The 71,689-nt window shown below is 50.4% G+C and overlaps 1 protein-coding gene across 3 annotated transcripts; it reads left to right on the top strand.

The window, feature by feature from the left end:
• The first annotated feature begins 11,733 nt into the window (after nt 1-11,733).
• LOC147093432 (uncharacterized) lies at nt 11,734-46,698 on the top strand. 3 transcript variants are annotated; one of them, XR_015074706.1, is made up of 3 exons: nt 11,734-11,812; nt 12,206-12,370; nt 39,521-40,452. XR_015074706.1 is itself a non-coding variant. In XM_085974322.1 (3 exons), exon 3 carries the CDS (start codon nt 42,417-42,419, stop codon nt 43,800-43,802), a length of 1,386 nt encoding a protein of 461 aa, XP_085830448.1. In that variant the 5' UTR covers nt 11,734-11,812; nt 12,206-12,370; nt 42,308-42,416; the 3' UTR covers nt 43,803-46,698. The 3 variants fall into 3 exon arrangements, 2 of the variants coding, with proteins under 2 accessions (XP_085830448.1, XP_085830450.1); XM_085974322.1 differs by lacking the exon at nt 39,521-40,452 and adding an exon at nt 42,308-46,698; XM_085974324.1 differs by lacking the exon at nt 39,521-40,452 and adding an exon at nt 42,308-46,698 and having other exon boundaries at nt 11,741-12,029.
• The last annotated feature ends 24,991 nt before the right edge of the window (nt 46,699-71,689 follow it).

The raw sequence follows: 71,689 nt of genomic DNA, 5'->3' as shown, positions 1-71,689 counted from the left end.
TCGAGGCAGAGCTGAAGAATTTGGAAAAGGCAGGCGTATTATCCAAAATAGATTGGAGCGAATGGGCAACACCCATCGTTCCAGTCATGAAAAAAACATTGAAAAATAACTCTGAGGAACAGAAAAAAATTCGCATCTGTGGGGACTTTAAGGTGACTGTAAACCCGGTCCTTCACACGGTACAGTATCCTCTTCCGAGGATAGAAGATATTTTCGCCTCACTATCCGGAGGGAAACGTTTCACAAAAATTGACTTGGCACAGGCATATCTACAGATGGAGGTTGAGGAGACCTCTAAAAAGTATCTCACAATAAACACACAAAGGCCTGTACCAGTACAATCGACTGGTTTTTGGAATAGCATCAGCTCCAGCTATCTGGCAAAGAGCTATGGAGCAAGTCCTGCAAGGGATTCCGGGGACTCAATGCTACCTAGACGACATCCTTATAACAGGAGAAAATGACAACGAGCACCATGCCAATTTGGAGCAGGTGCTCACTAGGCTGAAAGAATGGGGCCTACGAGCAAATCGCCCCAAGTGCGAATTTTTCCAAAATCAGATATCATATTGTGGCCACATAATTAATAAGGAAGGGTTGCATAAGTCACCTGAAAAAATTGAAGCAGTTATAAAAGCCCCAGCACCTGAAAATGCTTCACAATTAAGGTCATTCCTGGGATTAATAAATTACTATCATAAATTTTTACCGAACTTATCAACTATTCTACACCCTCTTAATGATCTTCTACAGACAGGAGTGATTTGGAAATGGAACGAAGACTGTAAACGTGCCTTCCATAAATGTAAAGACTTAATCACATCCGAGAAAATTTTGGCTCATTACAACCCATCACTACCAATCAGACTGGCGTGCGATGCATCCCCTTACGGCATAGGAGCGGTATTGTCCCATAGATTCCCTGATGGCTCGGAACGGCCGATAGCTTTTGCGTCACGCTCATTGAACTCAGCTGAGCGTAACTATGCCCAGATAGACAGGGAAGCACTCAGCCTGGTATGGGGAGTGAAGAAATTCAACCATTACCTACACGGACAAAAATTTACCTTGCTGACTGACCATCAACCCCTCATCTCCATATTCAACCCTAAAAAAGGTGTCCCCATTATGACGGCACAAAGACTACAGAGGTGGTCCCTTTTTCTAGGGGCACACCAATACAACATTGAATACAAAGGGTCAAAACAGCATGGGAATGCTGACGGTTTATCACGCCTACCGTTGACAACGATAGAAGAGGCACCTACAGTAGACCCAGTAGAGATATTCCACTCTACCATAGTGGAATGTCTACCGGTGACAAATTCTGCCATTGAAAGGGAGACAAGAAATGACCCTACTCTCTCATGGGTCTACGATTTAACAGTGAAGGGATGGCCAGCACATGGCGAACCACTGTTGCCAGCATTCTCGCAAAGAAGAGAACAGCTGTCAGTGTGCCGAGGAACCTTGATGTGTGGATCCAGAGTGGTGATTCCACCCAAACTCCAGGATAAAGTGCTAAAGGAGCTTCACGAGGGGCATCTGGGTGGAGTGAAAATGAAGAACCTAGCTAGGGCGTTTGTATGGTGGCCAGGTATCGATGGAGACATCGAAGACATGACCAAGAGCTGCCTAGGATGCCAGAAGGTCCAAAATGCTCCGCCACAGGCCCCTCTACATCCATGGGAGTGGCCCTCATCTCCCTGGCAAAGGGTGCACATCGACTTTGCTGGTCCATTTATGGGCTCAATGTTCTTAATCGCAGTTGATGCACACTCCAAGTGGCCGGAGGTAATAAAGATGTCCTCCACCACCACGGAAAAAACCATCACAGTATTAAGGACCATATTTGCCAGGAATGGGCTGCCGGAGCAGATATGTTCTGATAATGGACCGCAATTTGTGTCCGAAGAATTCAGAAAGTTCTTAAAGAACAATGGGGTAAAGCACTACACGTCCGCCCCATACCATCCCGCCACCAATGGATTGGCTGAAAGGTTTGTCCAGACCTTCAAGAAGGCCATCAAGGCCATGGGTAATGAAGACATAAAACTTCAGCACAAGGTGGATAACTTCTTATTTGCATATAGGAATGCAATGCATATGGTTACTAACCAAACTCCCGCCATGATGTTCTACAATAGAAACCTAAGATGCCGGCTGGATTTGGTCAAGCCCAACATCCGAAGGGACGTGGAGAACCGGCAGTTTCAGGGCATGAATGAAATGCCAACTAGGGCCTTCCAGATAGGCCAACCGGTTTTGGCCCGGGACTACCGTACCGAGAAATGGGAGCCTGGAACTATCTGCACACGATTAGGACCACTGATGTATACCGTGGACATCGGAGACAGCATAATAAGGCGCCATGCTGACCAAATCATCAAGTCATCTGAAAAGGGACAACCTACACCACCACTCTATACATCTAACGATGAAGTAGAGATACCCATATCTACCTCCGATCCGGTGATACTGGAGCCCGATGAACCCGACACTGGCCTTCAAGCCGAATCAGCCTTGCCAGAAGAACCTACTACACCACCAGAAACTACTACACCCCCGAGGCGTTATCCGGACCGAGTCAGGAAGCCTCCTGAGAGACTAACTTATAATTAATTAATACAGCAATGTATATTATTTTGCATATAACATGTAATTAATAATTACTTAAAATATGATGTACTAGTTAGCTAGAAGGGGAGGAATTGTGGTGTATGTGCCTTTAAGAGCAATTATGGTGTATGTGCCTTTAAGAGCCCCAGGTGTGCGTAATGCCGGTAATTGCCACTTGGGCTATATAAGCCTGTGTATTGTGTATATCCTTTAGAAACCCCCCCCAGACTTGCTTAGTAAATACCTATGAACCAACTCCTGTCTTCAGTGTCTTTATCTACTCACGGACACTACAGCGAGTGAGCTGCCCACTGAGCCACAGCTGACAACGTTGGTCCCTTAGAGGTAGAGACAGGAGAAATTATTATGGGGAATAAGGAAATGGCAGAAACGTTAAAACAAATATTTTGTATCTGTCTTCACAGTAGAAGACACAAAAGCATACCAAAGATGGTGGGGAACCGAGGGTTTAATGAGGGTGAGGAACTTAATGTAAAGTACTAGAGAAACTAATGGGACTAAAAGCCGACAAATCCCCTGGACCTGACGGCCGACATCCTAGGGTTCTACAAGAGGTGGCTGAAGAGACAGTGGATGCATTGGTTTTGATCTTCCAAAATTCCCGAGATTCTAGAACGGTCCCAGCGGATTGGAAGGTCACAAATGTAACCCCGCTATTCAAGAAAGGAGGGAGAGAAAAAACAGGGAATGACAGACCAGTTAGCCTGACGTCAGTCATTGGGAAAATGCTGGAATCCATTGTTACGGAAGTTGTATCAGGGCACTTAGAAAATCATAACATGGGTAGGCTGAGTCACCATGGTTTTATGGAAGGGAAATGGTGTTTGACAAATTTATTAGAGTTATCTGAGGATGTAACTAGCAGGGTAGATAAAGGGGAACCAGTGGATGTGGTATATTTGGATTTCCAAAAGGCATTCGATAAGGTGCCACATAAAACGTTATTACACAAGATTAGGGCTCATGGGGTTGGGGGTAATATAGTAACATGGATAGAGGATTGGTTAATGGGCAGAAAACAGAGCAGGGATAAACGGATCTTTTTCAGGTTGGCAGGCTGTAACTAGTGGGGTGCCGCAAGGATCAGTGTTGGGGCCTCAGCTATTTACAATCTATATTAATGACCGAGATGAAGGGACCGAGTGTCATGTATCCAAGTTTGCTGATGATACAAAGCTAGGTGGGACAGTGAGCTGTGAGGAGAACACAGAGAGTCTGTAAAGGGATATAGATAGACTGAGTGAGTGGGCAGTAAGGTGGCAGATGGAGTATAATGTAGGGAAATGTGAGGTTATTCACTTTGGTAGGAAGAATAGAAAAACAGAATATTTTTTAAATGGTGAGAAACTTTCAAATGTTGGTGTTGAGAGAGATTTGGGTGTCCTCGTGCAAGAAACACGGAAAGCTAGCATGCAGGTACAGCAAGCAATAAGGAAGGCAAATGGCATGTTGGCCTTTATTGCAAGGGGGTTGGAGTATAAGAGTAAGGAAGTCTTGCTCCAATTGTACAGGGCCTTGGTGAGACCACACCTGGAGTACTGTGCACAGTTCTGGTCTCCTTATCTAAGGAAGGATATACTTGCCTTGGAGGCGGTGCAACGAAGGTTCACTAGATTGATTCCTGGGATGAGAGAGCTGTCCGATGATGAGAGATTGTGTAGAATGGGCCAATACTCTCTGGAGTTTAGAAGAATGAGAGGTGATCTCATTGAAACAGACAAGATTCTGAAGGGGATTGACAGGGTAGATGCTGAGAGGTTGTTTCCCCTGGCTGGAGAGTCGAGAACTAGGGGGCATAGTCTCAGGATAAGGGGTCGGCCATTTAAGACCGAGATGAGGAATTTCTTCACTCAGAGGGTTGTGAATCTCTGTAATTCTCTGCCCCAGAGGGCTGTGAATGCTGAGTCTTTGAGTATATTCAAGGCTGAGATCGATAGATTTTTGGACTCTGGGGGAATCGAGGGATATGGAGATCGATGATCAGCCATGATCTTATTGAATGGTGGAGCAGGCTCGAGGGGCCGAATGGCCCACTCCTGCTAATTGGCTAAGGGAGAGGAGGCAGTGAGCAGTGCTGAGGGATGTTTTTCTGACTGGAGGGAAGTATGCAGTGGGTCCCCCAGGGGTCGGGATTAGGACCATTGCTTTTCTTGTTATATATAACTGACCTGGACTTGGGTACAGGTGAACAATTTCAAAGTTTACGGATGATACTATTTACTATGTTGCCAAGTTTTGTGAGTGTAGTAGTAGCAGACTTCAGAAGGACAGAGACAGACTGTGAAATGAGCAGACACAAGGCAAATGAAATTAAATGAGGATAAGTGTGAAGTGATGCACTTTGGGAGAAACAACAGGGAGAGGCCGTATAATCTAAATGGGGCTATTTTGAGGGGGTGCAAGAGCAGAGGGACCTGGGGGTCCATATTCACAAATCTTTGAAAGTGCCAAGTTGGTGAGGCGGTTCAGAAAGCGTATGGGATACTTGGCTTTGTAAATAGTGCCATTGAATACAAAAACATGGAAGTTACACTAAACCTTTACAAATCACGAGTTAGGGACATAGGACAGGAGGAGGCCATTCAGCCCCTTGAGCCTGTTCTGCCATTCAATAAGATCATGGCTGATCTTGGGCTCAAAGCCACTTCCCTGCCCGCTCCCCATAACCCTTCACTCCCTTATCTTGCAAAAATCTGTCTATCTCCACCTTAAATGTATTCAATGACCCAGCCTCCACAGCTCTCTGCGGCAGAGAATTCCACAGATTTACGACCCTCTGAGAGAAGAAATTCCTCCTCATCTCAGTTCTAAAAGGGCGACCCTTTCATCTAAAACTATGCCCCCGAGTTCTAGATTTCCCCACGAGGGGAAACATCCTCTCTGCATCTACCTTGTCGAGCCCCCTCAGTATCTTATATGTTTCAATAAGATCACCTCTCATTCTTCTAAATTCCAATGAGTATAGGCCCAGCCTGCTCAACCTTTCCTCATAAGTCAACCCCCTCATCTCTGGAATTAACCGTGTGAATCGTCTCTGAACTGCCTCCAATGCAAGTAAATCCTTCCTTAAATAAGGAGACCAAAACTGTATGCAGTACTCCAGGTGTGGTCTCACCAATACCCTGTACAGTTGTAGCAGGACTTCCCTGCTTTTATACTCCAACCCCCTTGAAATAAAGGCCAACATCCCATTTGCCTTTTTGATTACTTGCTGTACCTACATGCTAACTTTGTGTGTTTCATGCACAAGGACCCCCAGGTCCCTCTGAACTGTAGCATTTTGTAATCTCTCTCCATTTAAATAATAATTCGTTTTTTTATTTTTCCTGCCAAAGTGTATAACCTCGCACTTTCCCACATTATACTCCATCTGCCAAATGTTTGCCCACTCACTTAGCCTGTCTATATCCCTTTGCAGGTTCTTTGAGTCCTCTGCACAACTTGCTTTCCCACCCATCTTTGTATCAGGACAGGAGGAGGCCATTCAGCCCCTCGAGCCTGTTCCGCCTTTCAACGAGATCATGGCTGATCTGTGATCTAACTCCATACACCCGCCTTTGGCCCATATCCCTTAATACCTTTGGGTAACAAAAACCTATCAATCTCAGATTTAAAATTAACAATTGATCGAGCATCAATTGCTGTTTGTGGAAGTGAGTTCCAAACTTCTACCACCCTTTGTGTGTAGAAATGTTTCCTAATTTCACTCCTGAAAGGTCTGGCTCTAATTTTTAGACTATGCCCCAAGTCCTAGAATCCCCAACCAGCGGAAATAGTTTCTCTCTATCTACCCTATCTGTTCCCCTTAATATCCTGAAAACTTCGATCAGATCACCCCTTAACTTTCTAAATTCCAGGGAATACAACCCTAATTTGTGTAATCTCTCCTCGTAACTTAACCCTTGAAGTCCGGGTATCATTCTGGTAAACCTACGCTGCACTCCCTCCAAGGCCAATATATCCTTCCTAAGGTGTGATGCCCAGAACTGCTCACAGTGCTCCAGGTGTGGTCTAACCAGGGTTTTGTACAGCTGCAGGGTTTTGGCCTCAGCTGGAGTCTTGTGTACAGTTCTGGGAACCACACTTTAGGAAGGATGTCAAGGCCTTGGAGAGGGTGCAGAGGAGGTTGACCAGGATGGTACCAGGGATGAGGGACTTCAGTTATGTGGAGAGATTGGAGAAGCTGGGATTGTTCCCCTTAGAGCAGAGAAGGTTAAGAGGAGACCTAATAGAGGTGTTCAAAATGATGAGGGGTTTTGATCGAGCAAGTAGAGAGAAACTGTTCACTCTGGCAAGTGGGTCGGTAACCAAAGGTCACAGATTTAAAATAGTTACTAAAAGAACTAGAGGGAAATGAGAATTGTTTTCACACAGAGGGTTGTTAAGATCTGGAACACACCATCTGAAAGGATGCTGGAATCAGGTTCCACAGGAACTTTCCAACGGCAATTGGACGAGTCCTTGAAGAGGACTAGTTTGCAGAGTTCTGGGGATAAAGCTGGGGTTTGGGACTAAATTGGACAGCTCTTTCAAAGACACGATGGGCACAGACACGATGGGCCGAATCACCTCCTTCTGTGCTGTTAGATTCTATGATCAGTGTGAAGACGCTGGTGACTCTTAAGGCTCTTCGAGCTTTTAAAACTCTTCCCACAGTCAGAACATTTAAAGGGTCTCTTGTCAGTGTGAACAAGCTGGTGTGACAGGAGGGTGGATGACACAGTGAATCCCTTCCCACACACGGAGCAGGTGAACGGCCTCTCACCAGTGTGGAGGAGCCGGTGTCTCTTCAGCTCCCAGGAGCTTTTAAAGCTCTTCCCACAATCAGAACAGTTAAATGGTCTCTCCCCAGTGTGAACAAGCTGGTGTCTCTTCAGCTCCTGGGGGCTTTTAAAGCTCTTCCCACAGTCAGAACATTTAAAGGGTCTCTCGTCAGCGTGAACAAGCTGGTGTGACAGGAGGGCGGATGACACAGTGAATCCCTTCCCACACATGGAGCAGGTGAACAGCCTCTCTGTGGTGTGAACTCGCTAGTGTCGCTTGAGCTCCCCAGGGATTTTAAAGCTCTTCCCACAGTCAGAACAGTTAAATGGCCTCTCATCAGTGTGAACAAGCTGTTGTCTCAGCAGGGTGGAGGACTTCAAGAATCCCTTCCCACACACGGAGCAAGTGAACAGCCTCTCCGCAGTGTGAACAAGCTGGTGTCCCTTCAGATCCCCAGGGCTTTTAAAACACTTCCCACAGCCAGGGCAGTTAAACGGCCTCTCATCAGTGTGAACAAGCTGGTGTCCCTTCAGATCCCCGGAGCTTTTAAAACGCTTCCCACAGTCAGGGCAGTTAAACGGCCTCTCATCAGTGTGAACACGCTGGTGTGAAAGGAGGGTGGAGGACCGAGCAAATCCCTTCCCACACACGGAGCAGGTGAACAGTCTCTCCCCAGTGTGTAGGAGCCAGTGTCCCTTCAGTTCCTGGGGGCTTTTAAAGCTCTTCCCACAGTCAGAACATTTAAAGGATCTCTCGTCAGTGTGAACAAGCTGGTGTGTCTGCAGGTTGGATGACTCACTGAATCCCTTACCACACATGGAGCAGGTGAATGGCCTCTCCCCAGTGTGGAGGCGCTGGTGTCTCTGCAGGTTGGCTGTCTGAGTGAATCCCTTCCCACAATCGGAGCAGGTGAACGGCCTCTCCCCAGTGTGAACAAGCTGGTGTTTCTTCAGATCCCTGGGGCTTTTAAAGCTCTTCCCACAGTCAGAACACTGAAATGGTCTCTCCCCAGTGTGAACTCGCTGGTGTGTTTGCAGGTGAGATGAACAAACAAATCCCTTTCCACACACGGAGCAGCTGAACAGACTGTCCCTGGTGTGACTGTGCCATTGAACTTCCAATGCAGACGGGGAACTCAATCCCTTCCCGCCATCCCCACCTTTACCCGGTTTCTCCCCGGTGTGACGGTGCACGTGTCTCACCAGGTCAGGCAATTGGCTGAATCCGCGTCCACACACCGAACACGTGTGCGGTTTGTCATCGCTGCGATCGCTGCTTTCTCCTTCCATGTGCAAAGGCCGATGATATTCAGGTCCTGATGAATCGAGTGACTCTGTCAGATCTTGACGTGATGTTTGGTCTGAGCTTCCCGCCTGTAACTGCTCCACTTCTATAACCCTGTAAATTGAGATCAGAAAAGGATCAGAGGCAAACTGTTGTTTAATTTTCCTCTTTCCGAACCTAGGGGCAGTGAAGCTGATTTGCAGGCTCCAGCTGCTACACAGGTTGGTTGAAAGGATCAGCAGTAATGGCGGCTGTAATACCCACAAGCCCCCGCGCTCCAGAAAGCACTCTGTAGACGCTGAGTCCCGCGCATGTGCTCATGGCCCCCGCGCTCTCCCTCCTGCTCTACAATTGCCCGTCCCGATCAGTCCGCAACGCGCATGCTCACCACACAAAACCCCGCGGTTGGAACACCGGCCGCGCATGCGGAGCCGCAACATCTGGTACTGGTGCGCGGCTCAGGTGGGGGCGAGTCGGTGTTTTGCCTCAGCCGCCAGGGAGGTGCACATGTGCAGGATGACCCAACATTCTTCCTGTCAGCAATCACTCCCTCGTTTCTTTAATAAAAACAGAAACTACTGGAAATACTCAGCAGGTCAGGCAGCATCTGTGGAGACAGAAACAGAGTTAATGTTTCAGGTCGAAGACCTTTCGTCAGAACTGCTTGTTCTTTAGTGTCAGCCAGTGGCTCAGTGGGTAGCACTCTCGCCTCTGAGTCATAAAAGTTGTGGGTTCAAGTCCCACTCCAGAGACTTGAGCACAAAAATGCAGGCTGACACTCCAGTGCAGTGCTGAGGGAGTGTGGCACTGTTGGAGGTGTTGTTTTTTGGATGAGATGTTAAACTGAGGCCCTGTCTGCTCTCTCAGGTGGCTATAAAAGATCCCATGGCACTATTTCAAGAAAGACAGGCTTGCATTTATATGGTGCCTTTCACGACCAGCAGATGTCTTGAAGTACTTTACAGCCAATGAGGTACTATTGTACTATTGGAGTGTAGTTACTGTTGTAATGTGGGAAAGAGCAGGGGAGTTATCCCCCGGTGTCCTAGCCAATGTTTATCCCTCAATTAACACAACAAAAAGATAGATTATCTGGTCATTATCACATTGCTGTTTGTGGGAGCTTGCGGTGCGCTTACTGACTTCCGCGGTTCCTACGCCAGAACCAGGGATCACAGTCTAAGGATAAGGGGTAGGACATTTAGGACAGAGATGAGGAGGATTTTCTTCACCCAGAGAGTGGTGAACCTGTGGAATTCTCTACCACAGAAAGCTGTGGAGGCCAGTTCATTAAATATATTCAAGAAGGAGTTGGATGTATTTCTTAAGGCTAAAGGGATCAAGGGATATGGGGAGAAGGCAGGGACAGGGTACTGAATTTGGATGATCAGCCATGATCTCATTGAATGGCGGAGCAGGCTTGAGGGGCCGAATGGCCTACTCCTGCTCCGATCTTCTCTGTTTCTTTGTTTACATTATAACAGTAACTGCACTTCAAAAAGTACTTCATTGGCTGTAAAGCGCTTTGGGACATCCGGTGGTGGTGAAAGGCGCTATATAAATGCAAGTCTTTCTTTCTTCACTGGTCTCACCAGCGACCTCTTCTGGCTGCTGGCTGATTGACAGCCATGAGCTCGCGCATGCGCACACGGAGCGGCGGTTTGTGCCGAGTCCGGCACAGCGACCCCTGCCGGTCACCAAGGGTAATAACCGCGCATGCCCAGAGGAGACCAACCCCCTCCCCCACTCGGAGCTACGCCTGCGCACTCGGATCCTGCCGGACAGAGTCGGCACGGGGCATTCCGGGAAAGGCCTTGGTGTCGGTTCCAGAGTCGCGATCGGTGACGCAAAGTGTGTTTTCTTCGCTCCGATTGGGTGGAGAATCGCGCGGGGTGGACCGGGAGAGAATAGAGAGAAATAGAAAAACCTCAGAGTCCGCGAGGACCCGGACCGAGAGGCGGCAGTTGGACGGTGGACGTGATCTCCTCGGGGACACGTGACCCGGGCCCGCGGCCTGATTGACGGGAGCCGCCGACTAATAGGGAGCGAGCGGGGCGGGGCTGGAGCTGCGAGCCGGCGGCGGGTCCTCCAATCAATCGGGGAGCCCGAGGGGCGGGACTAGCGGCACCCAGTGGGCGGGGCTGGAGGAGCGAGCCGGCGGCGGGTCCTCCAATCAATCGGGGAGCCCGAGGGGCGGGACTAGCACCGGCTGATTGTCTGATCCGCAGGGCACCGAGTTTCTCCAGTCCCTTGTTCAGGGCCAGGGGAGGCTGTGGGCTTTTATTCCCCGCATTGGACACAAGGCTCCTTGTCTCAGGCATAGGATGACGTCGCACTGAAACTTTCCTCCCTCCTTTGCAAAGATGGCTGCCGTTAACCTGGGCTTGTATATGTTCCGATGTAGTCCTCCCACCACTGGGAGCGACAGTGATGCGTTCGTGCGACATACTTCTACCGCGCAGGCGCAGTGCCGCTCCCCTGCCCTCCGGCGCAGGCGCAGTGCCGCTCCCTTACTCTCTCCCGCGCAGGCGCAGTGCCGCTCCCTTGCTCTCTCCCGCGCAGGTGCAGTGCCGCTCCCTTTTTCCCTCTCCCGCGCAGGCGCAGTGCCGCTCCCCTGCCCTCCGGCGCAGGCGCAGTGCCGCTCCCCTGCCCTCCGGCGCAGGCGCAGTGCCGCTCCCCTGCCCTCCGGCGCAGGCGCAGTGCCGCTCCCCTGCCCTCCGGCGCAGGCGCAGTGCCGCTCCCCTGCCCTCCGGCGCAGGCGCAGTGCCGCTCCCCTGCCCTCCGGCGCAGGCGCAGTGCCGCTCCCCTGCCCTCCGGCGCAGGCGCAGTGCCGCTCCCCTGCCCTCCGGCGCAGGCGCAGTGCCGCCCCCCTGCCCTCCGGCGCAGGCGCAGTGCCGCTCCCCTGCCCTCCGGCGCAGGCGCAGTGCCGCGCCCCTGCCCTCCGGCGCAGGCGCAGTGCCGCGCCCCTGCCCTCCGGCGCAGGCGCAGTGCCGCGCCCCTGCCCTCCGGCGCAGGCGCAGTGCCGCTCCCCTGCCCTCCGGCGCAGGCGCAGTGCCGCTCCCCTAACCTCCGGCGCAGGCCTTCTCCCCTGCTGTGTGCTGGGCCGGGCGGCGCTGGTTGATCGGTGAGTGAGGGTCAGACACAGGCTGGTTGCCCGGGTTATAGGGCCCGCTCTGTGACTGAGGGAACTCGGCCCGACAGCGGCTGCTCAGCCCCGAGTTTAGATCACAGCGAGGGAGGCTCACAGGGTCACCGCTGGGGCAGTAACTCCGCACAGAAAATGGCGCATTTCAGCCCAGAGCAGTGAGAATGGGGGAGTCTCAGGAGGCCGGAAATTTACTGTGAGCAAAATCTCCAAACTAAACATACAGCCCCGCAACTGGGGATCTGAGCAAAGGCACAAAATCAAACAAATACTCCGCCTTCACATTGGATTATTAGTAAGCAGATTAAAAGTCTACATTACATTATTTCACGCTTTCAATGTTGTTCTTATTTTCTGCTTTGCCACAATTAGATCTCCCGGTGAATGATGGTGTGATTGACGAAGGTGCTCAGCTCAAAGTAAACAGGGATTGTCGACTGAGGAACAACAGCCGGTTAACCAGCACAGGATTGTGAGCACCAACCGGAGAGAACCCTTCTGATTCAAAGAGCCTCCAGAGATCGACTGGGGAGCAAGGTAAGAGAAAGTCCCATTGACTCAGATACACACTGGTCCTGGAGATGGACTGGGGAGAAAGGTCAAAGAGAGTGCCATTGACTCAGATACACACTGGTCCTGGAGATGGACTGGGGAGAAAGGTCAGAGAGAGTCCTATTAAGAACATAAGAAGCAGGAGTAGGCCATACGGCCCCTCGGGCCTGCTCCGCCATTCAGTAGGATCATGGCTGACCCGAACCTAGACTCACGTCCACTTCCCTGCCCTCTCCCCGTAACCTCTAATTCCCTTATCTGCTAGGAAAATGTCTATCTCCGTTTTAAATTTATTTAATGTCGCAGCTTCCGCAGCTCTCTGAGGTAGCAAATTCCATAGATTTACTACCCTCTCAGTGAAGAAGTTTCTCCTCATCTCAGTTTTGAAAGGGCAGCCCCTTATTCTAAGATTATGCCCCCTAGTTCTAGTCTCACCCATCAGTGGAAACATCCTCACTGCATCCACCCGATTAAGCCCCCTCACAATCTTATATGTTTCGATAAGATCGCCTCTCATTCTTCTGAACTCCAATGAGTACAGTCCCAATCTACTCAACCTTTCCTCATAAGTCAACTCCCTCATCTCCGGAATCAACCGAGTGAACCTTCTCTGAACCGCCTCAAGAGCAAGTATATCTTTTCTTAAATATGGAAACCAAAACTGCACGCAGTATTCCAGGTGTGGCCTCACCAATACCCTGCATAACTGCAGCAAGACTTCCCTGTTTTTATACTCCATCCCCCTTGCAATAAAAGCCAATATTCCATTGGCCTTCCGGATCACCTGCTGCACCTGCATACTAACTTTTTGTGTTTCATGCACCAGGACCCCCAGATCCCTTTGTACTGTAGCACTTTGCAGTTTCTCTCCATTTAGATAATAACTTGCTCTTTGATTTTTTCTGCCAAAGTGCATAACCTCACACTTTCCAACATTATATTCCATCTGCCAAATCTCTGCCCACTCACTTAGCCTGTCTATGTCCTTTTGCAGGTTTTTTATGTCCTCCTCACTCACTGCTTTCCCTCCCATCTTTGTATTGTCGGCAAACTTGGCTATGTTGCACTCGGTCCCTTCCTCCAAATCGTTAATATAGATTGTAAAGAGTTGGGGTCCCAGCACTGACCCCTGCAGAACACCACTAGTTATTGATTGCCAGCCTGAGAACGAACCATTTATCCCAACTCTTTGTTTTCTGTTAGATAGCCAATCTTCCACCCATGCCAGTATATTACCCCCAATCCTGTGATTTTTTTATCTTGATCAGTAATCTTTTGTGTGGAACCTTGTCAAATGCCTTTTGGAAGTCCAAATACACTACATCCACTGGTTCCCCTTTATCCACCCTGTATGTTACATCCTCAAAGAATTTGAGCAAATTTGTCAAACATGACTTCCCCTTCGTAAAACCATGCTGACTCTGTCCTATTAAATTATGTTTATCCAAATGCTCTGTTACTGTTTCCTTAATAATGGACTCCAACATTTTGCCAACCACAGATGTTAGGCTAACTGGTCTATAGTTTCCAGCTTTTTGTCTACTTCCCTTCTTAAATAAGGGTGTTACATTAGCAGTTTTCCAATCTGCTGGGACCTTTCCTGAGTCCAGGGAGTTCTGGAAAATGATAACCAATGCATCCACAATCCCTACCGCCACTTCTCTCAAGACCCTAGGATATAGGCCATCAGGTCCGGGGGATTTATCCGCCTTAAGTCCCATTATTTTACTGAGTACTGTTGAGTCTGTGTTTCCCAAATGTACTTATGTTGAATAACTGGACACAGACAACAGAATACTTAAACAGGTCTTTAGTAACTGAAGGTCAGGGCTGAACTGAATTACAAACTGCTCCACAGAGTTTATATACCGGTGTGGTCACCACCGGTACTACAATATACAGGAGCCATCAGAAAGTAGTTCATCACCTTAAGGTAGTCTCTTAAGGTGGTACAGGTTACATACACTACAATTCCTCCCCTTTTAGCTTAACAGTGTACACCCCAATTTAAACATAACATGGATAACATATATACAACTTTCATACAAAACTGTTCAAAGATTCAGTCTCTGAGGAGGCCTCCTGATCCGGGTTGGATAACGCCTTTCAGGGGTCTCTGGTTCTCGTTGCTGGGGTGACTCATCCATTTGATCTCTTATGGATTGAACCTCATCATGTACGTCTGAGGTAGATGCTACAGGCTCAATAACTTCTTCAACTGGTGTCTCTGCCGTAGACATGGGGTTGACCCTTGTTCTCGATTCCACAAGTTGGTCAGCATGACGTCGTATTACGTTTTCACCAACGTCTACCGTGTACATCAAGGGTCCTTGTCTGGCACGAATTGTTCCGGATTGCCATTTATCATTCCTATAGTCCCAGGCTAACACTGGTTGTCCTATTTCGAAACTCCGAGTGGTCTTGTTATTTACATGCTGGAATTGTTTGTTTTCAACTTCCCTACGCACATTGGGTTTTAACAAATCCAACCGGGACCGCAACCTCCTGTTATAGAACATCATGGCAGGGCTTTGATTTGTCACTGCATGTGTGGCGTTTCGATATGCCATCAGGAAATTGTCCACCTTGTGTTGTAGTGGAATATGGTCTTCGCTCATGGCCTTTATCGCCTTTTTGAACGTTTGTACAAATCTCTCAGCCAACCCATTTGTAGCCGGATGATATGGGGCAGATGTATAGTGTTTCACCCCATTCTTTTTCATGAATTTCTGGAATTCTTCTGACACGAACTGTGGTCCGTTGTCTGAACATATTTGTTCTGGCAACCCATTCCTTGCAAATATGGTTCTTAGAACTGCGATCGTCTTTTCCGAGGTAGTGGTCGACATCTTAATCACTTCTGGCCATTTAGAATGTACGTCTACCGCTATCAAAAACATGGAATCCATGAATGGACTTGCAAAGTCGATATGCACATGTTGCCATGGGGTTGAAGGCCATTCCCATGGATGCAGCGGTGCAATTGGAGGTGCATTTTGAACTTTTTGGCACCCTGAGCAGCTTTTAGTCAGATCCTCTATTTGTTTGTCGATACCTGGCCACCACACATAAGCCCTAGCAAGGCTTTTCATCTTGACTCCCCCCAGATGACCTTCATGCAGTTCCTTCAGAACTCTCTCCCTTAATTTAGGAGGAATAATCACCCTTGTTCCATACATCAATGTTCCTTGACAGACGGACAGCTGTTCTCGTCTGGCTGAGAATGCCAGTAACAGTGGTTCGCCATGTGCTGGCCATCCCTTCACTGTCAAATCGTAGACCCGAGACAGTGTCGGGTCGTTCCTGGTCTCTCAATACTCGCATTGGTGACTGGTAAACATTCGATGATGGTCGAGTGAAATATCTCAACAGGGTCAACTGCCGGTGCCTCTTCCGCTGTAGGTAGTGGCAGGCGCGACAGCCCATCAGCATTACCATGTTGCTTTGTACCTTTGAATTCGATATCATATTGATGTGCCCCTAGGAAAAGGGACCATCTCTGAAGCCTCTGCGCTGTCATAACCGGAACACCCTTCTTAGGGTTAAAAATGGAAACCAACGGCTGGTGATCTGTCAGCAGCGTAAACCTTTGGCCTTGCAGGTAATGATTACATTTCTTAACTCCCCACACGAGGCTGAGAGCCTCCCTATCTATCTGAGCATAGTTGCGCTCAGCGGAGGTCAATGATCTGGATGCGAACGCGACTGGCCTTTCCAAGCCATTTGGCAACTTATGTGAGAGCACTGCCCCGATACCATATGGAGAAACATCACAAGCTAAACGAATAGGCAGCGTTGGGTTAAAGTGAGCCAACACTTCCTTAGAGGTGATCAGTGCCTTGCTTTTTTGAAAAGCCCGCTTACAGTCCTCGCTCCACTTCCATGGCACTCCCTTTTGCAAAAGAGCGTTCAGCGGGTGTAGCACTGTGGACAAATTTGGAAGAAACTTGTGGTAATAGTTAATCAACCCAAGGAACGACCTCAACTGGGATACATTTTCCGGAGCGGGAGCTTTCACAACAGCTTCGATCTTGTCAGGTGACTTATGAAGCCCCTCCTGGTCAATGACGTGACCGCAGTACGAGATTCGCTTCTGAAAGAACTCACATTTCTGGCGATTAACTCAGTCCATATTCGTTCAATCTGGTGAGCACCTGCTCCAAATTCGCAAGGTGTTCCTTATCATCATCTCCTGTAATCAGAATGTCGTCCAGGTAGCATTGTGTGCCTGGAATTCCCTGTAATACCTGCTCCATGGCCCTTTGCCAAATCGCTGGAGCCGATGCCACTCCAAAAACCAGTCTATTATACCGATATAAGCCCTTATGTGTGTTGATCGTGAGATACTGGCGTAACACTTCATCAACTTCCATCTGTAAGTACGCCTGCGCCAGGTCTATCTTGGTGAAGTGTTTCCCGCCAGACAGCGAAGCGAAGATATCCTCAATCCGCGGAAGCGGATATTGCACCGTGTGAAGAACCGGATTAACAGTGATCTTGAAATCGCCACAGATGCGAACCTTCCCCGGTTCCCCCGGCTTGTTGCTCAACGAACGCTTCATGACGGGAACAATGGGCGTGGCCCATTCGCTCCAGTCCACCTTTGACAGTACTCCTGAACGTTCTAGCCCTTCCAGCTCTGCTTCCACAGCAGGTCGTATCGCATAACCGGTCTGGCTTTGAAAAATTTAGGGTTTGCATGTTCTTCAACCTTGATGTTTGCCGTAATTCCTTTCAGTGTTCCCAGTCCCTGTTGGAACACCTCCTTAGCATCGTCCAATATTCTGGACAGTCGTTTAGGTTTGACGTCGTCCTTTTTACAGGAATCTACAGTTAGTGCTTGTAAGGAATGCCAGTCCATATTTATTCTCCGGATCCATTCCCATCCCAGTAGTGGTGGACCTCCCTCAGGTAACACATACAAGTCCATTCCTTGGCTTTCTTTACCCTTGTGGACCACCTTTACCTTTATCTTTCCGATGGGGTATACTTTTTGCCCCGTGTATGTTTTCAATACAATCTCCGTATCCCTTAGGGGAATGTGTGAGAATAACCTTTTGTAATCTTGCTTATTCATGACCGTCAATGCTGATCCAGTGTCCAATTCCATCTTCACTTGGACTCCTGCTATCTGAAGTGTGACCCAGATAGTTTGGTGGTCTGCTGTGTTACCCACATTATGTATTTTTAGACAACCCAGTTCCTTACTGCTGGAGTCTGAATCTGTCTTCTGTTCATCCAAACTGTTCTCTGTCACCTTGTGTACTTTTTTGTACTTCTCCTGCGGTGACTTTTTGTTGCTGGTCTTCTTTCCTGACCGGCATACTTTCGCTATGTGACCAAGTCTGCCACATTTCCTGCATTCTTTATCTTTGAACCAGCACTGGTTCTGATCGTGCGTTGTCCTTCCGCAACGATAGCACTTTACTGCACCCAATGTCATTTCATTGGTGCTGAATTCCGATGGCCTTTGCTGCATTTCTGCAGTGCCTCGTGCTGCTGCCTCGTGCGATGCTGCAATGCTGACAGCTTTGTCCAGCGTAAGATCCTTTTCCTCTAGCAGTCGCTTCTGGGTTCCTTCCTTTAGTAGCCCACACACGAACTTATCTCTCAGAGCATCTGCTAGTCCTGTACCGAACTGACAGTACTTTGATAGCTTGTGCAGTTCGATTAAGAATTCAGCGTTGGTTTCCTCTTTAAGCTGAATTCTTTTGTAAAATTTAAATCGTTCCACTATCAGCAGCGGCGTGGGGTTTAAATGCTCTTGCAGGATAGTAACAATATCCGCGAAACTCTTTCCTACCAGTTTATCTGGTGTTACAAGGTGCCTTAATAACCCGTACGTCTTCGCACCCATCGAGTTTAATAGGGTTAGTGCTTTCTCATCCGCCGGTACCTCATTTGCTGTACAATAAACTTCAACGCGTTTCACATAAGTGGCCCAATCTTCTACATCGCTATCAAAAGCAGTGATGTTACCCGTTTTTGGCATCCTTGTGAGTTTCCTTAATTTTGTTTTATTTTTCAAAATGGCGGCTTCCCGCGCTTGGTGGCTTTTCCCGCGCTTGTCTTCTTCCCCCGCCGACTAAAATGGCGATTACCGCGCTGTTGCCGTTCTCGCCTCCCAGCGGTCCTTAATTCCCCCGACGCTGCTGCTCTTGTTCCCCGCGGTCCTCGTGGACATTAACGCTTCCCTTGTTGCTGCGCGTCTCTGTCCCAATTGCAGTCCGGCCCCTTACACCGGCTGCGGTCGTGTTCTCCGCCCTTTTCTTCGATTTCCCTCCCTTTCTCCCACTGACAACGCAGCCGACTTTCTCTCCGTGTCGCTAGATCGGCTTACCCACCGCTGTGGTAGAAGGGATGATCACTGCCTGTTGCTGATGGTGGACTTCGTGGTCAGCAATTCCAACCCGGGTTCTCGATGCCTCCCGTGCGATGCGGTGCTCAGCAGGATGATGAGGGCGGATGCCCCTTTTCGACGCCCGTTCTGAGGACGAAGCTGCCTTGGATGCAAAACTGCCGCTAGGTAAGATCAGACTCATCACCACTGTTGAGTCTGTGTTTCCCAAATGTACTTATGTTGAATAACTGGACACAGACAACAGAATACTTAAACAGGTCTTTAGTAACTGAAGGTCAGGGCTGAACTGAATTACAAACTGCTCCACAGAGTTTATATACCGGTGTGGTCACCACCGGTACTACAATATACAGGAGCCATCAGAAAGTAGTTCATCACCTTAAGGTAGTCTCTTAAGGTGGTACAGGTTACATACACTACAAGTACCATCTCCTTAGTGATTTTAATCGTGTTTAGCTCCTGCCCCCCCATTGCCCCCTGTTTGTCCAGTGTTGGGATATTTTTAGTGTCCTCTACTGTAAAGACTGATACAAAATATTTGTTTAGCGTCTTTGCCATCTCCATGTTCCCCACCACTAGTTTCCCGGTCCCATCCTCTAAGGGACCAACGTTCACTTTAGCCACCCTTTTTCTTTTTATATAGCTGTAGAAACTCTTGCTATCTGTTTTTATATTTTTTGCTAGTTTACTTTCATAATCTATCTTCCCTTTCTTAATTAATCTTTTAGTTATTGTTTGCTGGCTTTTAAATGCTTCCCAATCTTCTATCCTCCCACTAGATTTGGCTACTTTATATGCCCTTGTTTTCAGTCGGATACCATCCTTTATTACTTTACTAAGCCACAGATGGCTGTCTTTTCTTTTAATCCCCTTTTTCCTCAGTGGAATATATTTATCTTGAAAGATGTGAAATGTCTCCTTGAATGTACACCACTGCTCTTGTACCGTCTTACACTTTAATCTGTTTTCCCAGTCCACTTTAGTCAATTCTGCTCTCATACCTTCATAGTCTCCTTTATTTAAGCTTAGTACGCTGGTTTGAGTTCCAACTCTCTCACCCTCAAACTGAATTTGGAATTCAACCATATTATGGTCACTCAGTCCAAGGGGATCCTTTACTAGGACATTTTTTATTAATCCTGTCTCATTACACAGGACCAGATCTAAGATTGCCTGCCCCCTGGTTGGTTTAGTTACATACTGCTGAAGGAACCCGTCCCTAGTGCACTCTATGAACTCTTCCTCAATGCTGCCCTACCCAATTTGATTAGTCCAGTCAATATGAAGGTTAAAATCCCCCATGATTATAGCTGTTCCCTTATTACAAGCCCCAACTATTTCCTGATTTATACTCCGACCAACAGAGTTGCAACTGTTAGGAGGCCTATAGACTACGCCCACTAGTGACTTTTTCCTCTTATTATTCCTTATTTCCACCCAAACTGTTTCACTATCCTGATCCTTTGACCCAATATCATTTCTGACTATTGCAGTGATTCCATCCTTGATTAACATAGTGTGGTAAACCACTGGTTGTTGTTGTTGTTGTTGATACACACTGTTGTACCTATGCATGCCTCAACATGTCTCGGCTGGCTCCACCCACACAGGCTCAGGTATAAAGGTGATTGACCTGCAGCCCCCTGCCTTCTTGGAACCCAGTCAACCACGAGAGGCATGCTCTGTTCTTTGCTAATAAAAGCCTTTAGTTACTCTCCTAACTCTCAGTCTTTTATGAGTAATTGATAGCGCATCAATTTTATTAGCAAAAACAAAATGTCGACATTTGCTGAACAGCAGGCTGCTGCACCAAACGCTGAACAGCAGGCTGCTGCACCAAACGCTGAACAGCAGGCTGCTGCACCAAACGCTGAACAGCAGGCTGCTGCACCAAACGCTGAACAGCAGGCTGCTGCACCAAACGCTGAACAGCAGGCTGCTGCACCAAACGCTGAACAGCAGGCTGCTGCACCAAACGCTGAGCAGCAGGAGCTGCTGCACCAAACGCTGAACAGCAGGAGCTGCTGCACCAAACGCTGAACAGCAGGCTGCTGCACCAAACGCTGAGCAGCAGGAGCTGCTGCACCAAACGCTGAACAGCAGGCTGCTGCACCAAACGCTGAGCAGCAGGAGCTGCTGCACCAAACGCTGAGCAGCAGGAGCTGCTGCACCAAACGCTGAACAGCAGGCTGCTGCACCAAACGCTGAGCAGCAGGAGCTGCTGCACCAAACGCTGAGCAACAGGAGCTGCTGCACCAAACGCTGAACAGCAGGAGCTGCTGCGAGCCCTCAGACCAACATGCCTGGACCTAGACCCCCAAGCGGCGGGTTCGGCTACCAAATTCGCGCATTGGCTGCGTTGCTTCGAGGCCTACCTGCAAGCCTCAACTGTGACCCTGGACGAAAACAAGTTGGAAATCCTGGCCTCAAAGGTGAGCCACCAAGTTTATACAATAATCCAGGACGCGACGACCTACGCGGCGGCTATCGATCTGCTAAAAGGGCAATACGCACGCCCGGTAAATACGGTCTATGCCAGGCACCTCTTAAGATCCCGCAGACAGCAGCCCGGGGAATCGGTGGAGGCCTTCCTACGGGCACTACGGATACTCGGCCGAGACTGCGATTGCAAAGAAGTATCAGCCGCAGCACACACGGAGGGACTGATCCGAGATGCTTTCGTTGCGGGTCTAAGGTCCGACTACTCCCGGCAGAGACTGTTGGAAAAGGGAGAAATGGACCTGAGAAAGGCAGTGTCCCTCGCGCTCTCGCTCGACGCGGCCCACAGGAATATGGACGCCTTCTCCCCTAACCGCTCCGCAACGTGGACGCCACAACCTTGGGTCATGGGACCGCCACCTTCAACTGCTGCTGCAATGTCCAAGGCACAGAAATGTTATTTTTGTGGCCAGGCAAAACACCCCAGAGCACGCTGCCCGGCGAGAAACGCTACCTGCTCCGGCTGCGGGAAGAAAGGACACTGTCAGCGCCTGCAAAGGTAAAACCGCTAACGCCAGCAGCGCCGCGTGCGAACCATGGGGGCAGCCATCTTGTCCGCCATCTTGGGCTCCCCCAGCCGCGTGGGGATCGGGACCATGGGCGCCGCCATTTTGTCTGCCATCTCGGACGTCTCCAACTTCAACCACGGGGGACCCGGACTCAACCACCGCCTCATCTGACGACCACATCGACTCGCTCGACCATACGTTGGCCTCCGTGACGCTGGACCAATCTCTCCCTCATCAACTGTCCAGGTCCATGATGGACATTAAGGTAAACGGCCGCGCCACTACCTGCCTTTTTGACAGCGGGAGCACGGAAAGCTTTATCCACCCCGACACGGTGCGGAGTTACTCTCTCCCGGTCCTGCCGACGCGACATCGGATCTCTTTGGCTTCCAAAGCCCAGTCAGCGGACGTCGGTGGCTACTGTGTAGTGACCCTTTCAGTAAGGGGCACAGAATACAAAAATTTTAAACTCCTGGTCCTGCCCCATCTTTGCGCTGCCGTTCTACTGGGGTTGGATTTTCAGTGCAACCTTAAGAGTGTCACATTAGCGTACGACGGACCACTCCCCCCACTCACAGCCTGCAGCCAGCAGCTTTTAAATCGCCCGCCGCGCACCATTTGCAGCCTCTCCACCCTTAAAGTCCCCCCCCCCCCTTGTTCGCTAACCTCACCCGTGACTGTAAGCCCATCGCTACCAAAAGCAGGCGTTACAGTGCCGGGGATAGGAGCTTCATTAAATCCGAGGTAGCAAGACTCCTGAAGGAAGGGATTATTGAAAGTAGCACCAGCCCATGGCGAGCACAAGTGGTGGTAGTGAAGACTGGCGAAAAACAGCGCCTAGTTATTAACTACAGCCAGACGATCAATCGCTACACCCAGCTAGATGCATACCCACTCCCCCGCGTATCTGACATGGTCAATCAGATAGCACAATACCGGGTATTCTCGACGATTGATCTGAAGTCGGCATACCACCAGCTCCCCATCAGGGCTGAGGACCGCCAGTACACAGCTTTTGAAGCTGACGGTCGTCTCTACCACTTCCTCAGAGTTCCCTTCGGCGTCACCAACGGGGTTTCAGTCTTCCAACGGGAGATGGACCGGATGGTCGACCAGAACGCGCTCCAGGCCACTTTCCCCTATCTAGACAACGTCCCCATCTGCGGCCACGACCAGCAGGACCATGATGTTAATCTAGAGAAATTCCTCCGTATGGCCCAGCGGCTGAACCTAACATACAACAAGGACAAATGTATGTTTCGTACCAAGCGCCTTGCCATTCTTGGCTGTGTAGTGGAGAACGGAGTCATCGGCCCCGACCCCGACAGGATGCGCCCCCTTATGGAGCTCCCCCTCCCCCACTGCCAAAAAGCACTGAAGAGATGCCTAGGGTTTTTCTCGTACTATGCTCAGTGGGTGCCGAACTATGCGGACAAAGCCAGACCCCTCATCAAGTCCACCTCCTTCCCCCTGACAGCAGAGGCCTGTGCTGCCTTCACTCTCATAAAAGGAGCTATTGCGAAGGCCACAATGCACGCAGTGGATGAGTCCATCCCTTTCCAAGTGGAGAGCGACGCTTCCGACTTTGCCCTAGCTGCAACCCTTAACCAGGCGGGGAGACCCGTGGCCTTTTTCTCAAGGACCCTCCAGGGCCCCGAGATTCGACACTCCTCTGTCGAAAAGGAGGCCCAGGCCATTGTGGAAGCTGTGCGACATTGGAGGCATTACCTGGCCGGAAAACGATTTACCCTGCTCACTGACCAGCGTTCAGTAGCTTTTATGTTTAATAATAAGCAGAGGGGCAAAATCAAGAACGACAAGATCTTGAGGTGGAGAATCGAACTCTCCACCTACAATTACGATATCTTGTATCGGCCCGGGAAACTCAATGAGCCCCCAGATGCCCTATCACGTGGTACATGCGCCAACGCGCAGGTCGATAGACTGAAGACCCTCCACAATGTCCTCTGCCACCCGGGGGTCACCAGGTTTTTTCACTTCATCAAATCCCGTAACCTGCCCTACTCCATCGAGGAGGTCAGGACCATGACCAGGAACTGCCAAATCTGTGCCGAGTGCAAACCGCATTTTTATAGGCCAGACAGAGCAAGCCTGATCAAAGCCACGCGCCCCTTTGAACAGCTGAGCGTCGATTTTAAAGGGCCCCTCCCCTCCTCCGACCGCAATGTGTACTTCCTCAACATAATTGATGAGTACTCCCGTTTCCCGTTTGCCATCCCTTGCTCAGACATGACCAGTACCACGGTCATTAAATGTCTGAATGACCTCTTCGCCTTGTTCGGTTTCCCTAGCTATATTCATAGCGACAGGGGCTCATCCTTTGTGAGTGACGAACTTCGGCAGTACCTGCTCTCGAGAGGTATTGCTACAAGCAGGACCACCAGCTACAACCCCCGGGGGAGTGGCCAGGTGGAAAGGGAGAATGCGACGGTCTGGAAGGCAGTCCTTTTAAACTTGAAATCTAAGGGCCTCCCGACCTCTCACTGGCGGGAAGTCCTCCCTGCGGCGCTCCATTCCATTCGGTCACTGCTCTGTACAGCCACCAATGCTACCCCTCACGAGAGAATGTTCTCCGTCCCCAGGAAGTCCACATCGGGGACCTCGTTACCGACATGGCTGACTTCTCCAGGACCCGTCCTACTGCGGAAGCACGTGAGGTCCCATAAGACGGACCCCCTGGTCGAGAGGGTGAGCCTCCTCCATGCCAACCCTCCGTATGCTTACGTGGTGTACCCGGACGGGCGGGAGGACACAGTCTCCATACGAGACCTCGCACCTTCGGGTGCTCCCGAAACACCCCCCTCGCCATCCACCACTACCCACGCCTACCCCCAGTACGCTTACGTAGCGTACCCAGACGGGCGGGAGGACACAGCCCCCACACGAGATCTCGCACCTTTGGGTGCCCCTGAAACACTACCATTGCCATCCACCACTACCCACAACCCAACCCCGCTAGACGGCATGCCGCAGCCCCAGGACCCGTCATTGACCACCCAACCACTCAATGAGACGCCAGACTCAACGTTGGATGCTGCACCATCACCGCCGCCACCACGACGATCAGGACGGCATACAAGGCCACCTGATAGACTTACTTACACGAACCTTTAGTACACTTCACCCCGCCGGACTCAATTTTAAACAAGGGGTGAATGTGGTAAACCACTTGTTGTTGTTGTTGTTGTTGATACACACTGTTGTACCTATGCATGCCTCAACATGTCTCGGCTGGCTCCACCCACACAGGCCCAGGTATAAAGGTGATTGACCTGCAGCCCCCTGCCTTCTTGGAACCCAGTCAACCACGAGAGGCATGCTCTGTTCTTTGCTAATAAAAGCCTTTAGTTACTCTCTTAACTCTGTCTTTTATGAGTAATTGATAGCGCATCACATAGCAACCCCACCTCCCTTTCCTTCCTGTCTGTCCTTCCTAATTGTCAAATACCCTTGTATGTTTAGTTCCCAGTCATGATTATCTTGCAGCCATGTTTCCGTAATGGCCACCAGATCATACCCATGTGTAGTTATTTGCACCGTCCACTCATCAATTTTGTTACGAATGCTGCATGCATTCAGATAAAGAACTTTCAAATATGTTTTCTGACAATTTATTCCTGCTTTTACCCCTTTTACTACTTTACCTTTTTCATTATACATTCTGTCCCTTCCTGACACGCTCTGGTTTTTAATTCCCCCACTGCTACCTTGCTCTATTGCCTTCTCCGCTGTCATTTTTATTTTTCGCTCTCTTAAAACCTCCCCCCCACTAATTAGTTTAAAGCCCTCTCTACAGCCCTAGTTATTCGATTCGCCAGGATTCTAGTCCCAGCACTGGCCAAGTGAAGTCCGTCCCAACGGAACAGCTCTCTCCTGTCCCAGTACTGATGCCAGTGTCCCAGGGAGCAAAACCCATTTCTCCCACACCAGTCTTTGAGCCACGCATTTAACTCTCTGATTTTATTTACCCTAGCCAAATTTGCACATGGCTAAGGCAGTAATCCAGAGATTATTACCCTTGTGGTTCTGCTTTTTAATTTGGCCCCTAGCTGCTCAAACTCCCTCAGCAGAACCTCCTTCCTTGTCCTATCTATGTCGTTGGTACCAACATGGACCACGACAACTGGATCCTCCCCCTCCCACTCCAAGTTTCTCTTTAGCCCAGAGGAGATGTCCTTAACCCTGGCACCGGGCAGGCAACACAGCCTTCGGGACTCTCGCTCTCGGCTGCAAAGAACTCTATCTATCCCCCTAACGATACTATCCCCTACCACTACAACATTTCTTTTAACTCCCTCCACTTGAATGGCCCCCCGCTCCACGGTGCTGTGGCCAGGTTGCTCATCCTCCCCGCAGTCCATGTTCCCATGCTCACAGGGAGTAAGAGCCTCAAACCTGTTGGACAAGAGGAAGGGCTGCGGCTCCTCCAACACTACCTCCTGGATCCCCGTACCTGCCTCACTTCTAGTCACACCATCCTGACCCTGGCCACGGACTACATCTGAATTAATTAATCTAATTGGTGTGACTACCTCCTGATACACAGAGTCCAGGTAACTCTCCCCCCTCCCTGATGTGTCTCAGTGTTTGAAGCTCGGACTCCAGCTCTTCAACACGGAGCCGGAATTCCTCGAGCAGCCAACACTTACTGCAAATGTGATCACCGTGAGCATCAATGGTGTCCACCAGCTCCCACGTATTGCAGCAGCAACACATCACCTGATCTCCCATTCTATGTAATTAATTACATTTATTAATATTATTTTTAAATACCCTCTGCTCTGATTCTAGATGATGAATATCACACCTTAGAAACTATAAACCAGAGTTTAAGCTTAAAAAAAAGAGAGAAATACTTACCAACCAATCACTTACCCGCTTTCTGGTGACGTCACACTTGGATTAATTTTTACCTCTCTCCTTCCCTCCGAGTTCGGAGACTGGTTGGCCTTACCTGGTCTCTGGGGCCTTTTATAGCCCCGCTCTGCCGCTCGAGTTTCCCGCCGACGCTGTGAGGCCTTACCTGGTCTCTGGGGCCTTTTATAACCCCGCTCTGCCGGTCGAGTTTCCCGCCGACGCTCTACATAAGAACATAAGAAATAGGAGCAGGAGTAGGCCAATCGGCCCCTCGAGCCTGCTCCGCCATTCAATAAGATCATGGCTGATCTGATCCTAACCGCCAATCTACTATCACAGAACCATCTCCTGAATCTAACAGAATTAGACACACAAAATAGGAGCAGGATCAGGCTACACGGCCCCTGGGCCCACTCCGCTACCCACAGGGCCATGACCATTCCGAACCTAGACTCATATCCAAATTCCTGCCCGCTCCCCGTAACCCTTAATTCCCTTTACTTCTAGGAAACTGTCTATTTCTGTTTTAAATTTATGCAATGATGTAGCTTCTACAGCTTTTTGGGGCAGCATATTCCATAGACCTACCACCCTCTGAGTGAAGTAGTTCCTCATCTCAGTTTTGAAAGAGCAGCCCCTTATTGTAAGACTATGCCCCCTAGTTCTAGTTTCACCCATCATCGGGAACATCTTCCCCGCATCCACCCGATCCAACACCTTCACAATCTTGTATGTTTCAATAAGATCGCCTCTCATTCTTCTGAACTCCAATGAGTAGAGTCCCAATCTACTCAACCTCTCCTCATATGTCCATCCCCTCATCCCCAGGATTAACTGAGTGAACCTTCTTTGTACTGACTCGAGAGCAAGTATGTCCTTTCTTAAGTATGGACACCAAAACTGTACGCAGTATTCCAGGTGCGGTCTCACCAATACCTTGTACAACTGAAGCAATACCTCCCTATTTTTATATTCTATCCCCCTAGCAATGAAAGCCAACATTCCATTGGCCTTCTTAATCACTTGCTGCACCTGCATACTAACCTTTTGAGTTTCGTGCACCAAGACCCCCAGATCCCTTTGTACTTCAGTACTTTCCAGTTTCTTGCCATTAAGATAATAACTTGCTCTACGATTTTTCCTGCCAAAATGCATAACGTCACACTTTCCAGTATTGTATTCCATCTGCCAAATCTCTGCCCACTTACTTAGCCTGTCTATGTCCCCTTGCAGGTTTTTTATGTCCTCCTCACTCACTACTTTCCCTCCCATCTTAGTATCATCTGCAAACTTTGATATGTTACACTCGGTCCCCTCCTCCAAATCGTTAATATAGATTGTAAAGAGTTGGGGACCCAGCACTGACCCCTGCGGAACACCACTAGTTACTGATTGCCAGTCTGAGAATGAACCATTTATCCCAACTCGCTGCCTTCTGTTAGATAGCCAATCCTCTATCCATGCCAGAATATTACCCCCAATCCCGTGATTTTTTATCTTAAGCAATAATCTTTTGTGTGGCACCTTGTCAAATGCCTTTTGGAAGTCTAAATACACTACGTCCACTGGTTCCCCTTTATCCACCCTATATGTTACTTCCTCAAAGAACTCCAGCAAATTTGTCAAACATGACTTCCCCTTCATAAAACCATGCTGACTTTGTCCTATTAAATTATGATTATCCAAATGTCCTGTTACTGTCTCCTTAATAATGGACTCCAAAATTTTACCTACCACAGATGTTAGGCTAACTGGTCTATAGTTTCCAGCCTTCTGTCTACTGCCCTTTTTAAATAAGGGTGTTACATTAGCAGTTTTCCAGTCTGCCAGGACCTTTGCCGAGTCCAGGGAGTTTTGGAAAATTATTACCAATGCATCCACAATCCCTACCGCCACTTCCCTCAAGACCCTAGGATGTAAGCCATCAGGTCCAGGTGATTTATCCGCCTTGAGTCCCATTATTTTACCGAGTACCACTTCCTTAGTGATTTTGATCGTGTTTAGCTCCTCCCCCCCCCTTTAGCCCCCTGTTTGTCCAGTGTTGGGATATTCTTAGTGTCTTCTACTGTAAAGACTGATATAAAATATTCATTCAGTGTTTTTGCCATCTCCATATTTCCCACCATTAATTTCCTGGTCTCATCCTCTAAGGGACCAACATTTACTTTAGCCACCCTTTTTCTTTTTATATAACTATAAAAACTCTTACTATCTCTTTTTATATTTTTTGCTAATTTACTTTCATAATCTATCTTCCCTTTTTTAATCAATCTTTTTGTTATTTTTTGCTGTCTTTTAAAGTTTTCCCAATCCTCTATCCTCCCACTAGATTTGGCTACCTTATATGCCCTTGTTTTTAGTCGAATACTTTCCTTAATTTCTTTACATAGCCATGGATGGCTGTCTTTTCTTTTACACCCTTTTCTTCTCAATGGAATATATATTTTTTGGAAGTTGTAAAATAACTCCTTGAATGTACACCTGATCATGTATCGTCTTACCCTTTAATCTATTTTCCCAATCCACTCTACTCAATTCCGCTCTCATACCTTCATAGTCTCCTTTATTCAAGCTTAGCACGCTTGTTTGAGATCCAACCTTCTCACCCTCTAATTGAATATGGAATTCAACCATGTTATGGTCACTCATTCCAAGGGGATCCTTTACTTGGACATTTTTAATTAATCCTGTCTCGTTACACAGGACCAGATCTAAGGTTGCTTGCCCCCTGGTCGGTTCAGTTACATACTGCTCAAGAAACCCATCCCTAATACACTCAATGAACTCATCCTCAAGGCAGCCCTGCCCAATTTGATTTGTCCAATTAATATGATAGTTAAAATCCCCCATAATTATAGATGTTCCCTTATTACAAGCTTCAACTATATCCTGATTGATACTCCGTCCAACAGAGTTGCCACTGTTCGGAGGCCTATAGACTACGCCCACGAGTGTTTTTTTCCCCTTATTATTCCTTACCTCCACCCAAACTGTTTCATTATCCTGATCTTTTGACCCAATATCATTTCTCTGTATTACAGAGATTCCTTCCTTTATTAACATAGCCACCCCACCTCCCCTTCCTGCCTGTCCTTCCTGATTGTTAAATAACCTGGTATGTTTAATTCCCAGGCATTGTCACCCTGCAGCCATGTTTCTGTAATGGCCACAAGATCATACCCATATGTAGTTATTTGTGCCATTAACTCGTCTATTTTGTTACGAATGCTACGTGCATTCAGATAGAGAACTTTCAAACATGTTTCGTGACACTTAGTTCCTGCTTTTGCCCTTTTTATTACTTTACCTTTTACTCCATACCTTCTGCCCCTTCCTGACACGCTCTGGTTTTTAATTTCCCCACTGCTACCTAAGTCTATGACCTCCTCTGTTGTCCTTTTTATTATTTGCTCTCGAGGAATCTCCCCCCCCCCCCCCCCCCCCCCAACTAGTTAGTTTAAAGCCCTCTCTACAGCCCTAGTTATATGATCCGCCAGGACTCTAGTCCCAGCACTGGCCAAGTGAAGCCCGTCCCAACGGAACAGCTCCCTCCTGCCCCAGTACTGGTGCCAGTGTCCCAGGAAGCAAAACCCATTTCTCCCACACCAGCCTTTGAGCCACGCATTTAACTCTCTAATTTTATTTGTCCTAGCCAAATTCGCTCGTGGCTCAGGTGTGGTTCTGCTTTTTAATTTAGCCCCTAGCTGCTCAAACTCCCTCAGCAGAACCTCCTTCCTTGTCCTATCTATGTCGTTGGTACCAACATGGACCACGACAACTATCCCCCTAACGATACTATCCCCTGCCACTACAACATTTCTTTTAACTCCCCCCACTTGAATGGCCCCCCCGCTCCACGGTGCTGTGGCCAGGTTGCTCATCCTCCCTGCAGTCCCTGTTCCCATCCTCACAGGAAGTAAGAGCCTCAAACCTGTTGGACAACTTCAAGGGCTGCGGCTCCTCCAACACTACCTCCTGGATCCCCGTACCTGCCTCACTTCTAGTCACACCATCCTGACACTGGCCACGGACTGCATCTGAATTAATTAATCTAATTGGTGTGAATACCTCGTGATACACAGAGTCCAGGTAACTTTCCCCCTCCCTGATGTGTCTCAGTGTTTGCAGCTCGGACTCCAGCTCTTCAACACGGAGCCGGAATTCCTCGAGCAGCCAACACTTACTGCAAATGTGATCACCGTGAGCATCAATGGTGTTCACCAGCTCCCACGTATTGCAGCAGCAGCACATCACCTGATCTCCCATTCTATGTAATTAATTCAATTTATTAATATTATTCTTAAATACCCTCTGCCCCGATTGTAGATGGTGAATATCACACCTTAGAAACTATAAACCAAAGAGATTTAAGCTTAAAAAGGGAGAAATACTTACCAACCAATCACTTACCCGCTTTCTGGTGACATCACACTTGGATTAATTTTTACCTCTCTCCTTCCCTCCGAGTTCCGAGTTCAGAGACTGGTTGTACTTACCTGGTCTCTGGGGCCTTTTATAGCCCCGCTCTGCCGCTCGAGTTTCCCGCCGACGCTGTGAGGCCTTACCTGGTCTCTGGGGCCTTTTATAGCCCCGCTATGCCGCTCGAGATTCCCGCCGACACTGAGGCCTTACCTGGTATCTGGAACCTTTTATAGCTCCGCTGCTGCTCGACATTCCCGCCGACACCGTGAGGCCTTACCTGGTCTCTGGGGCCTTTTATAGCCCCGCTCTGCCGCTCGAGATTCCCGCCGACGCTGTGATATACACTGGTCCTGGAGATGGACTGGGGAGAAAGGTCAGAGAGAGTCCCATTGACTCAGATACACACTGGCCCTGGAGATGGACTGGGGAGAAAGGTCAGAGTGAGTCTCATTGACTCAGATACACACTGGTCCTGGAGATGGACTGGGGAGAAAAGTCAGAGAGGGTCCCATTGACTCAGATACACACTGGTCCTGGAGATGGACTGGGGAGAAAGGTCAGAGAGAGTCCCATTGACTCAGATACACACTGGTCCTGGAGATGGACTGGGGAGAAAAGTCAGAGAGAGTCCCATTGACTCAGATACACACTGGTCCTGGAGATGGACTGGGGAGAAAGGTCAGAGTGAGTCTCATTGACTCAGATACACACTGGTCCTGGAGATGGACTGGGGAGAAAAGTCAGAGAGGGTCCCATTGACTCAGATACACACTGGTCCTGGAGATGGACTGGGGAGAAAGGTCAGAGAGAGTCCCATTGACTCAGATACACACTGGTCCTGGAGATGGACTGGGGAGAAAGGTCAGAGAGAGTCCCATTGACTCAGATACACACTGGTCCTGGAGATGGACTGGGGAGAAAGGTCAGAGAGAGTCCCATTGACTCAGATACACACTGGTCCTGGAGATAGACTGGGGAGAAAGGTCAGAGAGAGTCCCATTGACTCAGATACACACTGGTCCTGGAGATGGACTGGGAGGAAAGGTCAGAGAGAGTCTCATTGACTCAGATACACACTGGTCCTGGAGATGGACTGGGGAGAATGGTCAGAGGGTCCCATTGACTCAGATACACACTGGTCCTGGAGATGGACTGGGGAGAAAGGTCAGAGAGAGTCCCATTGACTCAGATATACACTGGTCCTGGAGATGGACTGGGGAGAAAGGTCAGAGAGAGTCTCATTGACTCAGATACACACTGGTCTTGGAGATGGACTGGGGAGAAAGGTCAGAGAGACTCCCATTGACTCAGATACACACTGGTCCTGGAGATAGACTGGGGAGAAAGGTCAGAGAGAGTCCCATTGACTCAGATACACACTGGTCCTGGAGATGGACTGGGGAGAAAGGTCAGAGAGAGTCCCATTGACTCAGATACTGGGATAGTCAGAGTGTGAAAGGCTTAGAGGGTGCAGAATTCTTAAAGTGCATCCAGGAGAGCTTTTTGAGCCAGCATGTAGAAAGTTCTACAAGAGAGGGGGCGGTACTGGATCTAATTCTAGGGAATGTGGCCGGCCAAGTGGAAGAAGTGTTAGTAGGAGAGCACTTTGGTGACAGTGACCATAATTCGGTGAGATTTAAGGTAGTCATGGAAAAGGACAGAGATGGACCGGAAATAAAGGTTCTAAATTGGGGGAAGGCCAATTTTAATAGGATAAGGCAGGATCTGACCAAAGTGGACTGGGATCAGCTACTTGTAGGAAAATCTGCATCGGAGCAATGGGAGTCTTTCAGAAGGGAAATTGAGATCGTACAATGGCAACATGTTCCTGTAAAGGTCAAGGGTGGGTCCAAAAACCCCAGGGAACCTTGGATGACAAGGGATATACGAGAATGGATTAGGAAAAAAAGGAGGGCTTTTGGCAGATACAAAAGGCTAAAGACAGAGGAAGCCCTAGAGGAGTATAAAAAGTGCAGGGGGATACTTAAAAAAGAAATTAGGAGAGCGAGGAGGGGCCATGAAATAACACTGGCGAGCAAAATCAAGGAAAATCCTCGGGTGTTTTATAAGTATATTAAGGGTAAGAGGATAACTAGGGAAAGAGTAGGGCCCATTAGGGACCAAAGTGGCAATCTGTGTGTGGAGCCGGAAGATGTAGGTGGGGTTCTAAATGAATTTTTTGCATCTGTTTTCACTATGGAGAAGGACGATGTAAACATAGATATAGGGCAGGGGGACTGTGATATACTCGAACATAATAGCATCGAGAAGGAGGAGGTATTGGCGGTTTTAGCAGGCTTAAAAGTGGATAAATCCCCAGGCCCGGACGAGATGTATCCCAGGCTGCTGTGTGAGGCAAAAGAGGAGATTGCAGGGGCTCTAAAACAAATTTTCAGAACCTCTCTGGCCACAGGGGATGTGCCGGAGGACTGGAGAACAGCTAATGTAGTACCATTATTCAAGAAGGGTAGTAGGAATAAACCAGGGAACTATAGGCCAGTGAGCCTAACATCAGTGGTAGGGAAATTATTGGAAAAAATTCTGAGGGACATAATTAGTCTCCACTTGGAGAGGCAAGGATTAATCAGGGATAGTCAGCATGGCTTTGTCAAGGGAAGATCATGTCTGACTAATTTGATTGAATTTTTTGAGGGGGTGACTAGGTGTGGATGAGGGTAACGCAGTGGATGTGGTATACATGGATTTCAGTAAGGCCTTCGATAAAGTCCCGCATAGGAGACTGGTCAAGAAGGTAAGAGCCCATGGGATCCAGGGTGCCTTGGCACATTGGATACAAAACTGGCTTAGTGGCAGAAGGCAGAGGGTGATGGTTGAAGGTTGTTTTTGTGACTGGAAGCCTGTGTCCAGTGGGGTACCGCAGGGATCGGTGCTGGGTCCCTTGCTGTTTGTGGTCTACATTAATGATTTGGATGTGAATGTAAAAGGTATGATCAGTAAGTTCGCGGATGACACGAAAATTGGTGGGGTGGTAAATAGCGAAGAGGGTAGCCTCAGTCTGCAGGACGATATAGATGGGTTGGTCAGATGGGCGGAACAGTGGCAAATGGAATTTAACCCGGAAAAGTGTGAGGTGATGCACTTTGGAGGGACTAACAAGGTAAGGGAATACACAATGAATGTTAAGACCCTAGGTAAGGCGGAGGGTCAGAGGGACCTTAGTGTGCATGTACATAGATCCCTGAAGGCAGCAGAACAGGTGGATAAGGTGGTTAAAAAGGCATATGGGATACTTGCCTTCATTAGCCGAGGCATAGAATATAAGAGCAGGGAGGTTATGATGGAGCTGTATAAAACGCTGGTTAGGCCACAGCTGGAATCCTGTGTGCAGTTTTGGTCGCCGCACTATAGGAAGGATGTGATTGCTTTGGAGAGGGTGCAGAGGAGATTCACCAGGATGTTACCTGGGCTGGAGAGCGTCAGCTATGAAGAGAGACTGGACAGGCTGGGTTTGTTTTCCTTGGAGCAGAGAAGGCTGAGGGGGGACCTGATTGAGGTGTACAAAATTGAGGGGCATAGATAGGGTAGATAGAATGGAGCTTTTTCCCTTAGTAGAGGGGTCAATAACAAGGGGGCATAGATTCAAGGTAAGGGGCAGGAGGTTTAGAGTGGATTTGAGGAAGAACTTTTTCACCCAGAGGGTGGTTGGAATCTGGAACTCACTGTCTGAAAGGGTGGTGGAGGCAGAAACCCTCGCAACATTCAAGAAGCATTTGGAAGAGCACTTGAAATGCCAGAGCATACAAGGCTACGGACCAAACGCTGGAAAATGGGATTAGATTAGACAGGGCTTGATGGCCGGCACGGACGCGATGGGCCGAAGGGCCTCTTTCCGTGCTGTATAACTCTATGACTCTATGACTACAGTTCATTCTATGACACCCACAAGTTGTGTACTCAAACGGAGCAAGCTTGGGGTTTGATGTGGTAGAAGGCGAACGAGATGAGAATGGAAATAATCTCGAGTAAGAAAAGGCCCAAAAATTAAACAGTCTGGAACAGAACATCAATTCGTCTTCTCTTATCATGGAGAAATCAAATATTTGACACAGTGGGCTAGATTTTCAGTATAGACAGTTTTGGGGCGCTAACCTTAGCGCCCGCCCGAAGTTAGCGCCCGCCCCAAAGTAGCGCCCCGTTGCCGGAAATTCAGTGGCTTCGCCCTAAGAGATTGGTGGAGCGCTAAAAGAGGCGTTCCACTCCTATCTTTAGGCGCTAAGCCGGCGGTCCAGAGGGATAGCGCCCAGGCGGGGCGCAGCGCGGGTGCGGTCATTTTTGGACTGACAGCAGACCCCGTGGCGCCGACCAGCTCTTAAAGGGGGAAGGGACGAATTGGTCTGCTGCCACGCCCTGCACACTGCAGCCTTGCAAAGAGGCCTCAACACTGCTGCTCAGCCCCAGGGAGTCATGGCAACGCCAGAGAAGGCCCGTCAGCGTGCCCTGCGCCTCTCAGAGGGTGATCTGGACATAATGGTCACAGCTCTGGAGGTGAGGCGCAAGATCTTGTTCCCAGAGAGTGGGAGGAATCCAACCCACCACGACTACACCAAAGCCTGGAAGCAGATCGCCCAGAGGGTGACGTTCACCGGCGATGCCCCCAGGACCCACAAACAATGTCGTAAAAAATACAACGATCTGACCAGGATTGTGAAGGTGAGTAGCCTTTCCAGTCTCCTCCTCATTCTTGCATGTACACCTGACATGATGGGCAAAGGGAGCTGAAAGTCCTATTGGCCAGCCCTCAGCCAGCAGCATTGGGACAGTCATGAGCATCACATGGCCATTCGGCACTCTACACTTTGTCCAAGCTATTCCACCATGGGAGGCAGTGCACACTACATCAGGGCTTCACTCTGTCCACGCTATTCCACCATGGGAGGCAGTGCACACTACATCAGGGCTTCACTCTGTCCACGCTATTCCACCATGGGAGGCAGTGCACACTACATCAGGGCTTCACTCTGTCCACGCTATTCCACCATGGGAGGCAGTGCACACTACATCAGGGCTTCACTGCGCACTTACAGCCCGTCCTTTCTCTTGCAGGCTAAAGTAGCGTTTAATCGCCAGGCGCGTGCCAGGGGTGGCCGCGCCAAGCTGCAGAAGCTCACTCGGCTGGAGGAGCGCGTGTGTGTGCTCATGGGAGCCCGTGTGATTGTCCCCACAGCGTGCGGAGTATCCGACCCTCCACTGCCCGGCAATGGTAAGGACCTCGCCTTTTGGCCCTCTCGCGTCACACTGGCCCATCCGAGCTACCTCCTTTGCCACTGTCCCACCAATGCGCTGAATGCCACCAGTCCTAACTCCCTCGCTGACGCCGTCTCCTCACTCTGAAGCTACTCTTGTGCATTCCTGCTTTCAGCTGGTGACGACCAGGACCCTGAAGCTGCCAGTGACAGCACCTCCGACCAGGAGGAGGAGGAGGAGCAAGCCGGACCTTCGGGGGAACAGTCACGTCCCGCAGGAGAGGAGGAAATGCTTGACACCTCCTCACTGGACGAGTGCCTGGAGGAACTGTCGCAGGGCAATGCAGCTTCTGGGACCAGTGGCGTCCAGCCACCCAGGAGCCGTGCGCGTGGCCCGCGGCCTTCCCCCCAAAGGGGGAAAGGATCAGAGGGGAGTGCTGCTGTTCGGCACACTCGCCGCCACCAACGCGTCAAGGGTCCCCTAGTTCAGCCCCCTCCTCCCCAGCGGGAGAGTCGCGACTTCAGTCCGGACACCTTCACCTCGGAGGAGGTGCGGAAGCTGGATAAGATGGCCGAGGATTCGGACCGGCGCCACACGGAGCTCATGAGCGTGGTGGGGCGCATGCCTGAGGCCATCGAGTCGCTGGCGACCAGTGTGCGCGAGTTCGGGGCATCAACTGCCGCGAGTGGCCGCATGCTGACTGATGCCGTCAAGACCCTGGTGGCTGTGATGCGCGCGCACAGCAGGACCACAGGGGCACTCACTGCTGCCACACGCGCTGTCTCAGGCAGGCATCGCCAGGGCAGCCGCCGCGCTGGACCATCCCAGCAAGCCGCCCCTCGGCTGATTGTTGCGGATCCTGCAGTGCGGGCCCGGCCGAGTGCCACCGCGCCACAGCACCAGCCAGCGCATCCCAGACGCCAGCTGGCCCACATTGCGCCATCCGTCGCCGCCATTCCCCCACTGGGGCGCCAAGGGCAAGCGGCTGCAGCTGATGGTGGCCAGGCTCAGGTGCGCCACTCAGCAGACGGCCCCACGAGGCCCAAACGCCGTGTAGGCCGCCCCCCAGCGGCATCTGGCGGAAGGGCATCTGAGCCTCGGGCGCCTTCCCCCAGCCTCGCAGCAGCCACTGGGCAGAGCTTGCGAAGGAGCAGCAGGCCGGGCAGGGGAGGCAAAAGGCTGGGCAAGGTCTCGCCCTCGCAGGCCACTCAGTAGAGGGTGTGGGCAGCTTTCCTTTTATATGGCAGTGGCCATCTTTATTTTGCCCATGGTTGTGTTGTTGGAGGGCTTATTTTTTGTGTTAGGCCGACGTTGAGGCCCGGTTTGAAGAAAGGTGGAGTGACTCCTCCCCAGTTTGTGGGAGTGAGTCGTTTGTTGGGCTTTTTGTGGGGCCCGTTTATTGTTTTTGGGGATTCATGTGGGAAGGGCTTTTCATTTTTGTGTAATAAAAAATTATCTTTATTCATGCAGTCTCCATGGTTGTTGTTCTTAGTGTTTGTTGGCTTCGCCGGCTGAGGGCTTGCGGAGCGGCTGCATTCATCTTCCCTCATGGCCCCTGGCCATTCCCTGACGGGGCTTAGAAGTACCGTGTAATAAGGTGGCGTCGTGCGGCCCTTGGCCCTGGTCGCTCCCTCCTGGGAACGTACTCCTGCTCCTCCTCCTCCTCATGCTCCTCCTGCTCCTCCTCCTGAGGTGGTGGTCCAACGTCAGGTGGCAGTGTCTGAGTCCTGCGGATAGCCAGGTTGTGTAGCATGCAGCAAACCACCACAAATTGGGAGACCCGGTCCGGCGAATACTGGAGAGCTCCTCCGGAGCGATCAAGGCAGCGGAACCGCTGCTTGAGGACCCCAATAGTTAGCTCGATGATGTTGCGGGTGGTTTGATGGCTCTCGTTGTAGGCCTCTTCAGCAGCGGTCCTGGGCGCGCGGAGCGGGGTCATGAGCCAGGTGCACAAAGGATAGCCTTTGTCCCCGAGTAGCCATCCTCTTGGGGGAGGCTGTGCCTGGAACATGTCATGCACAGTACTCTGCCGCAGGATAAAGGCATCGTGGCTGCTGCCTGGGAAGCTGGCATTGACTGCCATGATGCGCTGCTTGTGGTCACAGACCAGCTGCACATTCAGAGAATGGTAGCCCTTCCTGTTGCGATACTGCTCGCCATGCTCCAGAGGGGCCCGCAAAGCCACATGCGTACAGTCAATGGCGCCCTGCACCAAGGGGAATTCCCCGAGTCTGGAAAATCCCAATGCGCGCTGATGCTGGCTCTCCAGGGCCATGGGGAAGGAGATGAATTGGCTTCTCCTTCTGAACAGTGCTTCGGTCACCTGGCGGATGCAGCGATGCGCGCCGTACTGGGAGATGTTTGCTATGTCCCCAGCAGCGTATTGGAAGGAGCCGGTGGCATAGAAGTTCAATGCCACCGTCACCTTCACTTCCACCGACAGAGACGTCCTGCACCTGAGCTTTGGCCGCAGATCTCGGCGAAGCAGGTGGCAGATCTCTGCAATCACCTCCTTTCGGAATCGGAGCCTTTTAACACATCGCGCGGCACTCATGTTTAGGTAGGAGCGCTGCTGGCGGTATAGCCTGACTGGGTAAGGCCTATGTGGCCGACGCATGTAGCCCCCTCTGCCTCTAGCCAGGGCTGCCCCTCTCACAATGCGCCTGCGAGCCCTACGGACATGGAGCTGCAGCTCCGCGTTGGCACCCCATGCAACCCCCATCAAATCCTGGCAAACACTCTAATTTCCAAAAGGCCACTTGCAGCGCTCTGGCCTGAGTCCAAAAATACCTGGCTCTTGCTGCTTGAAACCAGTTAGCTATCCTCCTTGTTGTGTCTCCAGAAATGCGTTGCACAAGAGTGTTTTCTGAAAAAAGGCTGGCCTTTATACTGGAGAGTACGTCCCCTTTAATTTGCGCCCCCCAGGGCCCGCGCTGGTTGTGTTGCGTTCCTTTTTCCAAACGCTCCGGCCGCCAGCCACACAATGGGGCGGTCCGACTGAAGTTTGGAATCGGGGCGCACAAAGGGCGTTGCACGAGGATGTGACGTCATTTTCTGCGCGCGCATCCGGGCGGGCGCTAAACTTTGCGCCGGCGCTAACGGGCAACTTAATTTGGGGCGGGGCACAAACTGCGCTGCGCCCGGGCGCTACACGCATAGCGCCCGAAAAACACCTCTTAAGGCGCTAACTGCTGGCGCAAGCGACTGAAAATCTAGCCCACTGTGTTTGAAACAAAACTTATTTATTCCCTGAAATAACAGAAAATGCTGGAAATACTCAGCAGGCAAGGCAGCATCCGTGGAGACAGAAACAGAGTTAACGTTTCAGGTCTGGGACCCTTCATCAGAACTGGAAAAAGCTGGTGATGTAACAGATATTACTAAGGTAAGAGGCAGGAAAGTTATCCTGGGTGGATCTGAAACACGAAGGGTGGAAGTTCAGTTGGAATCCACGTGGAATAAGTTGAAACCGGAGACATTTGCTGAGAAAAGAGATGTGGCTGTGAAACTGAGTCTTGGAAAATGTTGCAAATGGGAATGGCAAAATCATACAGCATGAAAAATGGGAATAAGGGTTAAAGTCTGAAATTGTTGAACTCAATGTTGAGTCCAGAAGGCTGTAACGTGCCTAATCAAAAGATGAGGTGCTGTTCCTTGAGCTTTATTTATTCACTATTTAAACAGAATATTAATCTCCAGCGCAGATACAGGAGTTATTAAGATCAGCAGAAACAAACCATGACTACTAGAATGAACATGGTTCAGTCCTCAATCTGATCACAGTAAATCATGTTCCATTCACTAATCTGGTCTTTTACCCAGCATCCCCCGCGGTGGACCACGTGCCGCACCCAGTCTACAAGAGCCCAGCGCGCAGGCGCGGGAGGGACCGGTATATTGAGCATGCGCAGTGCGTTACTGGAGATGGAGAGGAGCTGAAGCCGGGAGGGCGATGGTGCAGCGGGTAAGAATCGCGACGGAGGGAGTAATGGACCGGTAGGTGGGTGGGGAGGCTTCATAAACAACTCGTGCAGGAGGCAAGCCCCGAATAATAAGCTGAAGATCCCGTGTTTGCAGTTGCGGGGATTTCTTCCCCTTACAGGCCCAGGTTAACGGCAGCCATCTTTGTAAAGGAGGGCGGAAAGTTTCAGTGCGACGTCATCCTATGCCTGAGACAAAGAGCCTTGTGTCGAATGTGGGGAATAAAGGCCCACAGCCTCCCCTGGCCCCGGGCCCTGAACAAGGGACTGGAGAAACTCGCTGCCCTGCGGATCAGACAATCAGCCGGCACTAGTCCCGCCACTCGGGCTCCCCGATTGGTTGGAGGCCCCGCCGCCGGCTCGCTCCTCCAGCCCCGCCCACTGCGTGCCGCAAGCCCCGCCACTCGGGCTCCCCGATTGGTTGGAGGACACGCCGCCGGCTCGCTCCTCCAGCCCCGCCCTTATCGCTCCCTATTGGTCGGAAGCTCCCGTCAATCAGGCCGCGGGCCCGGGTGATGTGTCCCCGAGGAGGTCACGTGCACCGTCCAACTGCCGCCGCTCGGTCCGGGTCCTCGCGGACTCTGAGGTTTTTTCTATTTCTCTCTTTATTCTCTCCTGATCCACCCCGCGCAATTCTCCACCCAATCGGAGCGGAGAAAACTCACTTCGCGTCACCGATCGCGACTCTGGAACCGACACCAAGTCCTTTCCCCGGAATGGCCCCGCGCCGACTCCGTCCGGCAGGATCCGAGTGCGCAGGCGCAGCTCCGAGTGGGGGAGGGGGTTGGTCTCCTCTGGGCATGCGCGGTTGCTGCCCTTGGTGACCGGGAGGGGTCGCTGTGCCGGACTCGGCCCAAACCGCCGCTCCCTGTGCGCATGCGTGGACTCTCGGCTGTCAATCAACCAACCGCCAGAAGAGGTCGCTGGTGAGACCAGTGAAGAAAGAAAGACTTGCATTTATATAGCGCCTTTCACCACCACCGGACGTCCCAAAGTGCTTTACAGCCAATGAAGTACTTTTGAAGTATAGTCACTGTTGTAATGTAGGAAATGCGGCAGTCAGTTAGCGCACAGCAAGCTCCCACAAACAGCAATGTGATAATGACCAGATAATCTATCATTTTTTAATGTTGATTGAGGGATAAACATTGGCTCGGACACTGGGGATAATTCCCCTGCTCTTTCCCACATTACAACAGTGACTACTTCATTGTAGTACTTCATTGGCTGTAAAGCACTTTAGGATATCTGGTGGCACTATATAAATGCAAGTCTTTCTTTCCTGAAATAGTGCCATGGGATCTTTTACATCCACCTGAGAGAGCAAACAGGGCCTCAATTTAACATCTCATCCGAAAGACGGCACCTCCGACAGTGCCGCACTCCCTCAGCACTGCACTGGAGTGTCAGCCTGGATTTTTGTGCTCAAGTCTCTGGAGTGGGACTGTGAACCCACAACTTTCTGACTCAGAGGCGAGAGTGCTGCCCACTGAGCCATTGGCTGACACTAAAGAGCAAGCAGTTCTGACGAATGGTCATTGACCTGAAACGTTAACTCTGTTTCTCTCTTCACAGATGCTGCCTGACCTGCTGAGTATTTCCAGCATTTTCTGTTTTTATTAAAGAAACGAGGGAGTGATTGCTGACGGGAAGAATGTTGGGTCGTCCTGCGCATGCGCACCTCCCTGGCGGCTGAGGCGAAACACCGACTCGCCCCCACCTGAGCCGCTCACGCGTACCAGATTTTGCGGCTCCACATGCACGCCCGATGTTCCAACCGCGGGGTTTTGTGTGCTGAGCATGCGTGTTGCGGACTGATCGGGACGGGCGATTGTAGAGCAGGAGGGAGAGCGCGGGGGCCATGAGCACATGCGTGGGACTCAGAGTCAACAGAGTGCTTTCTGGAGCGCGGGGGCTTGTGGGTATTACAGCCGCCATTACTGCTGATCTTTTCAACCGACCTGTGCAGCAGCTGGGGCCTGAAAATCAGCTTCACTGCCCCTAGGTTCGGAAAGGGGAAAATTAAACAACAGTTTGCCTCTGATCCTTTTCTGATCTCAATTTACAGGGTTATAGAAGTGGAGCAGTTACAGGCGGGAAGCTCAGACCAAACATCATGTCAAGATCTGACAGAGTCGCTGGATTCATCAGGACCTGAATATCATCGGCCTTTGCACATGGAAGGAGAGAGCAGGGATCGCAACGCAGACAAACCGCACACGTGTTCAGTGTGTGGACGCGGATTCAGCCGATCACCTGACCTGGTGAGACACGTGCACCGTCACACCAGGGAGAAACCGGGTAAAGGTGGGGACGGCGGAAAGGGATTCAGTTCCCCGTCTGCATTGGAAGTTCAACGGCGCAGACACACCAGGGACAGTCTGTTCTCCTGCTCCGTGTGTGGAAAGGGATTTGTTTGTTCATCCCACCTGCAAACACACCAGGGAGTTCACACTGGGGAGAGACCATTTCAGTGTCCTGACTGTGGGAAGAGCTTTAAAAGCCCCGGGCATCTGGTGCAACACCAGCTTGTTCACACTGGGGAGAGACCATTTCAGTGTCCTGACTGTGGGAAGAGCTTTAAAAGCGCTCAGTATCTGAAGGGACACCAGCTTGTTCACACTGATGAGAGACCATTTCAATGTTCTGGCTGTGGGAAGGACTTTAAAAGCCCCAGGGAACTAAAGCAACACCAACTTCTCCACACTGATGAGAGACCATTTCAATGTTCAGACTGTGGGAAGAGCTTTAAAAGCGTTCAGTATCTGAAGGCACACCAGCTTGTCCACACTGATGAGAGACCATTTCAATGTTCTGACTGTGGGAAGAGCTTTAAAAGCCCCAGGGAACTAAAGCAACACCAACTTGTTCACACTGACGAGAGACCCTTTAAATGTTCTGACTGTGGGAACAGCTTTAAAAGCCCCCAGGAGCTGAAGGGACACTGGCTCCTACACACTGGGGAGAGGCTGTTCACCTGCTACATGTGTGGGAAGGGATTCATTCAGTCATCCCACCTGCTGGTACATCAGCGAGTTCACACTGATGAGAGGCCCTTTCAATGTACTGACTGTGGGAAGAGCTTTAAAAGCTCTGGGGACCTGCTGGTACATCAGCGAGTTCACACTGACGAGAGGCCCTTTCAATGTTCTAAGTGTGGGAAGAGATTTAAAAGCTCCGGGGAGCTCAAGCAACACCAACACCTACACACTGGGGAGAGGCCGTTCACCTGCTCCGTGTGTGGGAAGGGATTCACTCAGTCATCCCACCTGCTGATACATCAGCGAGTTCACACTGGGGAGAGACCGTTCACCTGCTCAGTGTGTGGAAAGGGATTCACTCAGTCATCCAACCTGCTGACACACCAGCTTGTTCACACTGGGGAGAGACCGTTCACCTGCTCCATGTGTGGGAAGGGATTCACTCAGTCATCCAACCTGCTGACACACCAGCTTGTTCACACTGACGAGAGGCCCTTTAAATGTTCTGACTGTGGGAAGAGTTTTAAAAGCTCTAAGAACCTTAAGGGACACCAGCGTCTTCACACTGATCATAGAATCTAACAGCACTGAAGGAGGTTATTCGGCCCATCGAGTCTGTGCCGGCTCTTTGAAAGGGCTGTCCAATTTAGTCCCAAACCCCAGCTTTATCCCCAGAACTCTGCAAACTCGTCCTCTTCAAGGACATGTCCAATTACTGTTTGAAAGTTCCTGTGGAACCTGATTCCAGCATCCTTTCAGATGGTGCGTTCCAGATCTTAACAACCCTCTGTGTGAAAACAATTCTCCTCATTTCCCCTCTAGTTCTTTTAGCAACTATTTTAAATCTGTGAGCTTTGGTTACCGACCCACTTGCCAGAGTGAACAGTTTCTCCCTACTTGCTCGATCAAAACCCCTCATCATTTTGAACACCTCCATTAGGTCTCCTCTTAACCTTCTCTGCTCTAAGGGGAACAATCCCAGCTTCTCCAGTCTCTCCACATAACTGAACTCCCTCATCCCTGGTACCATCCTGGTCAACCTCCTCTGCACCCTCTCCAAGGCCTTGACATCCTTCCTAAAGTGTGGTGCCCAGAACTGTACACAAGATTCCAGCTGAGGCCAAAACCCTGCAGCTGTACAAAACCCTGGTTAGACCACACCTGGAGCACTGTGAGCAGTTCTGATCATCACACCTTAGGAAGGATATATTGGCCTTGGAGGGAGTGCAGCGTAGGTTTACCAGAATGATACCTGGACTTCAAGGGTTAACATAGAAACATAGAAGATAGGAGTAGGCCATTCAGCCCTTCGAGCCTGCTCCGCCATTCAATGGGATCATGGCTGATCATCCAAATTCAGTACCCTGTCCCTGCCTTCTCCCCATATCCCTTGATCCCTTTAGCCTTAAGCAATATATCCAACTCCTTCTTGAATATATTTAATGAATTGGCCTCAACTGCCTTCTGTGGTAGAGAATTCTACAGGTTCACCACTCTCTGGGTGAAGAAATTCCTCCTCATTTCTGTCCTAAATGGCTTACCCCTTATCCTTAGGAACATAGAAGATAGGAGCAGGAGTAGGCCATTCGGCCCTTCGAGCCTGCTCCGCCATTCAATGAGATCATTGCTGATCATCCAAATTCAATACCCTGTCCCTGCCTTCTCCCCATATCCCTTGATCCCTTTCGCCTCAAGAAATATATCCAATTCTTTCTTCAATATATTTAATGAACTGGCCTCCACCGCCCTCTGTGGCAGAGAATTCCACAGGTTCACCACTCTCTGGGTGAAGAAATTCCTCCTCATTTCAGTCCTAAATGGCTTACCCCTTATCCGTAGACTATGACCCCTGTTTCTGGACTCCCCGGCCATCAGAAACATCCTTCCTGCATCGTCTGTCCAGGCCTGACAGAATTTTATAGGTTTCGATGAGATCCCCTCTGTCTTCTAAACTCCAGTGTGTATAAGCCCAATTGACACAATCTCTCCTCATACGTCATTCCTGCCATCCCAGGTATCAGCCTGGTGAATCTTCGCTGCACTCCTTCCATGGCAAGAATGTCCTTCCTCAGGTAAGGTGACCAAAACTGCACACAATACCCAAGATGTGGTCTCACCAAGGCCCTGTACAACTGCAACAAGACATCCTTGTTCCTGTACTGGAACCCTCTCGCTACGAAGGCCAACATACCATTTGCCTTCTTAACCGCCTGCTGCACCTGCATGCTTACCTTCAGCGACTGGTGCACAAGAACACCCAGGTCTCTTTGCACTTCCCCTTCTCCCAATCTATTGCCATTGAAAAAATAATCTGCCTTCCTGTTTTTGCCACCAAGTGGATAACCTCACATTTATCCACGTTATAGTGCATTTGCCATGTTTCTGCCCAATCACCCAACCTGTCCAAATCGTACTGGAGTTTCACGACATCCTCCTCACAGCATACCCTCCCACCCAGCTTTGTGTCGTCTGCAAATTTGGAGATATTACATCCAATTCCCTCGTCCAGATCATTAATATATATTGTGAACAGCTGGGGTCCTAGGACCGATCCTTGCGGTACCCTACTAGTCACTGCCTGCCACTCGGAAAACGACCCGTTTAATCCAACTCTTTGCTTTCTGTCCGCCAACCAGTTCTCTATCCAAGTCAATACCTTGCCCCCAATCCCATGTGCCTTAATTTTGCACGCTAATCTCTTATGTAGGACCTTATCGAAAGCCTTCTGAAAGTCCAAATACACCACATCCACTGGTTGTCCCATGTCTATTTTACCAGTTACATCCTCAAAAAATTCCAGTAGATTAGTCAAGCATGATTTACCTTTTGTAAATCCATGTTGACTTTGTCCGATCCTGTCACTGCTTTCCAAGTGCTCTGCTATTACATCTTTTATAATGGACTCTAGCATTTTCCCCACTACCGATGTCAGGCTTACCGGTCTATAAGTCCCTGCTTTTTCTCTACCACCTTTTTTGAATAGTGGGGTAACATTAGCTACCCTCCAATCCATGGGTACTTGTTAGGGAATATATTTTAATAACATAGATTTTAATATGATTAAACTAATGATTTAAAGAAATCTGATTATGCTTAAGTTGACCACGTGCCAAAGGATGGTGTGATGTATCAGATCCAATCACAGCTGGTAACGTCACATCGGCTGACTTAAAAACTGAGAACAATGAAAATGCTGATTTAGCTTAAACTGTGAAAGTGCTGACCTTAGCTTAAAACTGAAAGTGATGATTCTGCTTAACGAGAGAACAAAGGAATGATTGATGTACCAGAGATCCAATCAGTGTGATGTAGTTGAACCAACCATAGCTCTGCATGCATGCTGCTGAGCCAATGGTAATAAAGGGGGCGGGTACATCTGCTGTATAAAAACCAGCCATTTTGAATATGATGTTAGTCGGATAAAGGAAGTCAAACAGTGTAAATCAAGTGATGCAATAAATCGACTATTTAAAACTTACCACCGGACTCGCAAACTTTAATTTTAGTGTGTTGACCTCAGATCAGTGTGGTCCACTGAAATTACCTTGATCTAACAAAAGGGATCTGGGGGTCCTGGTGCATGAAACACAGAAGGTTAGTATGCAGCTACAGCAGGTGATCAGGAAGGCCAATGGAATCTGGGCTTTTATTGTAAGGGGGATGGAGTATAAAAGCAGGGAAGTCTTGCTTCAGTTATACAGGGTACTGGTGAGGCCACACCTGGAATAGTGCGTACAGTTTTGGTTTCCATATTTAAGAAAAGATATACTTGCTCTCGAGGCAGTTCAGAGAAGGTTCACTCGGTTGATTCCGGAGATGAGGGGGTTGACTTATGAGGAAAGGTTGAGTAGGTTGGGCCTCTACTCATTGGAATTCAGAAGAATGAGAGGCGATCTTATCGAAACATATAAGATTGTGAGGGGGCTTGATCGGGTGGATGCGGGGAGGATGTTTCCACTGATGGGTGAGACTAGAACTAGGGGGCATAATCTTAGAATAAGGGGCTGCCGTTTCAAAACTGAGATGAGGAGAAACTTCTTCACTCAGAGGGTAGTTGATGGGCCTTCAATAACCACAAAACTAGAAGTTATAGACTTAAACAAGCTGGCTTTTAATCACTAAGATCAGAGCTAACATCTCAACACGCCGACTGGTTCACAGGAATGAGTCATACAGATCCTGGGATCTTTATGTAAGAGAAGTCAGGGGCGGAGCCAAGACCTGGAACCTCCCAGGTTAGTCGGGAAAGAGGAAGTGAAACTATACACAGTGGGGGAGGGTAATATACATGAGTGCAAAATGAATACAGGATCAAGACAAACAGATTTCATTACATTCACCCCTTCTATAGATTTAGTCCATCGGAGTGATGTTTCTTAAAAGTTGGTATAAGTGAGTCTGTCAGGAGATTTTGCAGTTCTCAGTGATCGGCGCAAAGCCGGTTGGGGTGCCTCTAGGGGAGTGGATTCTGGTTCCTCCGCTGTCCAGGCCTCCGCAGTGTCTTCCAGGTTATCTGCAGTGTCCTCCAGGTTAAAGTTGGGTATTGATACCTCTGGGCGTCCTGTCTTTTTGTAGTGTAGGTCTTCATCGGGTAGTCTCCCATCGTTCTCTCCGCTCCCCGAGGGAGCGAGGTCTTTTATGGAAACAGTGTCCTCTCGCCCGAGAGTATTCGATATAGGCGTACTGAGGGTTTGCATGGAGGAGCTGTACCTTTTCCACAAGGGGGTCCGTTTTATGGCCTCTCACGTGCTTCCGCAATAGTACTGTCCCCGGAGACGTCAGCCACGCGGGTAATGATATGCCCGAGGTGGACTTCCGGGGGAAAACGAACATCTTTTCGTGAGGGGTAGCGTTAGTGGCAGTACATAACAGAGACCTTATGGAGTGGAGCATGTTTGGGAGGACTTCCTGCCAGCGGGAGGTCGGAAGGCCATTTGACTTTAAGGCTAACGTGACAGCCTTCCAAACAGTAGCATTCTCCCTTTCCACTTGCCCATTACCCCGGGGGTTGTAGCTAGTGGTTCTGCTGGTGGCTATCCCCTTCGAGAGCAAGAACTGGTGCAGCTCGTCGCTCATGAATGACGTCCCCCTATCGCTGTGTATGTAGTTCGGCATGCCAAACATGCAGAATAGATTACAGATACACTTGATGACCGTGGCACTGGTCATGTCTGGGTAGGGAATGGCGAAAGGGAAGCGGGAATATTCATCAATGATATTGAGGAAGTATACGTTACGGTCGGCAGAGGGAAGGGGTCCCTTGAAGTCCAGACTTAGGCGCTCAAATGGCCGTGTGGCTTTGATAAGGTGTGCATGGTCAGGCCTGTAGAAACGAGGCTTGCATTCCGCACAGATGTGGCAGGCTCTGGTCATTGCCCTGACCTCCTCGATGGAGTGGGGCAGATTGCGGGACTTTATAAAATGGTATAGTCGGGTGACCCCTGGGTGACAGAGGTCGTTGTGGAGACCCTGTAATTTGTCCGTATGAATGCTGGCACACACTCCCCGTGATAGGGCATCTGGGGGTTCATTAAGGGCTCCCGGCCTGTACATAATATCATAGTCGAACGTGGATAGTTCGATCCTCCACCTGAGTATTTTGTCATTCTTGATTTTCCCCCTTTGTTATTAAACATGAAAGCCACCGACCGCTGGTCGGTGAGCAGGGTGAAACGTTTGCCGGCTAGGTAGTGTCTCCAGTGCCGCACTGCCTCCACTATAGCCTGTGCCTCCTTCTCAACAGAAGAGTGCCTGATTTCAGGTCCCTGAAGGGTTCGGGAGAAGAAGGCCACAGGTCTCCCAGCCTGATTGAGGGTCGCAGCTAAGGCAAAGTCTGACGCATCGCTTTCGACTTGAAAGGGAATGCATTCGTCCACTGCACACACTGCAGCCCTTTCAATGTCCTGTTTAATACTGGTGAAAGCCTCCCGAGCTTCAGCTGATAGTGGGAAGGACGTCGATTTAATCAGGGGTCGGGCCTTATTAGAGTAATTGGGCACCCATTGGGCATAATACGAAAAAAATCCCAGGCACATTTTTAAAGCTTTGGGATTGTGTGGCAGGGGCAGTTCCTTTAGGGGGCATAATCGGTCAGGGTCCGGTCCAATTACCCCATCTTCCACCACACAGCCGAGGATACAGGGACGGGTTGTGTTGAAGACACATTTGTCTTCGTTGTAGGTTAGATTCAGCTTTAGGGCAGTTTTTTAAAATCTTGCAAGATTTAGATCGTGGTCTTGCTGGTTGTGCCCGCAGATAGTGACATTGTCCAGATAGGGGTAGGTAGCTTGTAGTTTATTCTCGTCAACCATGCGGTCCATCTCACGTTGGAAGACCGAGACCCCATTTGTTACCCCGAAGGGCACTCTGAGAAAATGGTAGAGGCGCCCGTTCGCCTCGAAGGCGGTGTATGGGCGGTCCTCCATTCTAATGGGGAGCTGGTGATACGCGGATTTGAGGTCGATAGTCGAGAAGACTCGGTATTGCGCAATCTGGTTGACCATTTCTGATATGCGGGGTAAAGGGTAGGCGTCCAGCTGGGTATAAATATTAACAGTCTGGCTGTAGTCAATTACCATCCGTTTCTTTTCGCTATTTTTAACTATGACTACTTGGGCACGCCACAGGCTGGTACTGCATTCAATAATGCCTTCCCGCAGGAGTCTTTCCACTTCCACCTTGATAAAGTGTCTGTCTTCCAGACTGTACCATCTACTTTTGGTCGCTATGGGCCTACAGTTCGGAGCGAGATTAGCGAATAAAGAGGGCGGGCTGATTTTTAAGGTTGATAGGCCACAGACTGTGAGTGGCGGCTGGGACCCGCCATATGCTAGCGTGACACTTTCGTGGTGGCACTGGAAGTCCAGGCCCAAGATTACATTAACACAGAGTTCTGGCATCACGAGGAATTTAAAATCCTTGTAGTCCGTGCCTTTTACAGTCAGTGTTACCACACAGTAGCCCAAAATGTCCGAAGTGTGGGGCTTAGCAGCCATAGCAATTCTGCTCTGTGTAGGGGTTACCGTTAATGAGTGCCGCCGTACCAGGCTAGGGTGGATAAAACTCTCGGTACTCCCACAGCCAATTAAACATTTCGTTAAATTCCCGTTTACCTGTATGTCCATCATGGATTTTGTCAACAGGTGTGGCCTGGATTGATCCACCGTGATCGAAGCCACTGTTGGGCCCTGGGCGGCCATTGAGTCGGGAAAAGATGGCGGATCCCAAGATGGCAGCCCGCAAGGCACGCACGAGGCGGTGACGGAGTTGGAAATCGGATTCCCCCTGCAGACTTTGCTAAAATGCCCCTTTTTCTTACATTTGAAGCATGTAGCGTCCTTCGCTGGGCATCGTTGTCTGGGGTGCTTGGCCTGGCTGCAGAAGTAGCATTTTGGGCCTCGAGACATTGCCGCTGTAGTAGGACTCCTGGGTGAACTTCTGTGTGGGGACTCCGGCGGCATAGAGCTGGTCTGAGACCTGGATGGGGAAGATGGCTGATTCCAAGATGGCGGCACCCTCGGCGCGCACGAGGCGGTGAGGGCCGCATGGCCGGAAGAATAAGAGTCAGAGTTTTTCTGGGCCACGTCCAGCAATCGCGCAGTGGCCACTGCCTTTTTTAAGTCCAGGACCTCCTTCTCCAGCAGTCTCTGCCGGATATAATTCGATTTGAGGCCCGTGATGAAGGAATTGCAGACCAATTCGTCAGAGTACGCGTTGGCCGTCACGGCCTTGCAGTTACAGTCCCGGACCAGGTCCTTTAGGCCCTGTAAGAAATCGTCCATTGATTCCTCTGGTCGCTGCCTGCGTGTAGCCAGCAGATGTCTGGCGTACACTTCGTTTACCGGCCTCTGGTATTGGGCCTTCAGGATAGTGATGGCCTCCATGTAAGAGTTGGCGTCCCGGATGAACGAATAAATCCGATGTCTTACGCGAGTAGCCAGTAGACTCAGTTTATCTACCTCGCTAGCGGATGAGGCCCCTGCGAAGAGTTCGAAGCATTTGAGCCAATGTCCAAATTGATTTGATGCTTCAGCAGAATGTGGATCCAAGTCCAGATGCTCTGGTTTTAGGAGTCGATCCATCCAAGCATTCTTTAGTGATTAAAATTGATGGGCCTTCAATAACCACAAAACTAGAAGTTATAGACTTAAACAAGCTGGCTTTTAATCACTAAGATCAGAGCTAACATCTCAACACGCCGACTGGTTCACAGGAATGAGTCATACAGATCCTGGGATCTTTATGTAAGAGAAGTCAGGGGCAGAGCCAAGACCTGGAACCTCCCAGGTTAGTCGGGAAAGAGGAAGTGAAACTATACACAGTGGGGGAGGGTAATATACATGAGTGCAAAGCGAATACAGGATCAAGACAAACAGATTTCATTACAGTAGTAAATCTGGAATTTGCTACCTCAGAGAGCTGTGGAAGCTGCGACATTAAATAAATTTAAAACGGAGATAGACAGTTTCCTAGCTGATAAGGGAATTAGGGGTTACGGGGAGTGGGCAGGGAAGTGGACGTGAGTCTAGGTTCGGATCAGCCATGATCCTATTGAATGGCGGAGCAGGCCCGAGGGGCCGTATGGCCTACTCCTGCTCCTACTTCTTATGTTCTTATGTTCTAAATTCCCCTGATTCTGACTGCAAGGGACCTACGCTTGACTTCAACAATCTTTTTCTCTTCACATATCTATGAAAAGCTTTTACAGTCAGTTTTTATGTTCCCTGCAAGCGTACTCTCATGTTCAATTTTCCCCTTCTTAATTAATCCCTTTGTCCTCCTTTGTTGAATCCGAAACTGCTCCCAATCCTCGGGTTTACTGCTTTTTCTGGCCAATTTATATGTCCTCTCCTTTGATCTTATGCTATCCCTAATTTCCCTTGTTAGCCACGGTTGAGTCACCTTTTTTGTTTTATTTTTATGCCAAACTGGGATGAACAAATTCTGTAGTTCATCCATGCGGTCTTTGAATGTTTGCCATTGCCTATCCACCGTCAACCCTTTGAGTGACATTCCCCAATCAATCCTACCCAACTCGCGCCTCAGAAGTTATGCTGAACCTTTATAAAGCGCTGGTTAGGCCACAACTGGAGTATTGCGTCCAGTTCTTGTCACCACACTTTAGGAAGGATGTGAAGGCGATTGAGAGGGTGCAGAGGAGATTTACCAGAATGGTCTGGGGATGGGGGATCTTAGCTACAAGGACAGGTTGAAGAAGCTGGATTTGTTTTCCTTAGACCAAAGGCGGTTGAGGGGTGATTTGATAGAGGTGTACAAGATTATGACGGGTTTGAATAGGCTAGATGGGGAAAGGCTGTTTCCACTGGTTGATGGTACAAGGACTAGGGGACACAGATTTAAGGTTTTGGGCAAGAGATAAAGGGGGGACGTGAGGAAAAACTTTTTTACGCAGCGAGTGGCGAGGACCTGGAACTCACTGCCGACGGAAGTGGTGGAAGCGGAGACACTCAATGTTTTCAAGGGGAGACTGGATAGACACTTGAGGGAAATAAACTTGCAGGGCTACGGGGATAGAGCGGGGGAATGGGAATGACTGGATTGCTCTACAGAGAGCTGGCATGGACTCGATGGGCCGAATGGCCTCCTTCTGTGCCGTTATGACTGACTAGAACAGTGTGAACTCGCTGGTGTCTCAGCAGGTTGGAGAACTAAGCGAATCCCTTCTCACACACGGAGCAGGTGAACGGCTTCTCCCCAGTGTGAACTCGCTGGTGTACCTTCAGATTCCTGGAGCTTTTAAAGCTCTTCCCACAGTCAGAACATGTAAACGGTCTCTGATCGGAGTGAACTCGCTGGTGTTGCTTCAGATCCCCAGAGGTTTTAAAGCTCTTCCCAGACTCAGAACATTTAAATGGTCTCTCATCACTGTGAACTCGCTGGTGTTCGAGCAGAGTCGAGGACTGGGTGAATCCCTTCCCACACACGGAGCAGGTGAACGGCTTCTCCCCAGTGTGAAATTGCTGGTGTCTCTTCAGCTCCTTGGACCTTTTAAAGCTCTTCCCACAGACAGAACATGTAAATGGTCTTTCATCAGTGTGAACTCGCTGGTGTGCCTTCAGATCCCCAGAGGTTTTAAAGCTCTTCCCACAGTCAGAACATTTAAATGGTCTCTCATCAGTGTGATATCGCTGGTGTTTCAACAGGGTGGATGACTGAGCGAATCCCTTCCCACACACACAGCAGGTGAATGGCCTCTCCCCAGTGTGAACTCGCTGGTGTGTCAGCAGGTGGGATGACTGAGTGAATCCCTTCCCACACATGGAGCAGGTGAACGGCCTCTCCCCAGTGTGAACTTGCTGGTGTACCTTCAGCTCCCTGGACCTTTAAAAACTCTTCCCACAGACAGAACATGTAAATGGTCTCTCCCCAGTGTGAACTCGCTGGTGCACCTTCAGATCCCCAGAGGTTTTAAAGCTCTTCCCACAGTCAGAACATTTAAATGGTCTCTCATCAGTGTGATATCACTGGTGTTTCAACAGGGTGGATGACTGAGCGAATCCCTTCCCACACACAGAGCAGGTGAATGGTCTTTCCCCAGTGTGAACTCGCTGGTGTGTCAGCAGGTGGGATGGCTGAGTGAGTACCTTCCAACACACGGAGCAGGTGAATGGTCTCTCTCCTGCTCCCTCCAGCTGGTGTCCCTTCAGCTCCTGGGACATTTGAAAGCTTTTCCCACAGTCAGAATGTTTCACCGGCCTCGCCCCAGTGTGAACTCGCTGGTGTGCCAACAGATTCGAGGACTGAGTGAATCTCTTCCCACACATGGATGGGCGGCGCAGACACGATGGGCCGAAGGGCCTCTTTCTGTGCTGTAAAACTCTATGACTATGACACGGAGCAGGTGAACAGAATCCCTCCTGCTCTCTCCAGCTGGTGTCTCTTCAGATCTTAGGACCTTTTAAATCTCTTCCCGCAGTCAGAACATTTAATGTGAACAAGCTGGTGTCTCAGGAGGGTGGCAGAATGAGAGAATTGCTTCAAAAACACGGAGCAGGTCAACGGTCTCTCATCGGCATGGACAAGCTGGTGTCTCAGCAGCACGGATGGTGCAATTAATCCCTTCCCACACATGGAGCGGGTTAAAGGTCTCTCTCTAGTGTGAATTTGCTGGTGTATCAGAGCGGATGGCTGAGTGAATCCCTTCCCACACACGGAGTGGGTTAAAGCTCTCTCTCTAGTGTGAATTTGCTGGTGTATCATTGGAGCGGATGGCTGAGTGAATCCCTTCCCAGACACGGGGCCCGGGTTTCCCCCAGTGTGTGGCCACTGGTGTTGATTCAGGTATTTGTAGATTTTGAAGCTCTTTCAGAACATTTAAAAGTTCCCTCCCCAGTGTGAACTCACGGGGGTGCCAGCAGATTGGAGGAGCGATTGAATCAGGTCCTGAGGAATCGTGTAACTCTCAGATCTTGAGGTGATGTTTGGTTTGAGCTTCCTGTCTGTAAATGCTCCACTTCTATAACCCTGTAAAAGGAATGTAGAAAGGGTAAGGGGGGAGCAGGAACTTTTTTGGCTTATTTTGCCTCAAAGAACAAACAGGGTAGAGCCGGTCCCACTGGTGTCCAGCCATGCCCACAATAACCAGCGGGCCAGAAACAGCCCAATCCACCTCATTGACTTGGCCCTGAAGTCAAATCAAGTCTCATCAAATGACATCCTTTGTGACTGTGACAAAGGTAAACTATCTCTCCTCGTCCTTCCTGACTTGTCTGCAGCCTTTGACACGGTTGACCACTCCATCCTTCTCCCAACGCCTCACCACCGTCGTCCAGCTGGGTGGGACTGCACTCGCCTGGTTCCATTCTTATCTATCTAATCGTAGCCACAGAATCACCTGCAACGGCTTCTCTTCCCGCTCCCGCATCGTTACCTCTGGTGTCCCCCAAGGATCTATCCCTGGGCCCCTCCTATTTCTCATCTAAATGCTGCCCCTTGGCGACATTTGAAAACACAGCCTCAGTTTCCACATGTACGCTGATGACACCCAGCTCTACCTCACCACCACTTCTCTCGACCCCTCCACGATCTCTAATCCGGTTCTGGGTGAGCAGAAATTTTCTCCAATTAAATATTGGGAAGACTGAAGCAATTGTTTTCAGTCCCTGCCACAAACTCCGTTCCCCAGCCACTGACTCCATCCCTCTCTCTAACATCTCTCTGAGGCTGAACCACACTGTTCACAACCTCGGTGTCATATTTGACCCTGAAATGAGCTTCCGAACACATATCCGCAGCATAACAAAGACCGCCTATTTCCACCTCTGTAACATTGCCCGTCTCCACCCCTGCCTCAGCTCATCCGCTGCTGAAACCCTCACCCGGGCCTTTGTTACCTCTAGACTCGACTATTCCAACGCACTCCTGGCTGGCCTCCCACATTCTACCCTACGTAAACTTGAGGTCATCCAAAACTACCCGTGTCGTAATTCAACGCCAAGTCCCATTCACCCATCACCCCTGTGCTCGCTGACCTACATTGGCTCCCGGTTAAGCAATGCTTCGATTTCAAAATTCTCTCCTTGTTTTCAAATCCCTCCATGGCCTCGCCCCTCCCTATCTTAGTTATTCCCTTCAGCCTCACAACCACCCGCCCCCCGCGATAGAATCACACAAAAATTACAGCACAGAAGGAGGCCATTCGGCCCATCTTGTCCGTGCCGGCCGATTAAGTGCTATCCACACTAATCCCACTTTCCAGCACTTGGTCCGTAGCCTTGTAGGTTACGGCACTTCAAGTGCACATCCAAGTACTTTTTAAATGTGATGAGAGTTTCTGCCTCTACCACCCTGTCAGGCAGTGAGTTCCAGACCCCCACCACCCACTGGGTGAAAACATTTCTCCTCAACTCCCCTCTAAAGCTCCGACCAATTACTTTAAATCTACGTCCCCTGGTTGTGGACCCCTCTGCCAAGGGAAATAGGTCCTTCCTATCTCGGCCCCTCAGAATTTTATACACCTCAATCAGGTCTCCCCTCAGCCTCCTCGGTTCCAAATAAAACAACCTCCTCCCCCACCTCCCGAGACATCTGCGTTCCTCCAATTCTGCCCTCTTGAGCATCCCTGATTATAATCGCTGCACCATCAGTGGCCGTGTCTTCTGTTGCCTCGGCCCAAAGCTCTAGGATTCCCTCCCTGAACCTCTCCGCCTCTCTTTCATAGAAAATAGGAGCAGGAGTGGGCCATTCGGCCCCTCGAGCCAGCTCCGCCATTCAGTGAGATCATGGCTGATCAAAACCCACCTCTGTGACCCAGCTTTTGGCCATCTGCCCTAATTTCTCCTTCTGTGGCTCGGGGTCACATTTTTCAATGTCTTACAATACTCCTGTGCAGCACCTTGGGACGTTTTCCTACGTTAAAGGCGCTATAGAAATACAAGTTGTTGTTGTTCTCATTGTTGGAGGTGAGCTCTGAACAGGCCCCGCCCCCTCCCCCTACTCCGCATGCGCCGCTCCAAGGTGAGCGCGGGCTCTGAACAGGCCCCGCCCCCTCCTCCTACTCCGCACGCGCCGCTCCAAGGTGAGCGCAGGCTCTGAATAGGCCCCGCCCCCTCCCCCTAAACCGCATGCGCCGCTCCAAGCTGAGCGTGGGCTCTGAAAAGGCCCCGCCCCCTACTCCGCACGCGCCGCTCCAAGCTGAGCGCGGGCTCTGAAAAGGCCCCGCCCCCTCCCCCTACTCCACATGCGCTGCTCCAATGAGCGCGGGCTCTGAACAGTGCCCCGCCCCCTCCCCCTACTCCGCCTGCGCCGCTCCCGAGGATGAGCTGCTACCGTGCCTACGCAGGGCCTCGCATTCTGGGTCGGCCCGGGCAAACGCGAGAGTCCGGATCACCGGCGGAAAGTGAGTTTTATCCAGGTTTTTTATACATATAACGGAGAGAAGCATGGGCGGGGAGATAAATAAACAGAAAATACAAACCGCACCGTCCCAGCGCCCTCCCGGCACCGAGCGGAGCGGATTGAGCGGCCGCAGCCCCTTGTCTTCTGCAGGGAGCCGGACTGGGGCACGTCATCAACTCCACGGCGGTGACTGACGGGAGCTCCGACCAATAGGGCGAGAGCGGGCAGAGCTCGGAGGACTGACGTGGCAGCGGGTGCTCCAACCAATCGGGGTGTCCGAGAGGCGGGACTTCCGCTGCCTGCTTCTCCCGCTGCTGAGACAAGTGGAATGCAGCAGAGGGCGCTCTTCTGAGTTTGGGGCTCAGGCCTGTTAGTGGAGCAGTGCAGAGGGAACTTTACTCTGCACTGGGCTTTACTCCCTCAGCACTGCACTGGAGGGGCAGCACAGAGTTTTAGACTCGAGTCTCTGGAGTGGGACTTCAACCCACAACCTTCTGACTCAGAGGAGAGAGTGCTGCCGCCTGAGCCACGGCTGACACTCTGTATCTAACCCATGCTGTATCTGCCCTTGGAGTGTTTGATGGGACAGTGTTGAGGGAGCTTTACTCTGTATCTAACCTGTGCTGTACCTGCCCTGGGAGTGTTTGATGGGACAGTGTAGAGGGAGCTTTACACTGTATCTAACCTATGCTGTACCTGCCCTGGGAGTGTTTGATGGGACAGTGTACAGGGAGCTTTACTCTGTATCTAACCCGTGCTGTACCTGCCCTGGGAGTGTTTGATGGGACAGTGCAGAGGAAGCTTTACTCTGTATCTAACCCGGCCTGTACCTGCCCTGGGAGTGTTTGATGGGACAGTGTAGATGGAGCTTTACTCTGATTCTAACACGTGCTGTACCTACCCTGGGAGTGTTTGATGGGACAGTGTAGGGGGAACTTTACTCTGTATCTAACCCGTGCTGTCCCTGTCCTGGGAGTGTTTGATGGGACAGTGTAGAGGGAGCTTTACTCTGTATCTAACCTGTGCTGTACCTGCCCTGGGAGTGTTTGATGGGACAGTGTAGAGGGAGCTTTACTCTGTATCTAACCCGTGCTGTACCTGCCCTGGGAGTGTTTGATGGGACAGTGTAGAGGAAGCTTTACTCTGTATCTAACCCGTGCTGTACCTGCCCTGGGAGCGTTTGAAGGCACAGTGTAGAGGGAGCTTTACTCGCTATCTAACCCGTGCTGTACCTGCCCTGGGAGTGTTTGATGGGACAGTGTAGATGGAGCTTTACTCTGATTCTAACACGTGCTGTACCTACCCTGGGAGTGTTTGATGGGACAGTGTAGGGGGAACTTTACTCTGTATCTAACCCGTGCTGTACCTGCCCTGGGAGTGTTTGATGGGACAGTGTAGATGGAGCTTTACTCTGATTCTAACACGTACTGTACCTACCCTGGGAGTGTTTGATGGGACAGTGTAGGGGGAACTTTACTCTGTATCTAACCCGTGCTGTCCCTGCCCTGGGAGTGTTTGATGGGACAGTGCAGAGGGAGCTTTACTCTGTATCTAACCTGTGCTGTACCTGCCCTGGGAGTGTTTGATGGGACAGTGTAGAGGGAGATATACTCTGTATCTAACCCGTGCTGTACCTGCCCTGGGAGTGTTTGATGGGACAGTGTAGAGGGAGCTTTACTCTGCATCTAACCTGTGCTGTACCTGCCCTGGGAGTGTTTGATGGGACAGTGTAAAGGGAGCTTTACTCTGTATCTAACCGGTGCTGTACCTGCCCTGGGAGTGTTTGATGGACAGTGTAGAGGGAGCTTTACTCTGTATCTAACCCGTGCTGTCCCTGCCCTGGGAGTGCTGGATGGGACAGTGTAGAGGGAGCTTTACTCTGTATCTAACCCGTGCTGTACCTGCCCTGGGAGTGTTTGATGGGACAGTGTACAGGAAGCTTTACTCTGTATCTAACCCGTGCTGTACCTGCCCTTACGAGCAAATTTGGCTAGGGTAAATAAAATCAGAGAGTTAAATGCGTGGCTCAAAGACTGGTGTGGGAGAAATGGGTTTTGCTTCTTGGGACACTGGCACCAGTACTGGGACAGGAGAGAGCTGTTCCGTTGGGACGGACTTCACTTGGCCAGTGCTGGGACTAGAATCCTGGCGAATCGAATAACTAGGGCTGTAGAGAGGGCTTTAAACTAATTAGTGGGGGGGAGGTTTCAAGAGACCAAAAAATAAAAATGTAAGCGGAGAAGGCAATAGAGCAAGGTAGCAGTGGGGGAATTAAAAACCAGAGCGTGTCAGGAAGGGACAGAATATATAAAGATAAAGGTAAAGTAGTAAAGGGGGTAAAAGCAGGAATAAATTGTCACAAAGCATATTTAAATGTTCTTTATCTGAATGCACGCAGCATTCGTAACAAAATAGACGAGTTGACGGTACAAATAACTACACATGGGTATGATCTGGTGGCCATTACAGAGACATGGCTGCTGGGTGACCATGACTGGGAATTAAACATCCAGGGGTATTTGACTATTAGGAAGGACAGACAGGAAGGAAAAGGTGGTGGGGTGGCTATGTTAATAAAGGATGGAATCACTGCAATAGTGAGAAATGATATTGGGTCAAAGGATCAGGATAGTGAAACAGTTTGGGTGGAAATAAGGAATAATAAGGGGAAAAAGTCACTAGTGGGCATAGTCTATAGGCCTCCTAACAGTTGCAACTCTATTGGTCAGTGTATAAATCAGGAAATAGTTGGGGCTTGTAATAAGGGAACAGCTATAATCATTGGAGATTTTAACTTTCATAGTGACTGGACAAATCAAATTGGGCAGGGCAGCCTTGAGGAAGAGTTCATAGAGTGCATTAGGGACGGGTTCCTTGAGCAGCATGTTACAGAACCAACCGGGGGAAAGGCAATCTTAGATCTGGTCCTGTGTAATGAGACAGGATTAATAAAAAATGTCCTAGTAAAGGATCCCCTTGGAATGAGTGACCATAACATGGTTGAATTCCAAATTCAGTTGGAGGGTGAGAGAGTTGGATCTCAAACCAGCGTACTAAACTTAAATAAAGGAGACTATGAAGGTATGGGAGCAGAGTTGACTAAAGTGGACTGGGAAAATAGATTAAGGTGTAAGACGGTACATGAGCAGTGGTGTACATTCAAGGAGATATTTCACAACTTTCAAGAAAAATATATTCCAGTGAGGAAAAAGGGGCGTAAAAGAAAAGACAGCCATCCGTGGCTAAGTAAAACAATAAAGGATAGTATCCGACTGAAAACAAGGGCATATAAAGTAGCCAAATCTAGTGGGAGGATAGAAGATTGGGAAGCATTTAAAAGCCAGCAAAGAATAACGAAACGATTAATTAAGAAAGGGAAGATAGATTATGTGATGCGCTATCAATTACTCATAAAAGACTGAGAGTTAAGAGAGTAACTAAAGGCTTTTATTAACAAAAGAATGAAGGTCTGCCTCGAGTGGTCGACCGGTCCAGAAATACAAAGGGCTGGGGAGCAGTCACCTATATACTAGGACTTGTGGGAGGAGTCAGCCGAGGCATGTCCAGGCATGTACACAGTGGAATACAAACAGTGGTTTACCACATTCACCCCTTGTTTAAAATTGAGTCCGGCGGGGTGAAGTGTATTAAAAGTTAGTGTATTGGAGTCTCTCCGGAGGTCTTGTCTGCCGCTGTGATCGGCGTGGCGACGGCAGGGGTAGTGGAGCTTCCGGCGTCGAGTCCTGCGTGGGCTGTGGCACAGGCGTGTCGTCCTCGTAGATGTCGAGTGGGTCGCGGGGCCCAGGCCTGCCGTCTGCTGTGGCTGGATATCGGATCGTGGGGGGGGGGTGGTAGTGAGTAGTGGGTTACTGCGGCCCCCGAGGGTGCAAGGTCTCTTATGGAGACTGTGTCCTCCCGCCCGTCCGGGTATGCAATGTAAGCATACTGGGGGTTGGCGTGGAGGAGGTTGACCCTCTCGACCGGGGGGTCCATTTTATGGGTCCTCACGTGCCTTCTCAGTAGGACCGGCCCTGGGGACGTCAGCCATGGCGGTAGCGATGTCCCCGATGTGGACTTCCTTGGGAAGACAAACATTTTCTCATGAGGGGTGGCGTTAGTGGCAGTGCAGAGCAGTGACTGAATAGAGTGGAGCACATCGGGGAGCACATCCTGCCAGCGGGAGGTTGGAAGGCCCCTAGACTTTAAGGCTAGCAGGGCGGCCTTCCAAACTGTCGCGTTTTCTCTTTCCACCTGTCCGTTCCCCCGGGGGTTGTAACTGGTGGTCCTGCTTGTGGCAATACCCCTAGTTAGCAGGTACTGACGGAGTTCATCGCTCATAAACGATGAGCCCCGGTCGCTATGGATATAGCTGGGGAAACCGAACAGGGTGAAGAGGTCGTTCAGACATTTAATGACCGTGGCACTGGTCATGTCCGGGCAGGGGATGGCGAACGGGAAACGGGAGTACTCATCAATAATATTGAGGAAGTACACATTGCGGTCGGAGGAGGGGAGAGGCCCTTTAAAATCAACGCTCAGGCGCTCGAAGGGGCGAGTGGCTTTTATCAGGTGGGCCCTGTCTGGTCTATAAAAGTGCGGATTGCACTCAGCGCAGACTTGGCAGTTCCTGGTCATGGTCCTGACCTCCTCAATAGAGTAAGGCAGGTTGCGGGCCTTGATGAAGTGGAAGAACCTGGTGACCCCCGGGTGGCAGAGGTCATTGTGGAGGGCCCGCAGTCTATCGATCTGCGCGCTGGCGCAGGTGCCACGCGATAGCGCATCCGGGGGTTCATTGAGCTTCCCGGGCCGGTACAAGATCTCGTAATTGTAGGTGGAAAGTTCGATACTCCACCTCAAGATCTTGTCATTTTTGATTTTGCCCCTCTGCTTGTTGTTAAACATGAAAGCAACTGAACGTTGGTCAGTGAGCAGGTAAATCATTTTCCGGCCAGGTAGTGCCTCCAATGACGCACAGCCTCCACAATTGCCTGGGCCTCCTTCTCAACAGCAGAGTGTCTGGTCTCCGGGCCTTGGAGGGTTCATGAAAAGAAGGCCACGGGTCTCCCCGCCTGATTGAGGGTAGCGGCCAGGGCAAAGTCGGACGCGTGGCTTTCCACCTGGAAGGGGATGGATTCGTCCACTGCGTGCATGGTGGCTTTGGCAATGTCTTCCTTGATATGGTGGAAGGCTAAGCGGGCCTCTGCCGTCAAGGGAAAAGAGGTGGACTTGATCAGCGGATGGGCCTTGTCCGCATAGTAGGGGACCCACTGGGCATAATAGGAGAAAAACCCTAGGCACCTCTTCAGGGCCTTGAGGCAGTGGGGCAGTGGGAGTTCCATAAGGGGACGCATCCGGTCGGGGTCGGGGCCGATGACTCCGTGTTCCACAACACAGCCAAGGGTGGCGAGGCGGTTTGTGCGGAATATGCACTTCTCCTTGTTATATGTCAGGTTCAGGAGTTGGGCGGTGCGGAGGAATTTTTCGAGGTTTGCGTCATGGTCCTGCAAGTCACGGCCACAGATGGTCACATTGTCCAGGTATGGGAAAGTGGCCTGCAACGCATTTTGATCTACCATCCGGTCCATCTCCCTTTGGAAGACGGAGACCCCATTGGTGACGCCAAAGGGAACCCTAAGGAAGTGGTAGAGGCGGCCGTTTGCCTCAAAGGCAGTATACTGGCGGTCCTCAGGGCGGATAGGGAGCTGGTGGTACACTGATTTCAGGTCAATGGTCGAGAAGACGTGGTACTGCGCGATCTGGTTGACCATATCAGCTATGCGGGGGAGTGGGTAGGCGTCCAGCAGGGTGTAGCGATTTATTGTCTGGCTGTAGTCGATGACCAGGCGCTGCTTCTCGCCGGTCTTAACGACCACAACCTGGGCTCGCCAGGGGCTGGTGCTGCCCTCAATAATCCCTTCCTTCAGGAGCCGCTCCACTTCGGTTTTAATGAAAACCCTGTCCCCGGCACTGTATCGCCTGCTCTTTGTGGCGATGGGCTTACAGTCGGGGGTGAGGTTAGCAAACAGTGGGGGGGGGTGACTCTGAGTGTGGAGAGGTTGCACCTGGTGCGCGGCGGGCAATTTGGGAGCTGCTGGCTGCGGACTGTGAGTGGGGGTAGGGGTCCACCGTACGCCATCGTAACACTTTTAAGGTGGCACTGAAAATCTAACCCCAGCAGGACGGCAGCGCAGAGGTCGGGCAGGACCAGAAGTTTAAAATGATCGTACACGGTCCCGTCTACTACGAGTGTCACTACGCAGTAGCCGCCGATGTCCGCCGACTGGGACTCGGAGGCCATAGAAATCCGCTGGTGCGCAGGCAGGACTGGGAGAGAGCAATGCCGCACCGTGTTGGGGTGGATGAAGCTCTCCGTGCTCCCAGAGTCAAAAAGGCAGATTGTATCGTGGCCATTTACCTTAATGTCCATTGTGGAACTGGCCAGCTGGTGCGGTCTCGCTTGGTCCAGTGTAACGGATGCCAGCGTAGGGGTCGGTGTGTCGCTGCGGGTATCAGATGAGGTGGTGTTGGGGGCCTGCTGCGTTCCGGCTGTCATCCAAGCTGGCGGCGTCCATGATCCCCATGTGGCTGGAGGCGTCCAAAATGGCTGCTGTACCGGTGGTTCGCACATGGCCGGGGAGGCCCAAGATGGCGGCCCGCATGGCCCACACGCGGCGCTGCTGGGGTTCGGGGTGGCTTTGGCCCTGCAGACGTTAGCGTAGTGTCCCTTCTTCCCGCAGCCCGAGCAGATCGCGTTTTTCGCCGGGCAGCGCGCTCTGGGGTGTTTTGCCTGGCCACAGAAGTAGCATTTCTGGCCTTGGGACACTGCTGTGGTAGTTGGGCCGTTGCTGGGGTGTGGCTGGGGTGGCACGGCGCTATGAGGCGGTCCTACCGTGTCCCAGGCTGTCATTCCCCGCGGCGTCCATGGTGCAGAGGAGTAGGCATCCATGCCCCGGTAGGCTGCATCCAATGATAGTGCGAGTTCAGAGGCCTTGTTGAGGTCGAGGTCACTCTGCTCCAACAGTCGCTGTCGGGTGTAATTGGATCTGTGGCCCGCTACAAAAGCGTCCCGGATAAGTTCCTCTGTGTACACAGCGGCCTTTACATCCTTACAACCACAGGCCCGGCCAAGCACAGACAGTGCCTGAAGGTATTCCATGGTCGATTCCCCAGGTTGTTGTTTACGACTCCCCAGAAGGTGCCTGGCGTACACTTCGTTCACTGGGCGCGTGTACTGGTCCTTGAGGAGCTTGATAGCGTCCGCGTACGAGGTCGCATCTTGGATGACCGAGTAAACTCGGTGGTTCACTTTGGAGGTCAGGACATCCAGTTTGTCCTCGTCCGATTTGATTGCTGCGGAGGCGGTCAGGAATTTTTCGAAACACTTAAGCCAGTGAGTAAACTTGGTGGATGAGTCCGCCTCCCGATGATCTAAGTCCAGGCATGCTGGTGTGAGGATCTTCTCCATTATAAAAATTTTGTTAATAAAATTGATGCGCTATCAATTACTCATAAAAGACTGAGAGTTAAGAGAGTAACTAAAGGCTTTTATTAACAAAAGAATGAAGGTCTGCCTCGAGTGGTCGACTGGTCCAGAAATACAAAGGGCTGGGGAGCAGTCACCTTTAAACTAGGACTTGTGGGAGGAGTCAGCCGAGGCATGTCCAGGCATGTACACAGTGGAATACAAACAGTGGTTTACCACATTATGAAAGTAAACTAGCAAAAAATATAAAAACAGATAGCAAGAGTTTCTACAGTTATATAAAAAGAAAATGGGTGGCTAAAGCGAATGTTGGTCCCTTGGAGGATGAGACCAGGAAATTAGTAGTGGGGAACATGGAGATGGCAAAAACGCTGAACAAATATTTTGTATCAGACTTTACAGTAGAGGACACTAAAAATATCCCAACACTGGACAAACAGGGGGCTATAGTGGGGGAGAAGCTAAACACGATTAAAATCATTAAGGAGATGGTACTCGGTAAGATAATGGGACTTAAGTCGGATAAATCCCCTGGACCTGATGGCTTACATCCTAGGGTCTTGAGAGAGGTAGCGGTGGGGATGGCGGATGCATTGGTGGTAATTTTCCAAAACTCCCTGGATTCAGGCAAGGTCCCAGCAGATTGTAAAACTGCTAATGTAACGCCCTTATTTAAAAAGGGAGGTAGACAAAAGGCTGGAAACTATTGACCAGTTAGCCTAACATCTGTGGTGGATAAAATGTTGGAGTCCATTATTAAGGAAGCAGTAACAGGACATTTGGATAAGCATAATTTAATCAGACAGAGTCAGCATGGTTTGATAAAGGGGAAGTCATGTTTGACAAATTTGCTCGAATTCTTTGAGGATGTAACAAACAGGGTGGATAAAGGGGAACCAGTGGATGTGGTGTATTTGGACTTCCAAAAGGCATTTGACAAGGAGCCACACAAAAGATCACTGCACAAGAAAAAAAAATCACAGGATTGGGGGTAATATACTGGCATGGGTGGAAGATTGGCTATCTAACAGAAAACAAAGAGTTGGGATAAATGGTTCATTCTCGGGTTGGCAATCAGTAACTAGTGGTGTTCCACAGGGGTCAGTGCTGGGACCCCAACTCTTTACAATCTATATTAACGATTTGGAGGAGGGGACCAAGTGCAACATATCCAAGTTTGCCGACGATACAAAGATGGGAGGGAAAGCAGTGAGTGAGGAGGACATAAAAAACCTGCAAAAGGACATAGACAGGCTAAGTGAGTGGGCAGAAATTTGGCAGATGGAATATAATGTTGGAAAGTGTGAGGTTATGCACTTTGGCAGAAAAAATCAAAGAGCAAGTTATTATCTAAATGGAGAGAAACTGCAAAGTGCTACAGTACAAAGGGATCTGGGGGTCCTGGTGCAGGAAACACAGAAGGTTAGTATGCAGGTGCAGCAGGAGATCAGGAAGGCCAATGGAATCTTGGCTTTTATTGCAAGGGGGATGGAGTATAAAAGCAGGGAAGTCTTGCTTCAGTTATACAGGGTACTGGTGAGGCCACACCTGGAATATTGCGTGCAGTTTTGGTTTCCATATTTAAGAAAAGATATACTTGCTCTCGAGGCAGTTCAGAGAAGGTTCACTCGGTTGATTCCGGAGATGAGGGGGTTGACTTATGAGGAAAGGTTGAGTAGGTTGGGCCTCTACTCGTTGGAATTCAGAAGAATAAGAGGAGATCTTATTGAAACATATAAGATTGTGAGGGGGCTTGATCGGGTGGATGCAGGGAGGATGTTTCCACTGATGGGTGAGACTAGAACTAGGGGGCATAATCTTAGAATAAGGGGCTGCCGTTTCAAAACTGAGATGAGAAACTTCTTCACTCAGAGGGTGGTAAATCTATGGAATTTGCTACCTCAGATAGCTGTGGAAGCTGCGACATTAAATAAATTTAAAACGGAGATAGACAGTTTCCTAACTGATAAGGGAATTAGGGGTTACGGGGAGCAGGCAGGGAAGTGGATGTGAGTCTAAGTTCAGATCAGCCATGATCCTATTGAATAACGGAGCAGGTCCGAGGGGCCGTATGGCCTACTTCTGCTCCTACTTCTTATGTTTTTATTCTGTTCACATATCTATAAAAGCTTTTACAGTCAGTTTTTATGTTCCCTGCTAGCTTACTCTCATATTCTATTTTCCCCTTCTTAATTAATCCCTTTGTCCTCCTTTGTTGAATCCTAAACTGCTCCCAACCCTCAGGTTTACTGCTTTTTCTGGCCAATTTATATGTCCTCTCCTTGGATCTTATGCTATCCCTAATTTCCCTTGTTAGCCACGGTTGAGTCACCTTTTTTGTTTTATTTTTATGCCAAACTGGGATGAACAAATTCTGTAGTTCATCCATGCGGTCTTTGAATGTTTGCCATTGCCTATCCACCGTCAACCCTTTGAGTGACATTCCCCAATCAATCCTACCCAACTCGCTCCTCAGACCATCGTAGTTTCCTTTATTTAAATTTAGGACCCTAGTCTCTGAGTCAACAACTTCATTCTCCATCTTAATGAAGAATTCGATCATATTATTATCACTCTGACCCAAGGGGCCTCGTACAACAAGATTGCTAATTAATCCTTTCTTGTTACATAATACCCAGTCTAAGATGGCCTGATCTCTGCTTGGTTCCTCGACATATTGGTCCAGGAAACCATCCTGTAAACACTCCAGGAATTCCTCCTCCACAGTAGAGGACATGAGAGGGGGGGAGGGAGTCCCTTTAAATGTGGAGGGGTGGATGTCCCTTTAAATGTGCAGGTGGTGGGTGTCCCTTTAAATGTGGAGGGGGTGGGTGTCCCTTTAAATGTGGAGGGGGTGGGTGTCCCTTTAAATGTGGAGGGGGTGGGTGTCCCTTTAAATGTGGAGGGGGTGGGTGTCCCTTTAAATGTGGAGAGCCGGGGCCGCGCATCCTCATTCGGCCCCCTCAGAACACGAGGCTGCCAGTGCGCCTGCGCGGGGCCTCCGGGGAGCGTACGGAAGGCCGGCCCCGGGGAAGAGGCGGAATCAGCGGCCGGGGTAAAGTCAAGTGTTGGGGAATCGATTTAAATCGAGGTGAGGGGGGAGCAGAGAGCGAGATTATAAGGTAAAAGACGAGAAAAACCAAACCTGAGAGTCGGGCGGGGTGGTGGAGTGAGCCGGAGCAATGTGATTCTGAATGACGGGAGTGCTGACCAATAGGACGACGGCTGAGCTGGGAGGACTGAACTGGGCGGCCTGGTCCTCCAACCAATGGCGGCGCGGCAAGGGGGCGGGGCCTCCTCTCCAGCTCAGGTGCGCTGGGGCCGATTGTGACGCGCTGTCCCCAGGTGAGAGCAGCTCAGTCAGCACAGAGCTGGGGCTGGAATCTGGGAGAGGGGCCGCAGGCAGCACAGAGCTGGAGCTGGAATCTGGGAGAGGGGCCGCAGTCAGCACAGAGCTGGGGCTGGAATCTGGGAGAGGGGCCGCAGGCAGCACAGAGCTGGGGCTGGAATCTGGGAGAGGGGCCGCAGGCAGGACAGAGCTGGGGCTGGAATCTGGGAGAGGGGCCGCAGGCAGCGGGCCTGGCAAAGGGGCACAAACTTCACAATACAAGCTTCTTTCAAATGCAAAATTGTTTCCTACAGACAGCCTAGGTCACTCTGCAAAAAAAACTGTTTAACAATTCATCATAACTCCCCTGCTTTAGGAGAGGTGTAGAGTGCAAAAGCAAGGAAGTTATGATGAAACTGTGTAAAAGACTGGAGTCAGCTGTGGCTCAGTTGATAGCAGAGTCAGAAGGTTGTGGGTTCAAGTCCCGCTCCAGGGACTTGGGCACATAAAGCGAGGCTGACACTCCAGTGCGGTGCTGAGGGAGCGCCGCACTGTCGGAGGGGCAGTACTGAGGGAGCGCCGCACTTTTGGAGGGGCAGTACTGAGGGAGTGCCACACTGTCGGAGGGGCAGTACTGAGGGAGCTCCGCACTGTTGGAGGGGCAGTACTGAGGGAGTGCCACACTGTCGGAGGGGCAGTACTGAGGGAGCGCTGCACTGTCGGAGGGGCAGTCCTGAGGGAGCGATGCACTGTTGGAGGGGCAGTACTGAGGGAGTGCCGCACTGTTGGAGGGGCAGTACTGAGGGAGTGCCACACTGTCGGAGGGGCAGTACTGAGGGAGCGTCGCACTGTCGGAGGGGCAGTACTGAGGGAGCGCTGCACTGTCGGAGGGGCAGTCCTGAGGGAGCGATGCACTGTCCGAGGGGCAGTGCTGAGGAGGTGCCGCACTGTCGGAGGGGCAGTGCTGAGGGAGTGCCACACTGTCGGAGGGTCAGTACTGAGGGTGCCCCGCGCAGTAGGAGGGGCAGCACTGAGGGAGCTCTGCACTGTCGGAGGGGCAGCACTGAGGGAGCTCTGCACTGTCGGAGGGGCAGCACTGAGGGAGCTCTGCACTGTCGGAGGGGCAGCACTGAGGGAGCGCCGCACTGTTGGAGGGGCAGCACTGAGGGAGCTCTGCACTGTTGGAGGGGCAGCACTGAGGGAGTGCTGCAATGTCGGAGGGGCAGTACTGAGGGAGCGCTGCACTGTCGGGGGAAGCAATGCTGTGGGAGAGCCGCATTGTCGGAGGGGCAGTAATGAAGGAGTGCTGCAGTGTCGGAGGTTCCGTCCTATGCATGAGACGTTAAACTGAGGCCCCCGTCTGCCCCCTCAGGTGGATGTAAAAGATCCCGTGGTGCTATTTTGAATAAGTTATCCCCGGTGTTTTGTGCCCAATATTTATCCCTCAATCAACATGACGAAAAAGCAGATTATCTGGCCATTTTCACATTGCTGTTTGTGGGAGCTTGCTGTGCGCAAATTGGCTGCCGCATTTCCCAAATTACAACAGTGACTACACTTCAAAAAGTACTTCATTGGTGTAAAGCGCTTTGGGACATCCGGTGATCATGATAGGTGGTTAAGAAGGCAAATGGTATGCTGGCCTTCATTACAAGAGGATTTGAGTACAGGAGTAAAGAAGTCTTACTCCAATTATATCTTCTTCTTAGGCAGTCCCTCGGAACCGAGGATGACTTGTTTACACATTAAAAATTAGTTCTCAGGTGACTGATGAGTCCACACAGGTGGGGCAGATGGTGGTTGAAGGGGCGGGTGGGTGGGGTGCTTGGGTTGACGTGCGCTCCTTGCGTTGCCTGCGCTTGGCTTACGCTTGCTTCCGGCGAAAAGACTTGAGGTATTCGGCGCCTTCTCGGATGCTTCTCCTCCACTTTGTGTGGTCTTGGGCCAGGGATTCCCAGGTGTCAGTGGGGATATTGCACCTTTTCAAGGAGGCTTTGAGGGTGTCCTTGAAGCATTTCCTCTGCCCACCTGGGGTTCTCTTGCCGTGCCGGAGCTCCGAGTAGAGCGCTTGTTTTGGGAGTATAGTATCGGGCATGCGGACAATGTGACCCGTCCATTGGAGCTGATCGAGCGTGGTCAAAGCTTCGATGCTGGGGATGTTGGCCTGAGCGAGAACACTGACGTTGTTGCGTCTATCCTGCCAATGAATTTGCAGGATCTTGCGTAGGCAGCGTTGGTGGTACCTCTCCAGTGCACCTCAAAGCACTGGAGAGGTACCACCAAAGCTGCCTCCAATTATACAGGGCCTTGGTGAGACCACACCTGGAGTACTGTGTACAGTTTTGGTCTCCTTACCTAAGGAAGGATATATTTGCCACAGAAGGAGTGCAACAAAGGTTCACGAGATTGATTCCTGGGATGGCGGGACTGTCGTATGAGAAGAGATTGAGTAAACTAGACCTGTATTCACTTGAATTCAGAAGAATGAGAGGGGATCTCATTGAAGCATACAAAATTATTACAGGGCTTGATAGGGTGGATGCTGGGAGAATGTTTCCCTTGGCTGGGGAGTCTAGAACCAGGGGCCACAGCCTCAGGATAAGGGGTCAGCCATTCAGGACTGAGATGAGGAGACATTTCTTCACACAGAGGGTGGTGAATCTTTGGAATTCTCTACCCCAGAGGGCTGTGGAGGCTCAGTCATTGGGTATATTCAAAACAGAAGTCGATAGATTTTTGACTAGTAAGGGCATCAAGGGATATGGCGATAGGGCCGGTGAATGGAGTTCAGGCAGAAGATCAGCCATGATCTCATTTAATGGCGGAGCAGGCTCGAAGGGCCGAATGGCCGATTCCTGTTCCTATTTCTTATGTTCTTATAAGTGCAAGTCTTTCTTTCTTTCTTATTGTGTCCAATTCTGCACTCTGCACTTTAGGAAGAATGTGAAGGCCTTAGAGAGGCTGCAGAAAAGATTTACCAGAATGGTTCCAGGAATGAGGGGCTTCAGTTTCCAGGGATGAGGGGCTTCAGTTATGTGGAGAGACTGGAGAAGCTGGGGTTGTTCTCCATAGAGCAGAGAAGGTTAAGGGGAGATTGACCAGAATGGTACCGGGGATGAGGGTCTTCAGTTACATGGAGAGACTGGAGAAGCTGGGGTTGTTCTCCTTGGAGCAGAGAAGGTTAAGTGGAGATTGACCAGAATGGTACCAGGGATGAGGGACTTCAATTATGTGGAGAGACTGGAGAAGCTGGGGTTGTTCTCCTTGGAGCAGAGAAGGTTAAGGGGAGATTGACCAGACTGGTACCAGGGATGAGGGACTTCAGTTACATGGAGAGACTGGAGAAGCTGGGGTTGTTCTCCTTGGAGCAGAGAATGTTGAAAGGAGATTTGATGGAGGTGTTCAAAATTGTGAGGGGGTCTGGACAGAGTAGACAGAGAGAAACTGTTCCCATTGGCGGAAGGCTCGAGAACCAGAGGACACAGATTTAAGGTGATTGGCAGAAGGTCCAAAGGGGACGTCAGAAAAATCTTTTTTACGCAGCGAGTGGTTTGGATCTGGAATGCACTGCCTGAAAGGGTGGTGGAGGCAGATTCAATCACGGCTTTCAAAAGGGAATTGGATAAGTACCTGAAGGAAAACAATTTGCAGGGGGATGGGGAAAGGGTGGGGGAGTGGAACTGGCTGAAGTGCTCTTGCAGAGAGCCGGCACGGGCTCGACGGGCCGAATGGCCTCCTGTGCTGTAACCACTCTGTGATTCTAATGGGACAAATAAAGAAACAAAAGAGGAGTTTAGAATA

The sequence above is a fragment of the Somniosus microcephalus genome, unplaced genomic scaffold (genome assembly GCF_052327205.1).
Source record: "Somniosus microcephalus isolate GS21.2 unplaced genomic scaffold, FLI_Smic_1.0 unresolved_chr1, whole genome shotgun sequence".
Lineage (NCBI taxonomy): Eukaryota > Metazoa > Chordata > Chondrichthyes > Squaliformes > Somniosidae > Somniosus > Somniosus microcephalus.
Note: the sequence above shows the minus strand (reverse complement) of the source record. Positions and strands in the feature narration are given on the sequence as shown.

Excerpts from the sequence above, each read along its gene's own strand:
- LOC147093432 (XM_085974322.1), top strand. The coding sequence starts at position 42,417 with ATGGAAGGAGAGAGCAGGGATCGCAACGCAGACAAACCGCACACGTGT.